Genomic DNA, 72,089 nt, shown 5'->3' with positions numbered 1-72,089 from the left:
TGTCTGATTGTTGAAGTGAGTGCATGTTGGAATGTTTGTGTGAATGCATGTATGGATGCGTGTGTGAATGCGTGTATGGATGCGTGTGAGTGAATGCGTGTATGTCAGGGTTTGTGAATGAGTGTATGCAGGGTGCATGTGGGAGTGTGTGTGTGCGTGTATGCGTGGGGAGTGGGGTTCTAGTATGGAAGGGGGTGGGTGGGGCCAGGGGGGTCCGGTATAGAAGGGGGCTGGGGGGCTGGTATGGGAGGGGGTGGGGGAAGGGGGGTTCTGGTATGAAAGGGGGTGGTGGGGGATGTTGGGATTGCAGGGGTGGGGTGGGGGAGTTGTCTGCCGGTGACAGGAAAGAAAGTTCCTGTCACCGGTAGCCTTTCCGCCAGGGTTTTCGTGGCGGTGCTACCACCGCAGAAACCCTGGTGGAAACCCAACTCTTGATACCGCCGGCGGTCTTCATTGGACCCCCGGGTCGGAGATACTAATCTCCGGCCCGACTGTCCAACCGCCCTGGCGGTACAGGCGAGGATGTGGCAGGTTGGCAGAGGCCAACCCGCCACACTCATAATGTGGCGGCCTTCACCGTCGGCGGTGAGACCGCCACCATGGCCCTAGCTGTCTTCGGACCACCAGGGTCATAATGAGGGCCTAAGTTATCAGTCAGTCAATACCTGTTTTATTTAAGGACTAAAATGTTTTGAAATGCTTTATTGACAATCACAAGGTGAACAGGGGGTCATGAGGGGCCTTAATGGATGTCCTTGTAAGATGGTACCTTTGATAATGTTTTTAATGGTGCTGCATTGGTTTACTTTCACATACTTCTGCTTTTACTAATATGGTGCCATTCTGGCAAAGCCAGTCAGCCTGCCTTTTGAGCAGCACCCCATTTTATTGTGTTTAATATAGCTGGGGGTATTAAGGTTCAGGGGTCACTAGGGGTGGGAAATGTAAAGATGGTGTCATCATAGGCATTTTCACAAGCCTACGTGTACATGTTTGTAAATTACTGCACAGTATTGAGTAATGTGTGCGTAATAAAGGATTTTTCCTTTTTTAAAATAAATGTGCTGACTGGACCTGATGTATTAGGTGTTGCTTGCTGCTTGCTTGTGGGTGGGGTACTAGCCCCCGCCACCTCCAATGACTAGGCCTTCCACTGCTCTGCCTCACTACTGAGAGAGAGTCAAGTACATTAACAGGGTACTTGGTTTCCAGAAGACAGAAGGTTGCAGACATATTACCTTGGCACAGCAACGGAACCTGCAGCCCTATTTCATAAAATGATGGCTGCACAAGCTAGGAGTGTAACTGACTCTGCCCCAGACCACCATGGCTGTGTAAGGTTGAGCAGTTTGCTAGTGTCTTTTCGGTTTTTTGGTGCAGGACTGACTTCCAATGGCTGCTGTCTTTAACACTCTTCAGAAAATTACTTTTGGAAGGGAACACTTTTTAAAAAAACTCTGCGCTATTAATCCCCTAAACATATTTTTTCATTCTGATGCTATTTTAATTATGTAATATGGTTCTCTATAGATATCAATATTTTAATATCGCCCTGCTAAAATATTTGGTCACAATATTGCACAACACAAATTGTGCAAGTACAAAAAAAGTCAGTATGAATGTGTAATTCTTAACTCCACATATATGTATTACTCTTACAAAATACATGTTCAAGGTGCGCAGATGGGGAGTTAGGAATAGTAAATTGATATTCACCTATATGTATATATTTACCTTTATGATAAGGTGGTAGTCGATATTGTGGCCAAAATATTTTAGCAGGTCAGTGGATGTCAATTCACCGAAATGCCAGGGGTAGCGGAAGTGACATCACACGCCCTTTGACCTCCACTTTGACTCACACACACATACTAACACATACACAAATTCACACTTACATACACTCTCTCCCACATAAACACACAGACTCATCCGTAAGCACGCACACAACAGACATTTAAAATATTTTTTTCTTCACTCAGCTGCCCTGGAAGGGCATGTTCCTGCGAATTGTACTCCATTTTCAGTACACTAATAATGAATAAATTATTATTATTCACTAATAGTGAATAAAAAATAGACAGAAAACAGTGATTGGAGGCTCAACTGGCGTCCATAAGGACCTGCTGCCCCTGTGCTCCTGCCACTGAATTTGCCATCTCTGAGGCCATGGGTCGCAAAGGCAGTGCCAGGGGTCGCAAAGGGCAAGTCAGGGGTCGCAGGTGCGACCCCAGGCGACCCCTAAATGACGTCCAGGGGCAGGTCGATATTTGAGGCCTTGATATCCTGACATGCAACTGAAAAATAGTTATTTTCACTAAATCAGGTTCCCAATTTTAGGAGTTTTGCGTCTCAGCTGCAATGCTGTTTTGGTGCTGATGGATGCTTTTCATGCATTTTCTTCTAGGGTTTGCTGGCTGTCAGTGATAAGTACCAGAAGTAGCACACGACTCCTCACTGGATTACTTTGAAAGACATTGGGGTGTTAGCCTTGTGAGTTAACAAAGCGGCTGTCCCCCCACGTAATGCTTCAGCTAATCACAGGAACAATATGAGGTTGTTCGAAGAAGAATAAAAAGAGGGGAATTTCACAATGTCACACAATGTGGTCCATTGTGGGACATTTACCGGAAGCCACTATTGTCAAATTTCAGGAGAGTTTTGTGAACGCTGCCACCTTTCCAAGAATCATGGCAACAAAATAGATTCTATGCCGAAAGTGCATCAACTGCCTGTGTGTGTGTGTGTGTTGCATTGCACAAGCTACCAAAGAGGCTGTGTGTGAACACAAATGAATGACTCTGATGGGCAGGGGAATGACACATTGCCTCGGGTGCTAGACATCCTTGCAGCATCCCTAGCAGAGCTGCTAGCATCCAGGTACCTTCAGTTTTAGAATGCCTCTCCTGAAATAAATATTTCCTCATTGAACAAGCATTGGCAATGCCAATAGGTGCCCCTTGAGTCTCTGGTGGGTTTAGATATTCCACACTCTCCATCCATGGACCAATCACAACAAACGTTGCCACGGATCTTGAGTGCTCATGTCCCGTTGTCCCTTACCGTACTCCTGCCTGTCTGTAGTTAGGTTTTACTTTCTACCGGGTGCCTTGAAGACATGCTTCTCTGGCAGCAGTACAGTTCTGGCAGCTTTTGCTTTGAGTGATGAAAAAGCCAAAGGGAGCTCATTGGATGGACTGTTGCATGTGTTTTTGTTCATACTTCAGAGGAATAACATGCCAAGTTAACAAATGGAAGCAATGTTTTGGTGATAAAGCCACTGTCAACATCTTTTCAATTAATCATGTCAATTTTAGGGATAATTACCCATTGTTATTTGTTTAGTAAAAGTGCAAAACCGTCTAATGTTCTCTGAGGTTGATCTATGATACAGCACACACAACAAAAGGCATTGCTTTTAGGTTCCTAAATAACAGGTGTCCTTAATACTCAACTAAGTGGTAATTATTTCATCAACGCGCATCATGCCAGGAATGGTTGAGCCCACCATGCCAGGATTTCACACCAAGCCCTGAGGGTCACACTGAGGGAGGCAGGCGTCCTTATTAGGGTTAACATGGTCGTACAATACATTGGCGACCCAGTAAACAATCTAGAATCTGTTTAACTGCAGGAGAATAATGGATGAATTTTTTGAATAAATCAGATGTCTGAATATCTGCTGCGGCAATTGAAACAGAGCTTACTGAAGATTTTAAATAATTCACACAGTGTTGAGTCTAATGTATTAAACTTTGTCTGAGCTCCTTTAATGTGCTGACTGTGCTCTCAAGAGGTTCTCTGGAACAGGAAGTGGTTTTCGGTGTTGCATGATGTTCTGCAGCTGCACTCAGCTTTGAAGGAATTATTGTAACTAATGCTCAGAAGAAGAACTACGTCAGACATTACCAGCATTCAGATATTGTTTTCTGCGGGTATTTCAAATAAACAAAAAATGCATAATCGTCGGAGTTCTTTTGAATCATTTATTGACCTGTAACACTCATTCGAGGAAGATCTCATCCCTGGTCAATTTTCTTCCTATTTATGGGATGACCAATTATTTAAAAAAAACAATGCATCAAAAAATGAAAAATATACAAAGAAATGTCCAGCATGTATTACACTTCCAAAGATTAAACATTCAAACTTTTCATCAAATACCAGAAAAATGAATACTTAAAGCACATTTTTAGTTGGTCCTGTTTGCCTGAACTCCTATCATACCAATATCTGCTCTCTTCACACGTTCACCTGCTCAAGGGGCGACATCACACGTGGCAGGGAAGGTGAGCTGGAAACCCATGCACTGGATGGGTTTCCAGCTCATCCCTGGACACTGTAAGCAGCCAATATCCATTAAGAATTTTTAAAACACCCTAAGACATCAGTAGCAGCCTCAGCAACCTTTTGTGTGTTTTTTGGGGGTGGGCATAGTGGGGTTCAGAAGGAGCTCTCCGATATTTCTAGGCATGAAGGCTCGTCCTTTAAGGCTCCGCCCCCCTCCCGACAGAGCTATATTTGTAAGTTGACAGGTCTGCTATTAGCATGCATACAAGTCATACATTCATTGCTCTTTTTAGTCTTGTGTGTTCTCTCATGATGGTCTTGTGTGGACTACGGTCAACGTGGACTATAGTTGCCATGTTGATATAAGTAGGCGGTAAAGACAGGTACCACTAGCACGGTATTGCACAGTATCTCCTTGCCCACATGCCAAAATTTTGAATCAACTAAGAGATTTCGGAAAAAATTCGGGGAATTTAATTTCCCCATTAACAAGCATTGAATTGAAGGAAGAATTTGGTGGGACAAATCTAAACTAAGGGCATTTCCCGTCTGATTGTGGGCATCTATGTCCTTGTTTTTTTAAAGTAATAAAAACGACACATTAACATTAACAACACTTTTGAGCTCTCCTGGTGGCAGGAGTGATTTTTGAAAAATGCACAGGTCCGCATCCCGAATTAGTAGTTCAAAGAATGGCAATGCACACTCCAACGAGCTTGACTGCCCACAAAACTAATCCTTGTAGGGAACTCTCAATGTAGGAGGCAAATTGTATACCACCGTTTCCACAGGAGACCATGGGATCGAGAACCATAAATTATAGATTCCCTCAGATGGGACGGCCAAGAGAAATGTAGTCATATAACTATCCAACTTTCCAAATGGATTTTTCAGTTATCTGTATTTGCAAAATTATTTTTTTCCAGTCCAAACAGATTCAGCCAACACGTTGCTTCCCAAATATAGGGACATCTTCAGGGCAGAGCACAGAATTCCTTTAAAATTCCAAACATAGATTGGTTAATCTCTATGATCAGTGGTTCCCAACCTTTTGACTTCTGTGGACCCCCACTTTATCATTACTGGATCCCGGGGACCCCCACTGAATTATTTTTGGAATCCGGGTACCCCCACTGAGTCATTCCTGAAAGCTGGGGACCTAATCTAGTAGTTGCGGACGCCCTGAGGAGGCTTTGTAGACGCCCAGGGGTCCCCGGACCACATGTTGGGAACCACTGCTCCATGTCATTGGGACGCAGAGAGACCACCCCGGCTATAGATTTGCTAGGCCAACAATGGAAGAAATGATACAACATCTTACACCATGGTAGAGATTCCCTCAAGATCCAGCCAAAAGTAAGACTTTTATTGAAAGGAGCATCAGTTCTTCAGATAAAGGGAACAATTGTCCATGCACTTGTGGAAGAATCAAGGCAGGAATTGTATTCTAATGTCTTTGTAGCCCCAAAGTCATCACAGGATTATAGGCCTGTGATCGACTTAAAGAGCCTCCAGCAATTTCATCCAGAGTATTATAGTTAAGAGGGAAATGCTGCAGATGCTCATACCTGTAATTCTTGCCAATCGCTTGTTAATAATCTTGTATCTCATGGATGCTTGTCTGCATAGTCCGATTAGCAAGTGTTGTCACAAGTGCTTGAGGCATGCAGTGGGAAACCAACATTGGCAGCTCAATGTACTCCCCTTTGGCCTGAAGTTGGCTCCAAGAGTGTTCATGAAATGATGGCAACAGTGGCGGCACGCCTATTTGTATGAGGGTGCCCTCTCTTCCCTTCCCCAGGTGATGGGTTGCTAGACCGCTTGTCTCAACCACAGAACAAACATTCCCAGTTCTGGGAAAAGACAAGAAAACCCATCTTGTATTTGGGTGTCTCGCTCAATACCCTAAAGTTCCATACCTCTACTTCCAAAGATATGGTGTTCATTGAGACTCATTTCATGTTGGATCTGGGGACAATCTTCCTATCAGAGAAGCACATCATTTGTTTACAATCTGCAGCACTCAAGCTCTTATCCAGTGTTTAGGCTCCTGCCAGTTTGTGGTTAGAAATCCAGGGACAAATGGGAGTGTGTGTTCATACAGTTCAGTGAGCAAAGCTTCATCTACATCCTCTCAACAGGCAGTGCTCATCAACAATGGACTCCTTGGACAAGACGGTTCCTCTAACTTCAGAAGTCAAAGACAGTCTTCTTTGGTGGTTGGATGCTGAGAATCTATCCAGGGGAGTGCGGATGCACCAAAAATCTCCTGCGGCCCTAACAACAGATGACAGTTGTCTCGGTTGGGAAGCCACAATGCAAAACAAGACCTGTCAGTTCAAATGGTGATTCCTGGAGAGAGGCAAATCATAAAACAGGATGGAACTCATGGAAATCTTCTGAGCCTTGAAGTCTTTTCAACACCTACTGCCTCAAAGGAATGTGGTGATCAAGACTGACAACACACTTGTACTCTCTGACATAAATCGCCAGGGGAGTACTCGCTCAGGGAGCCTCAGTATGATAGCTGCTTACTTGGGTACCTGGGCAGAGAAGAACGTGTTGTATCTGACAGTGGAGCACATCAAGGGAAGCAACAAATGATAGCAGACAGCCTGAGGGGGATGGTTCTATCTTCACAAGATCTCCCAATGTCCAACATGATTTTCCGAAGAATTTGCAAATGACTCAGAAAATCGTACCAGGATTTGTTTGCATTAAAGAAAAATTGCCCTCCTTTGTAGGTTGCGTTACAGGTGTTTGGACAAGAAGGCTTGGAAAGTGGACATTCTAGAGATAAAATGGGCCAAGTGTCATATTTACACATTTCCATCCTTTAAATTAACACAGAGGGTTCTCTTTAAGTTCCAACAGTAAAAGGGAGAACCAATCGTAGTGAATCTGTATTAGCCATGGAGATCCTGGTTTCGTCTGCTGAAATCCCTGGCACTTCTTCTGCCTTGGGTTCTTCCAGAATCTCCTTCTCCTCTCAAACCTTCTACTCTGTCCTTTCAATTCAAACTTACTCTGTCAGATTGGAAGTTGAGAAGTTCAATCTAGTAGCAAAAGGTCTGTCCGTATCTTTGGTGGGAGTAATTTAGAACTCTAGAAGGCCTTCCACATTAAAATCTTACTCAAAACACTTGAATTCTTTCGCTATATGGTGCTCTTCTCATAACCTTTCCCTGCCTATTGTGAATTCTCTGATGTTTTGCACTTTCCTTTGGATGGGCTTCACCTAAATATTTCTCTCTCAACCCTGAGGTCTCAGTGGTTCACTATAAAGGCTTTGAGGGAATTTTCTAACGTTTCATCTCTGGTGGATTCTCTAATCTCTAGACTATTCAAGAGCTTTGCGGTGGTGAAACCTGTGCCAAATTTTGTCTTTCTGACATGGGATTTTCCTTCTGTATTAAGGGCCTTAAAGTCTTGCCTCCTTTTGAGCCTTAAGAAAGTGTGGACTTAACATGACCATCTTTCAAAGTTCTTTTCCTGGTGGCCAGTACTTCAGCTCATGGGATTAGTGAATTGGGGCAGGGGCCTGTGATGCTGTCCTCCTTTAATTAGGTTTATGGAAGTTGGGATCATTCTAAAAGCTGAACCTGTCTTTGTTCATAAGGTTAATTCTGTCTTCCATGGATCGTAAGAGATAATTATTCCTTCCTTTTATCCGTCTTCCTCTAATGCAGAAGAACAGTAGTTGAGCACGCTGGATGTTAAAAGAGCTCTTTTGCATTATGTTGATAGGGCTCAACAACTACAGAAAGGCTGATCGCCTATTTGTGTGATTTAGTCAGTTTGGAAGCTAGAAGAAGGTGCTGACCATGATCCTCAACAGGTGGATTAAATCTACGATCCTACTGACACTACAGGAAAGTTCTGGAGATCTTCCTAACCAGGAGGAGATCCACAAGAGAGATGGCAACTTACTTGACGGAACTACTGGGAGTATTGATTCGGGAGATATTAGGGCGGCTACGTGCTCATTAGTCCATACTTTTTTGAGCAGTATCGCCTAAATGCTGTCTTAGATTTACAGCTGAAAATGAGAACAAGTGTTTTAGAATTCTGCAATATAATTTATGAAAGTTGTGGACCTGAGTTGGTCTTTTTCATGCATTAAAAGAAGTGAGGGTGTTGCATAATTAAGACTGCATAATATATTTTGTTATTTGTTGGTCAAAGGACTTCAGCTTTGGAATACCCCAATTGTAATGACTGAGATGAGGGTCAGAGTGTTAATACCCCAGTTACTAATCAGTAATCTTCATTACACATAATCCATCTTGTCCTTGTCAGTCGTTACATCTTACCTACCCTCCTTTTGAGTCCTTTGACGGGCGCTTGGATGTACATGGGAGGGGCCCAGAGTGACAGCCCTCGTTATGCCATCCAAGTTGGCTTGGTGGTGCTAGAATTTAAGGAACCTCCTGCTTTGTTTCTGTAATAAGGTGAGACCACCTTATCTGTAATGACTGTGACGAGCTGGCCAAAGGGTAATAAAGATTACCTGTAAGCAACCAGGGTATTATTTTGTCTCTGCAGAGGATTAATTAGTAGCCTGTATCAGAAAACTCTTTACGTAACCCAGATGATACTGTGTGTAAAAGGTGCTTTCAATTTCCCTCTAGCACCTTGTTGTCAGGAGTGTGGGGTTGAGTGCTATCAATTAAATCTCCTCGCTGGCTGCAAACTTGTAGTCCCACTTTTATGCTTGTAGCGCTTGATTTTCAAACATGAGAGAACTGTACAGTAGCCCTGATAGTTTCCCAGGTCCTTGAGTAATGTGCTACTCCAGTCCAGGTTTTTTCCTTTAGTAAAAATAAGCCAACACGCAAACTGCTCTTGGCTGAGAACCCTGCGCTTTCTGAAGGTGTCACGCATGACATGGGGCCACTTGACAGCTGAACAGATGACATTTCCCTCCTGAGGAGGTAGGTGGGCTCTTTCTGCGAGAACCCCTGACTGGTGTCTCCTTCACCTGGAACATGTGTTCTCTGGTTGTCTTTTTTCTCTTTTCGGTGCTGGGGTTTAATCCCACACCACTTTGCATGCTGGGACTTGTAGGCAAACATGTATAGTGTATACACCAAGACTACAAGTGACAGTATGACAGTCCCTGCCAGGAGGCCAGATTGGATGAAGATGGTGGGAGGTGGCACCCAGCAGTGTGCCCTGCATTAGAGCTCCTTGGCACTCTCACGGTAAACAAGAGACCGGGGAGAGTGATGAAAGACTCTTCAGACAAACCTTTCTGTACACAAGGCTGTTGCTGAACTTTGCTGGACTGCGGATGTCACCTCTGAGACTGCCAACAAGCCTGAGTATGCTCTGCAAGGTGTGTTTAACCACGTGTTCCGTGAGCACACGTGACATACAATGCAGGTTTGAGGCAAGTAGACAATCTCTGCTGTAGGAGATGCATCGAAGGGCAACGTGTCCTGCTAAAGTGTGCAGTCAACACTTCAATGTTTATTTTCATCTTTTTTCCTACGTCTGGCTTGGTAGCTTATTGGCTGCAGACCTATTGTTACCAATTATTTAAATTTTGCAGAGAGTGGGCTTCAGTTCTGCCTAAAGATGTATCATCCCCTTCCCACCCAGGGCCGGGTTGAGCACTGCTGGCTCCCAGTGCGACAATCTTTGTTGGCCCCCCCCACAAAAAAAACTCCTTCTCCACGAAATTCCCTTACTCCCACCCTCCACCATTGCCCCTCATCTCTCCATGGCCCCTATCTCACATGCATTTCATTTTCATTTTATAGCGCCAATCATACCAATGTAGGGTGTCAGAGCACTTTAAATCACACACACATTATATAGAGCCAATCAGTTATAGGTATGTAAATCAGTCTATAGGAAATGTTATAAAAGACAATGATTATTACAAGATATAGGAGTCACATGTCGCCGATATTATTCTATTTTAAGAGTGTTTGGCCTGGAGAAGCACAAACCCAGAATTTAAAAAGTACCACAGTTGTTGACTTTACTAATAAGAATGTATTTCTACCAAAATTAACCCTTTTCAGCAACATCAGGCTAAAGAAAGAGTGCGGGAAAACAGAACGTTGTAACCTGTAGCATGCAGCTTGCATGCAGCTCTTTGATGACAGTTCATAGCTCACTGTGCTAAATTAGGGTTGTAATTTATGAACTGCAAGTAACAAAGGTATCTCTGTGACAAAAGCAATGACAGTTCGAACTATCCACATAAAATACAGTTTGGTGATTTGTGTGGAACAGACGTTCTTCGCAGCCGGCATATTAACCCTCTGTGCTACTTAATTATGAGTGGAAACTGCCACTAGACAAAACCCTGATCCCTCTCTCTAGAGCAGGAACATTAATCACCAAAGCTAACTTGACATTTTTATTGTTGCCTGAAAACTGCCGGAGCAGGAGCTTTTTAAGACGGTGCCCTCCCCGTCTCCCCATGCCTCCCCCGAGGTCAGCATCAGGTGCGGCTGCAGCGATCGCACCATCCTAGAGCCCACTCTGACTGATTCCCACCTTCTATGAAGAACTTGAGTTGTAATGGGTGAGGGACTATATTACATTTTAAAAGCACTTTTTTAAATATATTCATAGCATGTTGTTGTATTGGAGGGAGAATGAGAACCTCAAGAGGTTCGAGAATGCGGGGCGCGTAGTGAGAGGAAAAGAGACGGTTGGTCCTAGGAGGAGGTTGGGATTTTATTGACGGTAACTTGGATCTCGGAAAAGAAAGAATAAAGGGATTACTACTTTACTTCTTCTGAGTCCCTTATACTTTATTACACTGGCGACGAAGGTGGTCAACTCTGCGTGTTGACATCCCAACTCCTTTCTATGTTCGGCGGCGCTTCGGATCGTCTGCTTGCTTCGAGAACCGTTCAAGGTTGAAATCAACTCATTCTACTGACGATCGGGAGGTAGAAACGAGAGGAGTTCTTCTGGCTGTCATCGTGCAAACACTTCGGGAGTTTAATTTCTTCGTGGATTTTTGTGTGTTTATTGAAACACATTTTATCAAGGACTGCGCGTGCTGTTTCTTAGCAACGCGCACACACGACGTCAACCCGGCATTTTGTTAGGGACTGCGCGTGCTGTCTCCTAGCAACGCGCACACACCGTCAACTCGGCGTGTTACTAATCATCCAGACGTCATCGTGCCGCTCGAAACGAGAAGAGTTCTGCCGGCTGTCATCGTTTCTTCTTGGACTTTGGTGTGTTTGTAAAGGCACATTTTGCGTGCTGCTTCTAATCTTTCAGACTGCACTGCTTTATAGTGTCGAAAAAAAAAAATATATATATATTTTTTTTCTCTTGGCAACCAAAAGACGCTTTTCAGTGATTCATCTACAACTAAAAAACGCTTGTTCACATATTATTGGGAAAGCATTTTTAGTCTCAGCATTTTATGTTTTATTAAGAATTTGTTTCAGCTTTTATGTTTTGTTATACTGTACTAAGATTAGTTTACATATAGTATAAATATATTTCTGTAACGGTGTAGATTAGATACATTATTACTTAGTCTTATATACTCTTTCTACAAATATGCAGAATGTTTCCTCTCCTCCTTTCTTTCTTTCCACTCCTGGTGAACCCCCAATTAAGTGGGCTAAATGGAAGAAAGTCTTCGAGAGGTACTCCAGAGTGTGTGGTACTTCGTTGAGTAATGAGAGAAGGACTGCTTTACTTCTTCATTGTTTAGGAACAGAGGGTCAGGAGGTTTTGACCATCTTCCTGATCTTCCTGACAGTGAAGCGATCAATTTGAATGAGTATGAAATATGTATTAGAAAGCTAGATGTACATTATCTTCCTAAGGTTAGCACGGTTCTTGAGAGGTATTACTTTGGGAAGCGTTTTCAATTGGAGGGTGAATCTATTGAGAGTTATATCACTGATTTGAGACGTTTAGCTTCATCATGTAAATTTGGGTCCGCAATAGATGAGAGAATTCGTGACCAATTCATGTTGGGATGTAATGTTGAAAAAGTACGGAGTGAACTATGGCTTTTAGATGATCCTCAGATTGATCAAGTTATTTCTTTAGCTAAAAGAATTGAACATTCTCTTAAGTGTGTTGATGCTGTGAAACACTGTGATACCAAAGAGGTTCATGTTGTTGGTGATACTAAACCCAAAATAATCAAACCTTTTGATAGAGAATTATCCTCCAGTATTGCTATCAAGAAATGTTTTAGGTGTGGAAGAGTGGGACATCTTGCTAATAGTAAGCTTTGTCCAGCTCTTAATAATTTCTGTTTGTTTTGCAAAAAGAAGGGTCACTTTTCGGTGGTGTGTAATCTGAAAAGAACAAAACAACATGTGAGAGTGGTTGATAATGATTCTGATGTCTGTAAGGCTGAATCTGATCTTGCCTGTGGTCAAATCATACTTCAAGTTGGGAACAAGTTGTCTGGCCCCCTTGATTATATTACTGTAGAGGGTAAAAGAACTAAAGTACTTTTTGACTCAGGGGCGAAAATTTCTATTGTGTCTAATAAGTTTTATCAAAATGAGTTGAAGGGTAAGGTTAATCTTTTGAAACCTGATATCAAACCTTGTGGTTATGGTGGTGAGCCTATTGATTTACATGGTTATTTTGTTGGGTTGATAGAGTATGATCAACGATTCACCTCTGGAAAAGTCTATGTTTCAAAAAAGGGGGATAGCATCATAAGTTGGTGGCATCAGAAAGATCTTGGTGTGATGCTTGATCCCAACAGTTCGCCTCCTATTATAGTGAAACATATAAGGGAAATGGGTGATGTGGATGCAATTTCTACGACTGATCTCACTGAGAACTTGTGTAAAGAATTTCCGAATGTTTTCAGTGACAGAATCGGTTGCATGAAGGGATATTCTCATAGAATTAAGTTGCTTCCTGATGCTATACCGTGTTGTAGTAAAGTGCGGAATGTTCCTTTTGCGGTTAGGGATGAGTTACAATCAGAGCTCAAAAAATTAGAAGATCAAGGGATAATTGAAGAGGTGGAGGGAACTAACTGGTTGTCCTCCATAGTGGTGGCTAAAAAACCTAATGGTAAAATTAGGCTTTGTGTGGATCTTCGCAAGCTTAATAGATGTATAATGGTGGACAGATATCCTCTTCCCAACATTTCTGAGTTATTAACTATGGTTTCTGGTGCTAAGGTTTTCTCTACAATAGATTTAACTTCAGCTTATCATCAGATAATCTTAGATGAATCTTCAAGAGATTTAACGGCTTTTGTCACACCTTTTGGTACGTTCAGATTTATTCGATTGCCTTTCGGTTTAATCTCGGCTGCGTCTGTTTTTCAAAGGGCAATGGAACGCATTTTAAAAGGAATCGATGGTGTGTGTGTATATCAGGATGACATTCTGATTTATGGGGAGAACAGTAGTGCCCATGATGAAATTCTCAGGAGGGTGTTAATGAAAATTTCTGAATATGGTTTAACCATTAAGGTGGAAAAATGCAAATTTGCAGTGGGGAACATAGACTACCTTGGACATACTATAACTGGTGGTGGTTTATTTCCCAAGAAAGATCTTGTTGACACGATTAAGAGTTTGGCTTCTCCTAACTCTAAGGAAGAATTGATGAGATTCTTGGGGATGGCTGAGTATTATAATAAGTTTATTCAGAATTTTGCAAGTTCATGCTTCAACATGAGACAGCTATTAAAGAAAGGTAAAGAATTTCTGTGGGATGAGGAGTGTGAGAAAGAATTCATTGTGTTAAAAAATTGTCTGTGTAATGCTCCCAAACTGAAGAATTTTAATCCTAAACTGCAATCTATACTGACAACTGATGCCAGTGGTAAAGGGTTGGGTGCGGTTCTGCAACAAGGATGTCGCAGTGCAGAGAATACCATAGCATTCATCTCCAGGAGTCTGAAAGATACTGAGACAAACTACTCTGTTATTGAGAGAGAGGCTCTTGCGGTTTATTGGGCAGTAAAGAAATTAAAAACGTTTTTTGTGGGGAAGATCTTTTGTTGTAAAAACTGATCACAAACCATTGGTTGAAATTTTTAAGTCCAAAGGTGTTGATGCTATCTCTAGCAGGATTACCAAATGGATCATAGCTTTGCAAGAGTATGAGTTTCAAGTTGAGTATGTTCCTGGGACTGATAATTACTCTGTGGATGTGTTATCAAGATTGGTATCTCCTAAAACGTCAAATTTTGAAGATGTTGAAGATTTTGAGCAATTTGATAGTGTTTGTGTGCTGGATCTTGAAATGATTCCTGAAGATAAGTGGCGTGAAGATACCAAGTCTGACAAAGTTTTACAAGAAGTACTCAAGTTAATTTGTTCTGGTTGGAAGAGAAAAAATCAAGGCAGTGTAGAGTGCAGAGAGTTTTGGAATGTGAGAGATCAGTTAAGTGTTGATCGAGATTTATTACTTAGAGGGTTGAGGTTGATTCCACCATCTAGTGTAAGAAGTTTACTGATTGGTCAAGCACATGACAGTCACATGGGAATATCTAAAACGAAGGAGAGGTTGAGATCATCCTATTGGTGGCCTGGGATGGATACTCATGTTGAGAGAGTTGTTCGTGACTGTATACAGTGTGCTCTTAATGAGAAGACGATGAAATTTAGGATTCAACCGATGATAGTTAGAGACAAATCGAAGGGACCTTGGGAGGATATTTCACTAGACATTTTGGGTCCTATATATGGTGATGGTGCTGTTGATTATGTTATTGTGGTCATGGATATGTATTCTAGATGGCCTGAGCTATTTTTCACCAGAGGGCTTGATACGCGGATAGTAATAGAGAATCTTAAAATTCTCTTTACTAGGGAAGGCATTCCTTCCACCTTACTTACTGATAATGGGGTACAATTGACTTCGAGAGAGATGGAAGATTTTCTTAAGAAATGTGGAATAAAGCATAAGTTATGTGCATTATATCATCCTGAGTGTAATGGATTGGTTGAGAGATTCAACCGAGTTTTAAAAGAAACTATATCCTTGGCTAAAGATAATCATCTTAACTGGAAACAAGAGATAATTAATAAAGTTGCGGTATATAGACATACTCCACATTCTACAACAGGACAGACTCCTTTTGCTTTGTTTCGAGGAAGACGAGGGAATACCATACTTGAGCCACATTGGGTCAATGAATTTTTGAGGGAGAAAGGAAGAAAGAGTGTTAATGAGGATTGGAAATTCAGGGAACAAGAGAAATCTTTTAAGAGTAAAAGTTATTTTGATAAAAGGAATGCGGTGAAGAAGACTTTTGTAAGTGTTGGTGATTGGGTTATGGTCAAGAATCCTGTGTGGAAGACTAGTAGTAAGAGATTTGGTTTTCCTTTAAAGGTTGTAAAACTTTTCACTAATGCTGTTAAACTGAGTGATGGCCGAATTTGGAACTTAAATAGAATAAGTAAATTTAATGCTGATGCTACGGGTGTGGATACTTTAAGGTGTCAACATGAGAAGAACACCTGTCCTGCTGACGATATGGAAACGAGGAAGTCCGAAAGGAACATAAAGACTCCTTCACATCTAAAAGACTACATCTTAAGTGGACGGAGAGACTATATTCCTAATGCGGCGGATGAAAGGCCAAAAAGAAGTATCAGAACTCCTGACCATCTCAAGAATTTTGTGATGAATTAATGTATATCTTTGTAATTTTAATGTTGGTTCCATATTTTAGTTGTGTTACATAGGAGGGAGGTGTGTTGTATTGGAGGGAGAATGAGAACCTCAAGAGGTTCGAGAATGCGGGGCGCGTAGTGAGAGGAAAAGAGACGGTTGGTCCTAGGAGGAGGTTGGCATTTTATTGACGGTAACTTGGATCTCGGAAAAGAAAGAATAAAGGGATTACTACTTTACTTCTTCTGAGTCCCTTATACTTTATTACACATGTGCTTTAAATGTTTTAGTCTGAACTGAACATCCTATTCAGACCAACCGGCTTTGACATTGCATGTTTAATGACACCACTGTGCAGCCTGCTTCCAAGCACTTACTGCATGAACTGATACTAGAGAGTAGGGACTCATTTGGCTGCGCAGTCCCATGATTAGCTCTCAGCAGCCCACTCTTGTACAACTCACAGGTTGTTTCACACTCATTTCATCTTACGGAGCAGGCCCTTTCAGTTGGGGCATCTTTTGGGGGCCTGGTGGGATGGGTTGGGTCCCTGTGTGAACTCACACCCATAGATCAAGAAGACATCAGTCATGCCCATCCACCCACCTGGCCAATCATGCACCTACTCTCTGCACACAGGCAGACAGGCCCCGCCCACACAGTCCATCACTCCGCCCTCTTGATGGGCTGGCCACATTGCCGGTATCATTTCATGAAGTATGGCACTAGTACTTTCTAGGGGGCATGGAATTTGAGGCTATAGGCTAGATTATTCCTCAAGGAATTTGATGTGAATTTCGTGGCAGAAAGTGCTTAGAAACAGGCCAAACAGTGGTATCAATAAACATGAATTGTCAAAGCCAGTTGTTAAGCAGGAGGCGTCACAGGTGGGAACAGAAGCCCCAGCCAATAGCAATTGTAGCATATTTTGTAGTTGTATTGATTTCATAGCCAAGCATTCATTCTGAGAAACCATTTCATTTACACTGTTAAATAAAAAAATTCACAGTGAATAGAGTAAACCATTTGGAAATTGCTCGCCCATGGGGCGTTACCGGACAAACCTCTATTCGGTTTACCCACTAATTTTTCCCTTTTTACCTCCTTCCCCCTTCTCTCCACCTATACATTTAGGGAACATCCTGCACCCTCTAATCTCAATTTTGAAATTTATTTCCCCCCCCCCCACGCTCCTCCTTTTTCCCCTCTTGCCTCCTTGTTCTGCATAATTTTAAAAAATGATGTTCAATAGGCAGAATTTGTTGAGCGGCTGCAATGTGTTTCTTTAGAAAAGTTTTTAGGGGAATGAATATGAATGTTGTAACTGTTCTTTGGGTTTTTCCTATGAATGTCCATATATACTGTAGTTTGTGGTGCTCTGCAGGTTTAGAGTGGTGTGTATTTTTGTATCTTCGGCACTTTGTATGCAAGTCATCTATGTGTCTTGTGAACAAAATGGCTTGACACCGTTTTGTCGAGTGTGATGAAACCCTAGAGGATATAAAGACCTGAGAAGGGCTCGACCCCCTCTTGGAAGGCGCGGTGAACCCCTGCAGTCGCTGGGACCACTGCTATCAGTGCCTTTGTTGTGCAGCGAGGTGTGATCCGCACTCACCCTCTGGGTGTCCTTGCTGAAGTAAATCAGGGATCGTCTACCAGACAACTGGCTGTTCCATTTGTTTGAGGAAATAACGGTGCAGCTTTTAGGAGATGACATCACGAGAAACAGGTGTTGTGACATAAATAGCTTTTTGGCACTGGGGCCAACCACATCCTTGCTGTGCTCTCAGTAGCTCCTCTCGCTGCTGAGAGACACTTCAAGGTGCTATGGGGCTGGTAATTCACCCATCTGTAGCTTTCCCGAAAGCAGAATTACTCCAGAACACGTCTAGGCGGGAGTGTGTCCAAAATACAGGGGGTCTGGCTGTGGGGTATCTTGTGCTCTCCACTTAAATATCTTAATAAATTAACCTGGTCATACCCTGCAGGACTTCAGCCCTTGGAACCCCCTTGTGCGGCTGAGTGACAGCGTTCATCACAGAGTGACGTTGTTCCCTACCCCCTTACGAAGCGTTGTGACTGTGCACAATGTACACCTCAGCCGCCCCAGGCACCAACTCCGATTAGAAGCACATTGGTGATAAAATGGCGCTACGCCCCATGGGTCTTCTGTCCAAAATAGACCCTTTCTAAATCCCTTCTGGATCCCGACTGCCGGAGGTGTCCCACTCCAGCTCTAATCATCCGGGACACCCCTGACGTGCCCGGGCAGCCGGAGGGCCCCGCTGAGGTGAGGAGGCATGCCTGACGACAGAGGGCACACCTGAAGTGACAGGGCACACCCTGAGGAGAGAGGGCACACCTGACGTGAGAGGGCACCCCCGAGGACAGAGGGCACACCTGAAGTGACAGGGCACACCCTGAGGAGAGAGGGCACACCTGACGTGAGAGGGCACCCCCGAGGAGAGAGGGCACACCTGACGTGAGAGGGCACCCCCGAGGAGAGAGGGCACACCTGAAGTGAAAGGGCACCCCCGAGGAGAGAGGGCACACCTGAAGTGACAGGGCACCCCTGAGGAGAGAGGGCACACCTGAAGTGACAGGGCACACCCTGAGGAGAGAGGGCACACCTGACGTGAGAGGGCACCCCCGAGGAGAGAGGGCACACCTGAAGTGAAAGGGCACCCCCGAGGAGAGAGGGCACACCTGAAGTGACAGGGCACCCCCGAGGAGAGAGGGCACACCTGAAGTGACAGGGCACACCCTGAGGAGAGAGGGCACACCTGACGTGAGAGGGCACCCCCGAGGAGAGAGGGCACACCTGAAGTGACAGGGCACCCCTGAGGAGAGAGGGCACACCTGAAGTGAAAGGGCACCCCCGAGGAGAGAGGGCACACCTGAAGTGAAAGGGCACCCCCGAGGAGAGAGGGCACCCCTGAGGGGAAAGGGTATCTCTAAGCATTGAGGGTATCCCAGAGAAGGGAGGACATATTTGAGGAGAGAGGGCCTACCTGAAGTGAGAGTGTACCCCTGAGTAGAGAAGGGCACACTTGAAGTGAGAGGATACCCGTGATGAAAGAGGGCATCCTTGATGAGAGAGGACACCTCTGAAATGAAGGGCTCCCCTGAAGAGGAAGGGCATTCACGAGGTGAGAGGGCACGCTTGAGGTGAGAGGGCACCACATGGGGAGAGAGGGCACCCCTGAGGAGAGAGGGCACACCTGCAGATACAGGGTATGGCTGAGGATAAAGGGCACCCTGAGGAGAGACGACATCCCTGGGGAGAGAGGGCACAGTGAGGAGACAGGCCACTCTCGAGGAAGAAGGGCACCCTGGACACTGAGGTGGGAAGCCACAGTGAGGCGAGATGGTATCCCTGAGGCGAAAGGGCATCACTGAGTCGGGAGCGCAGCTATGAAGTGGGAGGGCACACTTGAACACAAGAAGGCACCCATAAGGCAAGGTGGCATCCCTGCGGCAAATTGGCACGCCTGCGGTGAGAGGGCACCCCTGAGATAAGAGAGAATCTCGGAGGGGAGCATAAACCCCCGAGACCAGGACACTCAGGTGAAAGAGCACCCCTAAGGTAGGAGGTCACACTTGAGATGTGAAGGCTTTCCTGAGGTGAGAGAGCATCTCTGATGAGACGGGGCATCCCTGAGGCGAGAGAGCACCGCTGAGGAGAGAGGGCATTCCTGAGGAGAAAGGGCACACCCGAGGAGGGAGTTTATCCCTGAGGAGAAAGGACACCCCTGATGAGAGAGGGTATCCCTGAAGAGAAAGGGCATCCCTGAGGTAGGGAGCGCATCCCTGAGAAGAGAGGGCACCGCTGAGGAGAGAGGACATCCCTGGGGTAGGGAGCACACCTTAGGGTGAGAGGGCACGTCTGAGAAGAGAGGGCTCCGCTGAGGAGAGAGGGCACCCCCGAGAGAGTGTATCCCTGAGGAGAGAGCGCATCCCTGAGAAGAGAGGGCACCGCTGAGGAGAGAGGACATCCCTGGGGTAGGGAGCACACCTGAGGGTGAGAGGGCACTCCCGAGGAAAGCTGGCTGACATGAGATGGGTAGAGGATAGCAACACGGTCGGAAGCAGCAAGTGGGGCATGCGAAACAGCACAGAGTGTGAGGGGTGGAAGCAACAAGGAGGGCACAGGTGGGTGCAAGATAACCATATGCAGAGACAGCAACATGGAGTGTGGGGTAGAAAAGCAAACGGCTTAGACTGAGAGCAACTTAGAGCAGAGGGGAAAGGCATGGATGAGAAAACTCAACAGGGAAAAAACAACACAGAGCAGGGTGGTTGGGGGAAGTGAAGTACAAGAGGAGACAGCTGCAAAACACATGCACACTTGTGGAGTGCTTCGCCACAGAGAAAAAAGTGGTGCCTGAAAAGTGAGCAGTGGAAGGACACAAATAAGGCAGCCATGCTCCAAAGGAGGGACAAACAAAAGAAGAGGAAGTAAAGACCACACATGTTAAGTAAGCAAAGGAGAGTGACAATAAAACCAACCAATGGTAAGCAATGGGCGAATTCTAAGTCTACTGTAAATTGTCAATAGGTTTTTTTCTTTAGGCACGACCTTAAAAAGAATCTTCTCACTCGGAAAAATAAGAAAACTCCTTGAAATGAGGCTCAACGGTCTTTTGCAGGTGATCCCTAGGACGTCAGCCTGCCATTCACCCCCCCCACCAAGAAACACAGAAGACAAACAAGTCGCAAGAGCCCACTTTCCCTGTCACCGTGAATAATTGTATTAGATATCCTTTCTCATCTAATTTTTAATTTCTTTATTTTTTAATTCAATAATTCTTTCTAGCACCTAACATCCAGTTTGAATAACCACATCCTCTGTAACTTTGGTGGAAACTGTTTACGAAGCAGATTCAAATCAGAGAAGGCAGACACCATCAGGCCACAAATCAGCTTGGTCGAGAAGGTGAGAACGTTTTGACAGGAGGACTGTCACGGACACAGTGCATGTCTGGACTTTCTACCTGAGCACATTTGTGTTCCTGCCATTTGATTTTGTTAACCTCTTTCAGAAAGTCCAGCAGCAGAAAAGTGGTACCAAGCTGCTCGTTGATTTTTTCCCTCCCGTACATTTTATGTTTTTTTAATTTTAACCCATTTGTAAAACATGGTTCTCGGCCATGTTGGAGCTATAATTTAAAGCATCCAAAATGGCTGTCGGAACATCAGAATTAGGGCTCCCAGTTTTCTGTTTTTACTGATTTTTTAAACATAAATACAGACAGAAATCAATGTGTTTCCTGTCTGTATTTATTTTTAAAAGCAGAAAAAAGACAGAAACTTGTGCTTCTTTTGAGTGACTTTCCATGCTGCCCTCCATGAATTCTATACCAATAGTTCATCAGATAGACATCATGGAGAGGTAAAAAAAAACAGCATCACATTTCTTTAAATATAGGCATATGTTAACAAATATTTGTATATAATGCTATTTTTTACCCGTTGGCGTAGTATTTTGTTATATTTAGCTGCTTAATTAGTTAAAACGTGACAGGTAGCAAAGTCTGAGTGCATGTTTATCAATTACATAAGTACAGAAATGTACCATTTTATGTCTCCATTTACTCTCAAAACATAAAATAAATATGGAAAAATACAAATGAAATGGCAAAAAAATTAATATGGATAAATACAGATGGAAATGTCGAAAAAGTAAATACAATAAAACCAGGTGCCCTAGTCATGATGCATTCATAACACGGCACTCATCTTGAAATGTCTGGAAACCATTCCAAGATGACCGCCCTATGTGTGCATGCATTAAATGAAAATGCACTAACATGCAAGCATTCTGAAGCATCATTTTGCCTGTTTCACTTTACCATTCCAACACAGCGAACAGATATTTCACAACTATAAAAATAAATAAGCATTGGCAGAACCAAAGCGGAAAATTGACTTCACCAGCTCGGTTGGCTTAAGAATGTCATTGACAGTGGTAGCATCTTAGCACGTCCCTGCAGAGGACTCCAATGCCTCGTGACGCAGAGGGCAGATGCCAAGGGATTTTCCGTAGCACCGGCCACTTCCTGAACGCTTTTCAGACTACCCTTGATGTTTCTCAGGTTTCCAGTCCCAGAATAATATTTCAACGATCCTTTGAAGATAAGCTTGCCCCGGTGTACAGTATCTAATTGATACCCTTCAGTTTCTCACGCTATGTAGCGCTTTCACACACTTCCTTCTAGCTCGAGGCGCCACCTAAGAGAAAAGTAGCCACGTGAGCCTCAAATTATGACTTACAGGCCCTGGAGCGCTTCAAAGGGTGCAGAGAGATGCCTGGCTTCAGAAACACAAAACTGTCTCAAGTGTTAGCATCGTGTTTCAATTACACGTCGCCGAGTTCCCTTTCACGAGGCCTGTGTTTTGTTTGTCGCATGAATACCTCCTCTGTGCAGCCGCCGGAGATGTAGCTGTACTGCGTCACTGCTGTTTGTAAGGGGGGGGCATGCGTCACATGGGCGGGGGGCGAGGTAAAGAAGCACGGGGCATGGTCCCCTTCTGAAAGGGACTTTTCGATCTCTGGCCCTCAACCCTGATTAGATGCAGACACGTTTTAAGGCATGGCCAAAGTGGGTCTAGCCTGGGCCCCCGACTTCCAGGGGCCCAAAGAGACAGTTCTGTTCTGCACAGGCTTGCCATCAGGGCCTTGAATAATTCTTACAGGCCTTTGTTGAATACAGTTTTCCTTGGGTTTATTTTTGATATGGGTGATATGTGAGAGTCTATGACAGATATTGTGCAGAGAAATATGTTTATGTTTCAAACAACACCCACAAAAAGTTACTTTGAGCTCAAAACAGGACCTCAAGTTTAAGAAAGGGAAGGGTGCCATACAGATTGTTTGCACTAATGTTAGTGAGCTGCTGCTGTTACAAATATTAAAAACTCACATCTCTATCCCTGAATATAAGATGCCCGATATATAGATGTGTTTACAAGTGTGCCTGTCAGTGACCTGGCCAAAGAGGGCATGAAAGAGCTGAAACTGGATCATAAAATCTGAACAGGGACCCCAAAATATGTTTTGCTCAGGGCCCCCCAAATCCTTAAGATGTCCCTTATTAGATGTCAGCAACATGTCTTCCTGAGCTTTCTGAGGCAACATGGGCAGAGTCAAAGAGGGGGTGCAGAGTGCCAGGCTGCCTGCAGAGAGGGGAGGAACTAACAACATGGGGCAGGGGCGGGGGGACTTTGACAGACACAGGGAACACCAAAAAACAACATATTGTGCGGCGTGTATGTGGAGCGGTGAAGTAACAAAACCTGAGGGAGCCACTGACCCCACCCACCCCCACCTGCCTCAAGGCAGACTTTGAGAGCAAACGGGAAGGTGATGCTAGCTGAAGGACTGCACCCAGAACTAGTTAAGAGGGGGGTTTGTGTTACACCCCTGGTTTGTAGTTCACTGTATGATGCCAACCAGTGTTTTAAATGGGCAGGTGCTGTCCAGAACTGAGTACCTGCACTTCTTTAATGTGAAAGGGAGAGCACCTGCATTTCTCAGCACTGCTGCAATACATTTAATGGGAGAGTACCTGCACTTCTCAGCACTTCTGCTGTACATTTAGTGGGAGAGTACCAGCACTTCTCAGCACTGCTGTAATACATTTAGTGGGAGAGTACCAGCACTTCTCAGCACTGCTGCAATACATTAAATGGGAAATTACCAGCACTTCTCAGCACTGCTGCAGTACGTTTAATGGGAGAGTACCGGCACTTCTCAGCACTGCTGCAGTACATTTAATGGGTTGAGTAAAGCTCTTCTTCTCAGCACTGATGCAATACATTTAATGAGTAGAGTACCAGCACTTCTCAGGAGCAAACAGGCACTGTAAACAGTCAGTATCCGAACTTCTGCATTTCCTTTTAAAACACTGATGCTTACTCAAGCCCATATTTATGAAAAAGTGGCGCATCAGAACTGATGCGCCACTTTTTCTGCTACCCGTACCGGCACCTAACGACACCATGGTTGCGCCGTATTTATAGTACGGTTCACCTAGGTGGTCGTTAGCACAATACCATCAAGAGTTTTGACGCTATTATGGCGCTTTGCTACACTAGCGTAAAACTTTTTGACACTAGTGTAGCAAACTGCAAGGAGGCCCATAGGTTTCTATGGGTGCGTCATTGTAACACCTGTAGGCGTTCAAAATGATACCAAAAATGTCACTGTGGAATCTGTTAAATTTCACAGCCCCATTTTTCTGGGCCTCCTAGCGCCGGAACGTCCTTCTGGCATACATTATGTCTGGTGCATGCATAATGTGGCACAAGGGGTACAAAGTGGCACAATGCATGCATTCGACCTCTTTGTAAATATGGTGCGGGGAAAAGGCCGCCTTAGCGCCACCTTAGTGTCAAAATAATTACTCTAAGGCATCGCAAGGGGCTCTTAAATATGCCCCTCAATGTCCGAGCCAACGAAGTTGATTGGCCTCCCAGCCTTACGTGTGTACTGGAAATTTTGCATGAACTGTGGTTAATCTCTAGAGCCACTTTGCTGTTTGGGGATTTAAATTGTCATTATTTCCACTGCGCACCTTAGCGTGACTAGTCATCGTTTATGATTTTAATGAAAATATCCCTGAGAGAGGACCGGGCGTGCCACAAATGTATGTGTTCACTTTCTGCTCTCGTAGGTCACTTTCGTGTTATAGAATTTGTGCACCCACTTCTGTGTCACGGGTAGCGCCAGGGCTATCCTAAGGGGGCATCGACTTTGGCTCTGATCCTGTGCGTTATTATGAACACGTTTGGTGAGGCACAGAGCCGTCAGGACGTGCACTGTGTGCCAGGACGAGGGGGTGCACGGTCAGCACGCACACACCAGTAGAGCAGTCAGTGAGCTCCCTGAGGGTCAATCAATCAGGGAATTTGTAAAGTGCACTACTCACCCGAGAGGGTCTCAAAGCGCTGAGGGGGGGTTAGCCCTCTGGTAATGGTGCGTGAATCCCATTAACCCTGGGACACCCCTGCGGGGGGTGCGGTCAACAGCCTGCAGGGGAAGCTCTGTCCCCCTGGAACGAGCAGGCTAAGTCCCGCCCTTACTGTGAAAGGTGATTGGCTGCTTCAGTCAGCATCTTTCACTAATCCGCCTTTACTAATGCCCTGCCCTTAGAGCAGCTCAAGTTTGCAGTTGCCCTGGGAGCAGCACTGTATCAGTGACATGGCACACTATCCCTGTTGACACAAACATGCACAGTGCACCCTTATTGTAATACGGCCCCTGGTGTTTCAGATGAATAACTTCCTTCTGATAGTCAGTCATCGTTTGCCTCAGTCTCAGGTATTTTACTGTTTCTTTCGATCAACTGATTTTGCACATTTGAGGGACAGGTATAGCAACGCTCTGCGCCAGCGCAGAGTCCACCAAAAGTGACACAAAGCACTGCTAAGTTATATACATCCCATCATTCCCACTGGAAATTTGCATAAAAGTAAGGCAAAGCAGAGCTTTGCAAGCAGCAATGCACGCAGTTGCACCCCAACACCTACTGTGCAGACACTGTGTTAAAAAGTTCAGAGGTGCCTCAAATTGAAAACGTGGGGAACTTTTTGCTACCTCATTCCCTAACTGGGGGTCACTATTATTTTACTGCTGGAACTATCGCGTGGTCCAGTCTATCCCTGCTCATGTGAGTTTACAAAGGTCCTCGAAGGTTGTCCGGTTTCCATAAAGAGTGAGACCCATTCACCGCGTGCAATGGGTCTGCGAAAATCCAGCACCATTTGAGACTGTTTCACTCCCAAAACAGCAGAGAGAAAAAGCAGGAGGGAACATCTCTTGATGTTTGTGGAAAGAGGATGTTATACCAGGCAACCTTTGAATGTCGACACAGCATCAGAGCCTGCAGATGCCCAGCCAAACAGGGTGCCTTACGCAGAAGGGTTTCTTGCTCCCATGTTTCATTGATTCACTGTTTAGAGGACCACACTGTTACCTGAGGTTGTCATGATGCTATTTATTTAACTGGGGTGGTCACCACCAGGGCTGCAGCCTCCCTAGTATGAAACTGAAGGTCCATTATTTATAATAGCTTGAAGGGGCGGGACGAGAGGTGAGTCCACGCAGAAGATCCCAGGAAGGATGCATGGTGAGTAGATGCATAGTGAGTTAGGCATCTTGTGGCACCAGGTATGGATGGAAGAAGTGGCTACATTCTGGCATAATAATCTGAAGGGTTTCTGACCGGTAGTTGAAATCAGCACCTTATCGGGACTGCGACGATAAAGAGGGGTGGTGGTGATGTTTCGATGCTTAGCAAGAGGACCGGCCAGCAGTCGTGGTAGCGTTCTGTGAATTATTGGTGAGGCCTCAGTTCAGTTAAAGGACCCATTCTTGAGGCTACCCGCCACTAGGATAGAGGATGATCGGGGCCAATCCAGAGCAGAGATAACATGAAGAAGCAAGGCCGGCCTAAAGAAAGTCTACCAAGAGATGTGCAAACACTGCTGGAATTCCAGTTGTTCAATTGCAAGGAGTTCCTACTGGACCCAGTTGGGCTATGGATGTCCCATGGACAAAAATATAAATTCTTCCCTTTAACAAAAATATCATCTGGAAGCAAAAAAATACTATTAGAAGCTTTCAAATAGTTTCTGCCATTGGGAGACAGAGCTGTAACTGGATTGGTTTCTGCAAGGAAGACACTGGAGGCCATTGATGGCTGCAAGAAGTTTAACACAAGGTACAAATATACAGGAGCACAGTGACAAGTTGGTGCCCTTCAAGCTCACTGTAAGAAAAATAACAAATTTGGGGGAGGATGACTACCCACCACAAGGAATAATCACTACCCTTGTCAGGGTGATTCACCAAAGTCACTAAATTAACCTGAGCTCACTCCTCTGGGAGCTATGGAGCAGAGCAGACAGGCTTAACTTATACTAAAATAGCAATAAAGTAAAAATGCTAACCAATAAAAATAGAAAAGTGAATTAGAAAAACAAACTACAATTTAATAAACAAAATTACACCTGAATGACAAAAAATCCAATAAGGGGAAACAGGGCTAAAGATTTTTAAAGTTTTAAGTAGTAATCGTGCCAAAAAGCAACAACCACCAATGATAATCAATGGTAGCTATAGACCAGCACTAGGTTTGTCCTGGTCAAAGATTTTACCCCTGACTTAGTCCTTTAAGTCCCAATCCACCACAAAAATACACTGCTAAAACCCCTAAGACCTAAGGGGAGGCACTCAAAGACTCACAGGGTGTCAGGAAGAGGCCAACAGAAGTGTCCAGTTCAGGTCCAGTTGCCACTGGTCAGCTGAGTAGTTGCAGGAAAGCCCTTTTGTAGCTTGTTGTATCTCTGTAAATTTAGCAGGAGGTCAGCCTTATGACCCTTGGAGTCCACTTCTCTTTCCTATGTCCCAGGGCCCAAGAGGTCCCAAGAGGTCCCAGGCCTTCAGGACTCCTCTCAGGTAACAGACAGCAGGCCCAGTCCTCATCTTTTACGTGTACTGTGGCAATCCTAGTGTTCTTCTACATCTAACACCAAAAGCCAATTTGAAGCAACTACTGTACCTTCAATAAGCCCAGAGACAGAAGTCTGGTAGAACAACACCAGGCTTATCAGCAACCATACAGTCGATACACAAGAATTGTCTTTCCATCCTGTTTTCTGCTGTTCACGTGCACTCCAAAGTGTTCTATATAAACCCAGCAGGCTTGTCAAGGAGGACTTGACTCTCAAGCAGGAAGTGGCACTGTAATATTAAAAAGGATGCTCATTGCCCACACGCTGCATAGTCTGTGAGGTTCAGGGGAGCAATCTCCGCCATCCAGGTCAGCATATTTCTTTGCTACTGGGAAGCATTTCACACCCTTTTCACACTAATTCAAAAGCTACTCCCTATCTAGGAGAAGTCTGAGAGCAAATGCAAATCCAGGAACTCTAGGCAAGGAAAAGGTATTATCCTATAAGTTACTTTTCCTTAATATGTATTAAAAACACAACTTTGCCAGTAAATGTATTGTTTAATAACTTTTAATTTTAATAATAGTTGTTTATTTTTCTAGCTAGCTTCATTCTTGAGATACAGTACTAGGGTTTTAATCGGTACTCTGGTTTCCTACATTGGACAGCTAGGCCTGCCACAATGAAAAACTAGCTGTTGGGTGATAGTCACTGTAAGGAGATGTTAACATTATATTTCTGCACGTCCTATTTTTAAATACCATGCTCCCTGCCCTGTGGACTACAAGGTCTACATAAGGGTACCCTATTAATATTGAAAAGGTAGGTTTTGACCTCTCAAAAGGGTTTATTTTGACCAGCCAAATTGTAATGTTTAGACTGCTACAGTCAGGCTAAAATGGTAGGCCTGGATCTATGGTTTACACTTAAACTGTAGCGGATGGCACAATAGGTGCTGCAACTACTTGTGACACTTAACTTACAGGCCCTGGGTACATTCTGTGCCATATACCAGGGACCTGAATGTAAGTTAAATATACCTGTCATAAATATTTACATTCTACCATATTTAAAGGTGGGGCACAGGCACTTTACCACTGCTTAGCAGGGTTAAAGTCCACATAGGTCTAACACCAGTAAAACTATAGGGTTCAGCAAAAGGCAAACAACAGGGGGTGACTACACAGGAAATGTGGATCTCCTACACCAGAGCTGACCATCACTGGTCCCACAATCTGCAAAACACCCTCAATTTTCTACACCATAGTCGGCCATGAAACCCACACCTCACACTCCATACATGCCCTGCCATCACCATACACAGACATACCCAAATGCTACTTACATACCATTTACTTCATAAACCCATATGCCTGGAATTGGATCCAGAAGAAACCATATATAACTGGTCAAATGGAGCGTCATACTATTGTGGACTTGAGTATGTGCCACGTGGCTAAGGCAATGTTCAGTTACACCAGATTTACTCCATAGGCTTCTGGTGGTTCCCCTGGTGTGGCGAGCAAAAAAAAACAATGGATTTAGGCCCAGATCTGTGACGAGGGTGAATGTTTGACATTGTTCAGCATTCCGTCCATCACTTGTTCTTTTTGCAGTTACTAAAATCTTGTCATCGTGTGAGAGGAAGGACGTGGCCTTAGAGAAGGACAGAGCTTTGTACCGAGCACTACATGAGGGGCATATCTACCCTCACTCACACCCCTACAAATAAACACCCAGAAACATCTGAGCCGGCTGCCAATATCCTGGGAAAGTTTCAAAACATGTCATGAACATTGGCTGCAGAGAGCCTCTAAACATAAGCTGGAAACTCACTCTGTGCAGGGGTTTCCAGCTCACCTTTTGTTCCATGGTGTGATATCAAGCGCTACATGGCCGCAATGCATGAATGATGATGATGCCACGTGAGACCATCACACAGTGTGGGCAGACACATTGACCAGTTTCAACAACACTTCACAAACTCCCCTCTTGGCTCACCCACAGACTCCATTGTCTGTACGAACCTGTGATGGATGGTTAAACATGCTGATAGTCTCTAGAAGCTGCCAGGAGCCAACGGTCTGAACACAACTGCTCTTAGCTTTATTGTGAGTTACAAATTACTACAAACACAATGGAGCATATTTACAAGTCCCAAGCACCGCCAGAGCGGACTTTTTATGACGCTCCAGAGGCGCAGAGTGCAAACCCATGTCACTTTGCGTGGCTTTTCATGGCCTCGTATATATGGAGCAAAGCAGCGCCAGTCGCTGCGTTGCCTTACTCTGTGTCAGGGGGCGTTCCATAGGCATTGCAGTGGGTTTTCCCACACAACACTCATGCGTTTTGACTCATTCCCAGATTTACAAGGCTCTGTAAACCTGGAAATGTGTCAAAACATTACGCCTTCCCAGGGGAGGTGTAACAATGAGGAATATCTCTATTTCTCCTCGTTTTTTCCTCTATGTGTGCTATATTCTGCAGCACAAATAGAACGAGGAGCACACCTCCATGGATTGCTTTTACGCAGGAAGGTGCCCCTTCCTGTACAAAAACAATCCTGCATGCAACGCAGGCACCCTTGCACCATGGTGCAAGGGTGCCTGCATTGGCGATAGGCAGCCAAAAGGGCACCAGTGCAGGGAGTGAGGACAGAAATGCACCTTATTTTGTAAATACAGTGCATTTCTGCCCTTTCCCCGTGGCGCAGGAGAGCGCAGCAATGTCACTTGCTGCACTGCCCTGCGGTACTATAAGCACCTCTAGGTGACATGGGTGCATCACAGATCCAACATCACCTAGTGCAATGCATAGCACAGCACAAAGCAAGACATTATATGCCAGCATAACGTAGTATAGCACAATGCATAGCACAACAGCAAATCACAAAGCATAACAGGCATGGCACACATTCCATAGGTTACCATAGACAGTACATACCAGAGTATTACATACCACAACATATAGCGCACCACCACATATTGCATAGCATAGTGAATAGCAAGAAATAGCGTAACATAGACCTATACAAAGCATAATTTACCATAGCACAATACCAAACAGAGTGTAACGCAATGCATAGCACAAGACATAGCGTAACATAGCACAGATGCAGTATGATGACCTCAACGTCTCATTGATTGGTTGAGCGGGCTCTGTGCGTCCGAAGATGCCCGAGGAGTCTGATTCGGGCGCAGAATGTCCTGTCACAGGTTGGCCTGACCTGTGATGACTGTCGGTGATGGGTGGGGAGCTCTGGACCTCCGCAGCTCACGCTTTCTTTGAGCCTCAGGAGTACGCCTCACCTCGGGGGTTTGGCAGTCTTTGTGAATGAGGCTGTGCCATGCTGGACGGCTCAGTGTTGGGGTGTCCAGGGTCTAGAACACTATCCCTGGGTTTATCAGAACTGCCCCAACCTTGCTCCAATTTGTGAAAAAGCTGAAGGCTCACCTCTTTAAAGAAGACTACATCACAATGCAGTAACAGCACCCTCTGCACCCCAAAACTCAGCCACCTCTCCAATCAGTGGGGTAACACAGGCCCCCATGGTGCGGGGGGGCCGTGAGCTCCAGGAGGGGGGGGCTCAGCACAGTACCCCGGCCTGAGATCTTCTGAATGAGTTCGGAGGGGGGGGCGGGCTCCATGTTTCTTGCAGGGGAGGGGGGGCGCTAGTGTCGTTATGCCACCGTCTGCGATCTTGGCCTTTGTCCAGAAAATCTGCGCAAATGCCAACTGAAATCTGAAAAGGTTTATTAAGGAAAGAAAAATATTCTGGGAATCACAGATATGGTTGACTAGGAGTTCAGCTCAGTGTGGAAAGGCAAGGGCCACATTTATAGAGTTCCACACATTTCACAGCACAGCACTCACATAGGGAACCACAAAGCATAGCGTCTCTCTTCATAGCTTAAAATACCGCAGCATAGGGTCATGTAGGATGGCACAATTTAGCATAACATATTTTACCGTAGCCTAGCGTAGTTTACCATAGCATATAATAACATAGTTTACCGCAGCCTAGCGTGGTTTACCATAGCATAACATCACATAGCTTACCGCAGCCTGGCGTAGTTTACCACAGCATAACTCAACAAAGCTTACCGTAGCCTAGTGTAGTTTACCACAGCATAACATAACATAGCTTACCGCAGCCTAGCGTAGTTTACCACAGCATAACGTAACATAGCTTACCACAGCCTAGCGTGGTTTACCACATCATAACGTAACATAGCTTACCGCTGCCTAGCATAGTTTACCACAGCATAACGTAACATAGCTTACCACAGCCTAGCGTAGTTTACCATAGCATAACATAACATAGCTTATCGTAGCCTAGCATAGTTTACCATAGCGTAACATAACATAGTTTACGTAGCCTAGAGTGGTTTACCACAGCCTAACACAACAAAGCTTACTGTAGCCTAGCGTAGTTTACCATAGCATAACTTACCATAGCTTAGTATAGTTTGCCATAACATAGCTTTCCGTAGCCTAGCATAGTTTACCATAGCATAGCTTACCTTAGCCTAGCATAGTTTACCACAGCATAACATAACATAGTTTACCATAGCCTAGCATAGTTTACCATAGCATAACATAACTTACCATAGCCTTGCATAGTTTACCACAGCATAACATAACATAGCTTACCGTAGCCTAGCATAGTTTACCACAGCATAACATAACATAGCTTACCGTAGACTAGCGTAGTTTACCATAGCATAACATAATTTACCATAGCCTAGCATACTTTACCACAGCATAACATAGCTTACCGTAGACTAGCGTAGTTTACCGCAGCATAACATAACATAGCTTACCATAGCATTGGTGACACGGCATCTCACGGGGGAGGGGTTATCTTGCCTAAATTAGGACCGCCCATTCTGCGGTCTCTCGCCATGCACGGATTTCTTGGAAATTAGCAAAATGCAAGTGAAATGTACAAAAGCAGCTGAATGAACCATCACAGAAATGAATGGCTTAATGGCACAGGTGGAGGGCCAAAAATGCACGGTACATGAGAGCAGAGCGGAGGACTGAGTCAAGGATGGAGACCTCAGTCACAGAGATGCAGCTCTGCAGATGGGTTTAAAGAACGGAGGGGCACATTTATACCCTGTTTGTGCCGAATTTGCGTCATTTTTTTTACGCAAATTCGGTGGAAACTTAACTCCATTTGTCTAACATCAAAATATTGGAGCTTGCACCATTTTTTGGATGCATGAACCTACCTTGCGTCAATGAGTTGCAAAGTAGGCGTTCCCATCTAAAAAATGGTGCTATCCCTATAGCCTCATATTTATCCACCTGTGCTAAAATGACACACAGGTGGAAGGAGGGGCTAAATAATGGTGCAAAGCTTGCTTTGCACCATTATTTAACACCTGGGTCAGACCCGGCAATTGGGGACCTGTGGACCCATTTCTATAATTAAACACCATAGAATGGGTCCACAGGTGCCCTCCGGAAGCCCCAGGAACACCCACACCAGGGGGACACCAGAGGATGGGGGACCCCATCCCAGGTAAGTAGGGTAAGTATGGTAAGTATTTTTAAACTTTTATTTAAAGTGCCACCGGGCCCCTAACATGGGTCACCCTCGTTGGCACAGGGTGCAATGGCCATGCCCAGGGGATACTTGTCCCCTGTGCTAGCCATTGGGGTGGTGGGCATGACTCCTGTCTTTCCGAAGACTGGAGTCATGTTTTTGGTGGTTGTGCGCCAGGAAATGGCGCTAGTCTGGTTAGAGGCATTTTTTTGCCTCTAACCAGGCTAGCGTCATTTTTTGATGTACAACCTCTTCCTTCCCTATCGCCACCCCCATCTGGGTAGCGTCTTTTTTGAAGACGCTAGCCCAAGTTTAGCGCTGGCTTGCGCCATTCCTCCAATATGGTGCCCGGCTTGAGCCGTGGAATGGTGCAAGCCGGCGCTATACTTTTTGCCGCAAAACTGTGTTTGCGCAGTTTTGCGGAAAAAAGTATAAATCAGACCTTGAGGGACATCAGCAAAGGTGGGTGCAAAGATCAAATCCTGATGAAGGCCAGGAGGAAGGAAAATTGGTACCAGAAGAAACATAAGAAAGCTTCCAAACTAACAAACCAACGTGACCATCCTTTGCTAAAAGTAGAAAACACACAAGGTAGTAATGGGGCCGTGGCCTGTGAATTTCTGCTGCAGCATGGCTACCATCAGTGGCAGCTGCTTAACATGTTTATTTGTTTATATTTTCTGGTTTTCTATTCTGCATAAAAACCCGGAAGTGTTTCACAGCACTTTATAACAAAACTGGAAAAAACATAATTACAAGTATAAAAGTGCAGACAGAAATGAAATGGCATCTGGAGGGAGAGTAACATTAAATTATGCACACTATAAAAATTAATATCTAGAGGATAAATTATAGTATTTATATTTTTCATAGTTCTACTCATACCGCATCGAGGCCCTGGGCGTAGGGTGACAGGCGCTTTGCAACATGGTGCAGTGATGCAAAGTACAGGGGGAGTAAAGCAGTTTACATTGTCAGCAGCGCAGAGCGGATGAGAGACAGTCAGTTTTTGGAGAAGCATTTTACGTTGTCAGCATTCAGATGAAGGTACAACGGGGACATTTACTGAAATGGTGGCGCAGGGCATTGCAGCAAGATACTCCTGCGCCACAGGGCGTATTTATGAAATATGGTGCATTCCTGCCCTTTCTACCTGCGCTGGTGCATTGGCGTAACACAACTTGAGGGGGCTTCACTGCAAAGTACCTTGAGGGGATCCCCACCCCCTTGGAGCCAGTTGGAGGCCTGCTGCCCATGCATAGTGTAATGTGCTGAGGGGGATCCATGGAGCTTGGGCTCCCCCGCAACCCAGAGGCTGTGGGGGTCCTTGTTACACCACTGCGCTGGCGCCGTTTTGGCAGCCTAGCGCCAAAGCAGGCACCCTTGCACCATCATAATCAGGCCCTTGGTGTTAGGGATAAAGGCAGGGTCTGGTTTAAAGTCTGGCAAAGGTTATGGGTAAAGCTGGAAAAGACGCAGGATTTAGGGTCTTGGTTTAGAGCTCAGAGCCAGCATTATCTATAGTTTTGGGCCAAGTTAAGGATAAGCATGAAGAGATAGGTTAGAAGTTGTGCCAGAGTCACCGTGAGAGGTAGTCATGGTTAAAGTGAGCTTGGTTCCGGTAAATCATCAGGAAGGAGGTTTACATCAGATGGGAGAAAAAGTTAGGCCTAGAGAGACAAGTTAGGGTCTTTTTTACTAGCCTTTTTATAGTTTATTGTACATTTCTATAAACCATAATAACAACTATATAATAGTTACAGAAATTGGCAAAGCTCCTGATCCAGAAGAGATGTCAGTTCAAGATGTTGATCCATGCCTACAGAGCCCTGCACAACAAAGGACCAGCGTGCATCCACAAGCGCATCACCTTCCACCTACCAGACACCTACGATCCAACTCCCTCTTACTTGCAGATGCCCCCTGGATCAGCCGAGAAAGCCGAGGAGGATGCTCTTTCTCTGATCTGGTGGCCAAAGCTTGGAACCACCTTCCCCTGCACTTCAGGACCACCCCATCACCCCGGGAATTCAGGAAAGGTTTCAAGACCTGGTTGTTTAAGTGAACTGATCACAACTCCAGCATCTTGAGACACTCATGTCTGATTTGCTGTGCGGATAAAATTTTACACATACATATTGTACGATCCCTTCTTCTCTAATACATCCTTGTTTGTTAAACATGAAAATATACATATCTTTCTTTATGCTGGTCCTGACCTGATTTGTTTTGACTGTAACATTAGTACTCAGATCATCAGATTATAGCTTCAAACACTGCATAAAAATGGGGCACTGACATTATTGTAGGACTCCACTTGGTGGACGAAAAACAAAAAACCTTACCCATTGACATATAATCTGGTGTTCTTCAGTGATTACAAATTCAAAAATACCACTATGAGAGATTGAGATCACATTGGTAAGTGTTACGGACAGGGTGAGACTTCAAGATCTTTCTTAAAGTATGTTTTACAAGAAGTGGGTCCATTTTGTTGGAAAAATCAATAGTTTTCAGTAAAGAAAAGTTCAAATAGTTTCCAATTAAAAGGCTACTCCATGCACAGCGTAGACAAATCCAACTTTTTAATTTGAATGGGTATTTATTATTAGGTTTCTACTAAATTACATTTGGTAAGATCATATGACATGGATATGATATTATGATCTATGGCAGGCTCAAAGACAAAGGGCCTGATTTAAATTATGGTGGAGGGGAATACTCTGTCACAAACATGACAGATAGCCCGTCTGCCTTATTACGATCCCATGATATCCTCTGGGGATAGTATTAAGGCGGACGGGATATCCGCGACGTTTATGACAGAGTATTCCTTCTGCCATGACCTAAATCAGGCCCAAAGTTGGGAGTGATTGTCAGGTCAGGAGGTAGGAGACGAGAAGAACACTATCAAGAAATACCATCCACCAGGTTGTTGTGTTGTTATTTTTTTTGAGCCACCTTACCACAGCTCTATACGTAGGTCTGGCTCTTGGCGCAAAGTATCCTCCCGCTGGTGACGAGCGGCTGTGCGCTATACAACAATTCTCCATTCCACTTTGCAATCCACCTTGCCAGAGGTGGACTTGAAATAAGTTGTTTATTAATGAGTCTACATGAAGTGACATTGTGCAGCAAAGGTGGATTTGATCATAAATTAAATATCAGCCTTCTCTTTGCGGGTGATAATACCTATGTCCAACAGCCATGGATAATTACACCATAATTTAAACCTAGAGAAAGGCAGTATGATCACAAGCAAACCTACATTTGGTGGTCTATTTACAGTCAACTCAGCAGCCAAAAATGCTTCACTGCATTGCATGAGAAGTAGAGAGCAGGAAAGCATCAAATCTACAGACATATGGCACTCTCCTCTCTATGTATTGCCGCTCCACAGGGCTGCTGGGCACCATGCACACACTTTTGCATCATAGTTAAAAAGTGTCTGTGTGGGTGTACACTGACACCAATGACCTCTACCATGTACACGAACACACCTGCTCAGACACCTGCACAGCCCTGAAGGTCATCGTGTTCAGATCCCAGACCTGCCAGCTCACACAGTGTCACCGTGTGACACACAATATTGACTCCCCTCACTTTGTCTCCCGGCGAGAGCCAATATCAGATGGTGGCAGGGAAAACGAGGTGAAAACCACTGTAACAATGGTTTTCTGCTCGTTTCCGGAGGCTTTAAACTGCCAATATCTATTAGCAAGCTTGTTTTTTTTGTGAGGAGGGGGTTTGTAGCTGGGTTAGGGTAAAAGTGCCTCTTAAGTGCTTCTCTGCATGAGGCCACGCCCCCTCCCAGGCCCGCCCCCTCCTCACACTGTGAGGTTTTTGGTGAAGTTGGCAGATCTGAGATCCCGTGTTTCTGATTAACCAGGTTCATGGTATCAAACTCTTAACTGAACCTTGGATCCTGGAAAGTGTGCACCCTGCGGCATCTTTGGTGTCCCCCCACCTCAGATCACTTGCTCTGTGCACCAGGACCACCACTTCACCCTGGTTTTCCATCAGCAAGAGCGGTAACTCCATGCGTTTACATGTAAGATGAACTTCCAAGGGTCGAGTTGCTTCTCGGTTTACCTGCCCCTTCTGTGGCCCTGTCAATCACAAAGCCATCCTTCCATGCCTCCTCCACACTGTACGTTGACTGCCATGGCATCGGCTTCTAACGTAACACTAGCATGTTTATTTATTTAGAGGTTGTATTGAGCCCTGCACGTCACCGTACAGATATATCGGAGTGTTGTAATGGTCATGTCAGAGATAAATGTCAAGAGATTGAAGGGTAGATGGAGTCCACCCGAATGTGATACCTGCTGACGTTATATCGCCACCTACCCTACCTGTCTGACTCCTGTCCTCTTTCCATCGCCTCCTACTGCCACTCCCCTACCTCATCCTGTGACACATGCCACCTGCTGTGCTGGCTCACCCCCTCTCTCACTCTGTTTCACTGTTTCATCCCAGCTTCCATCCTGCATCCTGCCACTTCCTTCTCTCTACCCACCTCTCCATTTCTCCACACCAGTGCTTAATTTGTAAATAAAAACATGCTGGTGCACAAAGCCCTCCTCTTAAACACACGGCTGCTGCAATTAAATGTGCGAACACGGAATACTGAGGCAGTGTAATCCTGAAGCCATCTCATGCCTCTTCAATCCATTTACAAGCACTCCCTGACCCTTCAGCTCACTCTTGCAGCTTTCTGCTTTCTTCTATTGTGACGCTTTTTCGTTTTTCTCTTCCTTCGTCTTTACCATATGTGCCTTTTGCTCGCAGTAAATGCACCGGACACAACAAGCACAAATTAAGCACTGCTCAACACAAAGTGCTAACTGTAGTTAGCTGCATCCTTTGTGACTTCCATTATGGACAGAAATTTACTCCACATGCAGGAGTAAGCAGGGCTTTAAATGGGAGGAAAAAGTGGGGTCTTTAGAAGGGGTGTGGCCTATGTAGTGAAGGCTGTGGCTTAAACATGTAATCATGGAGGGATATTTATTGGGAATTGGCATAGGGCAGCATCACAAGTCTTCTTGCTGCACTGTCCTACGCCAATGTGAAAGGGCAGGAATGCACCATATTTACAAAATACAGTGAATTTCTGTCCTTTGCCCCTGTGCTGGCACACAATTGTCTGGCTAGCACCAATGCAGACACCCTTGCACCGTGATGCAATTTTGCCTGTGTTGCATGCAGTATTGTTTTTGTGCAGGAAGGGACACCTTCCTGCACATAAACAATCCTAAGAGGCATTTTCCTATTTGTATGTGTGCCGTAGAAAGCACCACACATAAAATTATTTATCATCGTTACATCACCCCTGGGGAGGAGTAAGATTTTGGCGCTGCCCCAGGTTTACAGGCTCTTGAAATCTGGGGCAGCATCAAAATCCATGGGTGTTGCATGAGAAACTCCACCGCAGTGCCTTACTCTATATCCATGAGGCCATGAAAAGGCACGCAAAGTGGCTTTGCGTGGCCTCATAGATATGGTCGAGGGGCTTGTGCCACCGAAGCACCAGAAAAAGTGACTCCCCAGCGGAACAAGCCTCTCATAAATATGCCCCCAAATTTCTGTGATTTGCATAATATGCCACGCCACCGGTATTTTGGTTCCACTCTGAGCTTTCTGTTATTGCATTCAGATATGTAACAAAACAAGTGAAATACATCTTGTCACAGGGTCGCCATAACAATCCCCACAGTGAGCAGAACCTTGGGCCAAGCAAGAGACAACACTCTGAGCTCCGGGGGGACATCGGACTTCCAGAAGTGAGGAGTACTTCCCGGTAACACCAGGTCTAAAGGCTGAGCAAGTCGCCAGGGAAGGCGTCTGTTGCCGCGATGATGATGGAAAAAAGATGCCAGAGCATAGGAAAGAAGACGCAGAGTTCTGGAGGCGGGAAGGAGACGACCCGAGGACTTTGAAAGCTGTGAGGGGGAAGACGCAGGACCCAAACAACAGAACTGGGAGAAGTAGAGGACCCTGGGAGCGAACGGAGGACACCCAAAGGCCATTCACCCCAATGTTCCTGGAAGGACGTGGCTGCACAAGGTATGGTCATTCTTTAAGAAGGAGATGGCCACAGAGGGTTGGGAAGTGTAAGAAGGGGTGGGGTGGGGATTTAACATACCTGGGGCTTTTTGGACACTTTGATTTACTTCTCCGCACAATAAGAGCATCAAGAGAGAGAGAGAGACAGGCTTGGGGAAGCACCAGCTGAATAGACCCCTCGCGCACAGTCCTATAAAGCAGGCTTTCCCTACCAAGTATATCTTAAGACCCCATCTACCCGCACGAGCACTCCCCTTTATCCTATCCGATATCCCAAAGACTTAATGCACATACCTGACCTTGGATCCTTTTGATATTCCTCCGAGGTTGGCTGGCCGGAGCGAACCAAGAGAACGGAAGTACCTCTTCCCGCCTCAAGAGATAGAAAGAAGAAGACTATTATCTGCGTTGAGAAGAGAATTCAGATAAAGACTATACACAAGGACATCAGAGAGATTCTAAGTGACAAATATATGTAACAGTGAAAATAAAGTAACCACCTTAACTAACACAAGCCTGTCTACTAGTTCTTCCAGGAAGATACCCACGACAAAAGTGGTGTCAGAAGTGGAATTTTGGCTCCAGAAAAACATTAGCCGAAATTATGGAGCCCAATGGTACAATGGACGAGATGGTACGGCAACTGCCAGAGGAACAGAGACATCTGCAGTTAGTAATCGAAGATCAAGTGAAAACTGCACAAAGAGATAGAGAACAGCTACAGGAAGCACTTAAGTCTCAGACGACCCTTATTGCTAATAACCAATTAGTCCATGAGAAAGTTCTCCACAAACTAACAGAGACCATTGCAAGCTTGAAAGTTCACCCTAATGTCCCAAGCTCGGTCCTCCAGAAGTATCAAGCAGGGGAAGACCCTGACTCCTTCTTTATTAATTTTGAGAGAGTAGCCACGTTCGCCACCTGGCCAAAGGAACGATGGGGCCAGTATACAGCCCCTTTATTAACAGGCGAATTACAAACGGCCTATCAAGCCGCTAATCCTGGGGGGAACACTCCTTATGAAGACATAAAAAGGGCTATATTGGAAAGGCTCAGTTATGATAGAGAACACTATCGAATGAAATTCAGGAGGGAGAAATGGGGCACTTACAATAACCGAAGGGCCCTGTTTTACCAAATGCAAGATCTCGGTCTTCGGTGGTTAAGACCCGATGAATCCACCAAGGAGGAGCTGGTGAACAAAATACTACTGGAACAGTTCTTGGGGGCTCTCCCTGGTCCCACCCGACATTGGATCCGATAACATCCAGATTCAATGGTTCCCAGTGCCATTGATTTAGCTAGTGCCTGTCATCATACAGCTGAAACCAGAGGGTACCCCCCCTCGTGGAACCATTTATTCTTCACAAGGAGGATAAACTATAATTCCAGCAAAGTTGTCTCATAGAGGTCCTTTAGAGGTCCCTAGGCTTCCTCAACCCCAGGGAAAAGACCTAGCGCAACAACCCCAGTGTTATAACCACGCAGAATGGGGCCACCTAGACCGGAACTGTCCTGATAGGGCACAAAGTCCCGAACCCATCGAAGTGGGTCTATCGAGAGGGAGAGTATGTTGCACGACCGACAAAAACTCCAAATATATTCTTGAAATGAAAGTAAAGAATCGACCAGCTATGGTTTTGATCGATTCCAGGTGTCGACACTGTGTTATGAATGCCGATATGGTATCCCCTCATCAGTGGAAGGAATATTTCAATTTTTAAACTGTGTGACTGTAAATCAAACATTAACGAGGGTTGTGTCAGAGGTAATGGTCTTCAGAGTGTCTCATTCACTCCTGTTACGTTCACTCTACGTTAGACATGTTTGCCCGTTTTCTCCTCACATCTCCTCCATTTGCATGTTTTGCACCTCATCTTTTTCCTCTTCAGCACCCTCTTTCCACTCTCTCCTGAATGCCCTTCCTCTTTTGTCTTTCACTTCATCACCCCTTAAACACACAACGCATGCACTCACTCGTAAACACTGCATTTTGGTTTACTCTTGCTTTGTCTATATTGTGAGAACTGTGTATATATTTTCACAGAATCGCAATTGCAACTGGAGTCAGTGACCATTGCTGTCTGTGCTCTGCTGAGAGGCCAAAGATTGGATGACAATCTATTCTGAACACCTTTTTCACCTACCAACAGGAGCTGTGAGAAACTCGTACTGCCTTCGGCCTCAACTTCAGAGATCACTATTGTGGGCACTTATAATCACCTGGAGGCGACTCATTTTCAGGTATGTACTGTTCAAGAGTAAGATGCTACATGAAACAAATACAGAAACACATCATCCTGGAATTAGGTCCTTAAGGGGCATATTTATACTGGTTTTGCACCAAATTTGTGTCATTTTGTTTTATGCAAATTCAATGCAAAACTAACTCCATATTTATACTTTGGCACTAGAACCATCTAGCGCCAAATATATGGAGTTAAAGTCATTTTTTGTATGTGGAAACCTACTTCGCGTCAATAAGATGCAAAGTAGGTGTTCCCGTGCAAACAATGACTCTATGGCCTTAGCGCCATATTTATCCCCCGTGCCAAAATCACACACAGGAGGGAGGAGGTGTCAAAAAAATTGTGCAAAGCTTGCTTTGCACCATTTTTTAACACCTGGGTCAGGGCAGGTGTTAGGGGACCTGTGGGACTATTTCCATGGGGGAACACCATGGAATAAGCCCACAGGTGCCCTCCCCAGGCCCCAGGGACACCCCCACCCACACCAGAGGGACAGCAGAGGATGGGGGACCCCATCCCAGGTAAGTATAGGTAAGTACAGGTAAATATTTTATTTTATTTTTTTAAGTGCCATTGGGGGCCCTGAATTGGGCCCCCCTAAATGGCACTGGGTGCAATGGCCATGCCCAGGGGACCCTGGTCCCCTGTGCTGGCCATTGGGGTGGTGGGCATGACTCATGTGGTATGGGTTATTTTGCATTAGAAAATGACTCTAGGCATGTTAGAGTCACTTTTTTTTTACTCTAACCTGCCGAATGTCGTTTTTGGGGGCAAAACCCCCTTCTTTCACACTGCCAGCCTCACCGACTAATGTCATTTTTTTACGCTAGCCCACCCTTTGCACTGGCTTTCACCATTCCATAAATATGGTGTCTGGCTGGTGCACAGAAATGGTGCAAGCCGGTGCTAAACTTTTTGGTGCAAAACTGCGTTAGTGCACATTTTCAAAGAATTTGTAGGAATTGCAATGACAGAGATTCCTGTAAATGTAAGAGAGATCTGCTGGGCCGATGGACATCCCAAAATTTGGCAGATACTACTCTTACACTTTACTTCATCACCCTGAAGAAGTAAATTACTATCAGGCAAACTCTAAATCAGGCCCTAAGTTATTCTTAAAGATACAGTTTTCCGGAGTTTCTTCTTTTTTTGTCTCCAGGCCTCTTCATATTCATCAGTCTCACCTCCCCATGCAAGTCGCTTTGCACTGAAGTCATAACAGAGAATAATGAGGCGACTCTCTGGCTATCCAATGCCTTGTCTGACATTGGAGAGCCAGAGAGTTGCGGATGCTTGTGTGATGAGATAAACACATGTGTGTTGTGAACATTCAGAATCATAAATTTACATGCAAAATGTATGTTGGGTTCCCCATCACCATTAACAGAAAAGTGCTGGATGAAAAAAGGTCAAAAAATAAATTAAAGGAGTGTGACTTACATGTTGGAGGATACCACAGTAGGGGTATACCATTTGATGGCTTCTTTTAGGTCAAAAATGATTTTCAGGGTCATAGCCAGTGCTTAATTTGTAAATAAAAAGGTGCCGGTGCCCAAAGCCCTCCTCTCAAACATGCGGCTGCTACAATTAAATGTGGGAATACGGAATACTGAGGAGGCGTAATCCTGAAGCCATTTCAGGCCTCTTCAATCCATATAAAGCCACTCCCTGCCCCTTTAGCTCACTCCTGCAGCTTTCTACGTTCTCCCATTGCGACGCTTTTTCATTTTTCTCTTTCTCCGTCTTCCCATCTGTCTCTTTTGCTCGCAGCAAATGCTTGAGGCAGAAGAATAAGCCCCGGCCCTCAAAAATAAGTGCAGGTGCTCAGCACCGGAAACAACAAGCACAAATTAAGCATTGGTCATAGCACGATCGATAAAATCTATATGTCAGAAGAAGGCAGTAACGTGATGTAGGTATCAATTTAGGGAACTTAAAATTAAATTTGATCGATGGTGGAGGAAGATGATTATGCTTTGGATATGGTGCTACAAATTTGCAGATGCGAGGGCCTACTTACAAATGCAACCTCCCAGATAATGTCAATCTCTGGTCTTCGTATCATAAGGTAATTTTGGAGAGGCGAGAGCAACAACTGCTGGCATGGCGGTTGCATGACCCTCTGTCCATCTCACTAAGTGGCATATTTACAAGCCCAATGAGGCGTGCCATGGGTCTTCCCAAGTAACACCCATGGCATTTGACACGTTCCTAGATTTACGAGAAATTGTAAACCTGGCAATGCATCGAAAGTCTACGCCTCCCCAGAGGTGGCGTAAGGTGGACGCAACAGAGAGAAATAACATTATTTCTCCCTGTTTTTTCATGTTTCTATGTGTGCTGCGTTGGGCAGCATGCATAGAAGGAGTAAATTGCCTCCATTAATTGTTTTTGTGCACGACGGTGTCCTTTCCTGAACAAAACCAATCACTCCCACCGCAGACACCCGCGCTGTCCTGCGCAATGGGGCTTGTAAATATACCCCTAAGTCCCTTCTAGTTAGATGCAGTCAACATGACTCAATAAAGCCTCTTGGGCCAAGCACAGTTATTGGCGCCCCCAATGCACAAAATGAGAATGTGGTACTCTATTCAGGCATCAAAGGACATGTCTTCTTATTTACCCACCATACCATTTTGTGTACCCTTCTTTAAAATGAGAACAAAACTTGATGGATGGAACATGTGAATGAATCTCAACCACTGATAATTGCTCTGTGCTGCATTAAGTCAATCTATTTAGCTAACTGTGTGACTACAGATATGGATCCCACCACCAGTAGGGACAGTCAAGTCCAAATGGTTAGGTCATGTCCCCTCTGCCAGGAAACAAGCAATGGATGTATGGTTTGGCTTCTTTGGGTTCATTTGGTGAGGTGAAGCTGGCTCCTTGCTCAGTGAGCTACAGAACCCCTGTCTGGATACAGCTGTTCCACTTAGGGTACCTCACTGTGAAAAACAAAAAAATGATGGGTGGAATTATTGAATTAAAATCAGATACTGAGAATAACTTTCGGCTTTATTGCAGTCCATCGTTTTTATGTTACTTGTGCCATGACAGACCAGGACCAACCATGTGCAAATTGGCCTTAGTCTTTGTATTCTGTGTAGTGTGATGCGTCCTCTTAAGAGAACTGTAAAAACTAGCCAACCAGGGTCCATTCTTGGATTCCACATCTGCTAACAGGAAGGCACAGATTTATTCTACTGGACAAATGCTATGTCCTTCTTGGGATCAACGTAGCTAAGAACAACCTTTGAGCACTTTACCTGATGCTAAAGGCTTTTGTGGTGTTTCTTAATTGGTTGCTAAAATATTTACAGATTTTGTGTACAAACTTTGAACAGAAATGTAATGTCGCATCACTGTACAAGAATCTGAGTTGCAAGCTCATCAAAAGATAGACAATTATTTAACAAAGTCAGAAAGGCATTCAAAATACAGTGCACAGCAAACAAAGAACACTAAAAGCCAATCAGGCATAAAACCAGATAATGTAAATAAGAAACCGTAGGCTAAAAGATGAGTTAATAATTGACTCAAATATTTAAGGAGTACTTGAGTTGTAGGCAGTTTTTCAACATCAGTGCATGCAATAGATGTGGTTGTTTTTCTATGTGGCAGACGTCTGATTTGCTAAAGGCATCTTCGGGACATTCAGAAAGTTGACCTAGTAATGCATTCTGCCTGTTGATTACCATGGGCTTTGTGGTTTGTAACTCACATTTTTTGTCCTTCTATTTGCTGGCCTTATTTTCTTTAGGCTCTCCAGGTTCAGTGTGTCCTTCCTGTTGCCTAAACAGTGTTTACTGTATCCTTCGAAAAACTCAATTTCTGTAAACAGGCTTTTAAATCTTGTTCTTATCATGTCTTATTTGCTGTGCATTCAAAGACCAAGATCAAATGTCAGGTGCTGTCTTCCGAGGTTGCTTGTTTACTTTTCTTTCTCTCTGTAAGTATTTCAGAATATATCAGAAATGGAACACAAATTATGCACATTTTTTGTTATTTCTGAAGTGTATTGTAAACAAATAATTTAATATGCTTAAAACAAATCTTTACAATAGGTGATGCAAGTTCTCCACATTTTCGTTTGTGCACTGTATAGTTTTATTAGTAAAACTAAATGTCTGTGCAAATGTAATGATCATTTAAATCGAAAATGTGTTGTCTGTAATGTCAGTATGCTAGCATACCATGCATACTCCACTCTGCACCACTCCACTCTACTCAGCACCAATCCACACCATTGCACTCTAATCTGCACCTCTCCACTTTACACCACTCCACGCCACTGCACTCTGCACCGCTCCCCTCTACACCACTGGACTGTATGCCACTTCACGCTACACCTCTCTACTCTACCCTGTACGACTCTACTGTATGCCAATGCCCTCTTCGCCACTCTACTCTACACCACTGCACTCTTTGCCACTTGACTCTACACCACTGCACTCTTTGCCACTGCACCCTAGACCACTCCAGTCCAGGCCTCACCAATCTACTCCACACAACTCCACTCTATGCCACTGTACTTTACGCCATTCTGCAACACTGCACTCTAGGCCACTGCACTCTGTGCCAATACACGCTATGCCAATGGACTTTACTCTGTAACACTCAACTCTATGACTCTGCACTCTACGCCAATCCACTATACATCACTCTAATCTACTCTGCACCACTGCACTCTATGCCACTGCACTCTACAGCACTTTACTCTATGCCATTACATGCTGTGTCACTACTGCAATCTAACCTGCAATACTCCATTCTACGCCACTTCCTATAAAAGACACAATGAAAAGAGGAAGGTAATGTTTTTTAAGAAGAATTATATAATTGATGGGTAATATATATATTTTTTTGATTTATGTTTTTTTATTTTTATTTTTTTATAGAAAAGAAACAGGCCAAATAAGGAAGCAGAGAATGCAAGAGAGCCTTTCATATCTAGCCCCATGGCTTCAAGGAAATGGAAACATTTAAGATAATTTTGCTTTAGTCCTTTTAGGAAATTTCTTGGAAGTGATCACATTATCAGCTCACTTGAGCAGAATTGGTATTTTTCAAACAAATGAGATATCATTTTGCAATATATCATTGAGGGTTATTGAAGATGAATTAAAGGATATACGGTGCAATGTCTTTAATAACTAATTGGGTAGTGAGGAATAGTTCAGTTTCTAATATTACTACATTATTGACACTAATTGACATTTTCTTGGGGGTCTGTTATCACAGTTAAAGATAGCAAAAAATAAAAGAGATATGATTGACTCACAAGGCCAATAAGATTGTGGAATATGTGAACAATACACGTTCGAGTTTGTTATGACGTTAAAAAATGGCCGACAGGTTTCCCGATGTGTAGAACACTGTTTGAATGTCCGTTTTTTATGTTTATGTAGCACATTAGTCTCACAGATGTTATTTAATTGAAAGAGTAAAAGTGTAACCAGACCTGTGATCAAGAAGCGTGGGCTCCAAAACGCGTTGGGGTGATCTTTTTGCTGCAGGAAATTAATCACGTTCTGCAGATTGGAGCCACAGTTCGTTTTCTTTGCGCGCTATGCCAAACGCTTAGAGGAGACGCTGGATGTTATAAGGTTTCGCTACCCTGAAGTGAGCTCACCGCTATAAGTGGCTGGGAATCAGCGAAGGAAAAGGGTTATATATATATATATATATATATATATATATTATCAGAAACATAACAAGAGGGTTTCCACCTGTAGCATGCCTTGTGGGATGAGAGACCACACCTCTCGGCACATCTATTGGACGCACTATTCTCTCCACAGCTGTCAGACCTGACATCCTTGGTGTGGTATTCCCCCAGAATGTTTGTCTCCACGCCCTGATTTTTCTGAACTCGTCTTTGTTGGCATTAGGACTCTGTGCGCTTCCACCTGCTGAACAGTGGAAAAGTGCATGTGCTCTCTCCCTTAAGCATGTAATATATGGAATACACCCGATTCAAACATTTAATTTACTTATAAGTCCCTAAAAAATAGTACTACAAGTCCCTACAGCCTGTAAATAAAATGCTATGTCAGCAACAACACCCATTGTGCCACCTACTAAAATAGCTTTTTAAACTTGTCTCCATCCTAACACTGCAGCCTGTAGTGCAGTGTTAAGCTGCCATTTCCACCTGGCGAAATAAACCTTTTGCCAGGCCTAAACATTTGTTTTGAATACTTATAGGTCACCTCTAAAGTAAAAGCTCATAGGCATAGGTACTCGAAGTATGGGCCCAGGGGGGCTGTCGAATCCCCAAAATAGCATGCTGAAAATCAGAAGGTGAATGAGCAATGAAGATGTCTTTAAGTTTTGTTGTTATTTTGCCGCATTTGCTGTGAGCTCAAAGACAGAGATCAAATGTCAGGCTATGGGTCTGGTTACGAGGCTGGTGTGAGAAGGTAGCCTCTTTCTAGCCTTGTTACCCCCACTTTTGGCCTGTTTGTGAGTGTATGTCAGGGTGTTTGTCACTGTTTTCACTGTCTCACTGGGATCCTGATAGCCAGGCCTCAGTGCTCATAGTGAAAACACCATGTTTTCAGTATGGTTGTTATGTGTCACTGGGATCCTGCTAGTCAGGACCTCAGTGCTCATAGGTTTGTGGCCTATATGTATGTTTCACTGGGACCCTGTCACACAGGGCCCCAGTGCTCATAGGTGTGCATGTATATGTTCCCTGTGTGGTGCCTAACTGTCTCACTGAGGCTCTGCTAACCAGAACCTCAGTGGTTATGCTCTCTCATTACTTTCAAATTGTCACTAACAGGCTAGTGACCAATTTTACCAATTTACATTGGCTTACTGGAACACCCTTATAATTCCCTAGTATATGGTACTGAGGTACCCAGGGTATGGGGTTCCAGGAGATCCCTATGGGCTGCAGCATTTCTTTTGCCACCCATAGGGAGCTCTGACAATTCTTACACAGGCCTGCCACTGCAGCCTGAGTGAAATAACGTCCACGTTATTTCACAGCCATTTTACACTGCACTTAAGTAACTTATAAGTCACCTATATGTCTAACCTTTACCTGGTAAAGGTTAGGTGCAAAGTTACTTAGTGTGAGGGCACCCTGGCACTAGCCAAGGTGCCCCCACATTGTTCAGAGCCAATTCCCTGAACTTTGTGAGTGCGGGGACACCATTACACGCGTGCACTACATATAGGTCACTACCTATGTGTAGCTTCACCATGGTAACTCCGAATATGGCCATGTAACATGTCTATGATCATGGAATTGCCCCCTCTATACCATCCTGGCATAGTTGGCACAATCCCATGATCCCAGTGGTCTGTAGCACAGACCCTGGTACTGCCAAACTGCCCTTCCTGGGGTTCCACTGCAGCTGCTGCTGCTGCCAACCCCTCAGACAGGCAGCTGCCCTCCTGGGGTCCAGCCAGGCCTGGCCCAGGATGGCAGAACAAAGAACTTCCTCTGAGAGAGGGTGTGACACCCTCTCCCTTTGGAAAATGGTGTGAAGGCAGGGGAGGAGTAGCCTCCCCCAGCCTCTGGAAATGCTTTGTTGGGCACAGAGGTGCCCAATTCTGCATAAGCCAGTCTACACCGGTTCAGGGACCCCTTAGCCCCTGCTCTGGCGCGAAACTGGACAAAGGAAAGGGGAGTGACCACTCCCCTGACCTGCACCTACCCTGGGAGGTGTCCAGAGCTCCTCCAGTGTGCTCCAGACCTCTGCCATCTTGGAAACAGAGGTGCTGCTGGCACACTGGACTGCTCTGAGTGGCCAGTGCCACCAGGTGACGTCAGAGACTCCTGCTGATAGGCTCCTTCAGGTGTTAGTAGCCTATCCTCTCTCCTAGGTAGCCAAACCCTCTTTTCTGGCTATTTAGGGTCTCTGTCTCTGGGGAAACTTGAGATAACGAATGCATGAGCTCAGCCGAGTTCCTCTGCATCTCCCTCTTCACCTTCTGATAAGGAATCGACCGCTGACCGCGCTGGAAGCCTGCAAACCTGCAACATAGTAGCAAAGACGACTACTGCAACTCTGTAACGCTGATCCTGCCGCCTTCTCGACTGTTTTCCTGCTTGTGCATGCTGTGGGGGTAGTCTGCCTCCTCTCTGCACCAGAAGCTCCGAAGAAATCTCCCGTGGGTCGACGGAATCTTCCCCCTGCAACCGCAGGCACCAAAAAGCTGCATTACCGGTCCCTTGGGTCTCCTCTCAGCACGACGAGCGAGGTCCCTCGAATCCAGCGACACCGTCCAAGTGACCCCCACAGTCCAGTGACTCTTCAGCCCAAGTTTGGTGGAGGTAAGTCCTTGCCTCACCTCGCTGGGCTGCATTGCTGGGAACCGCGACTTTGCAAGCTACTCCGGCCCCTGTGCACTTCCGGCGGAAATCCTTCGTGCACAGCCAAGCCTGGGTCCACGGCACTCTAACCTGCATTGCACGACTTTCTAAGTTGGTCTCCGGCGACGTGGGACTCCTTTGTGCAACTTCGGTGAGCACCGTTTCACGCATCCTCGTAGTGCCTGTTTCTGGCACTTCTCCGGGTGCTACCTGCTTCAGTGAGGGCTTTTTGTCTTGCTCGACGTCCCCTCTCTCTGCAGGTCCAATTTGCGACCTCCTGGTCCCTCCTGGGCCCCAGCAGCGTCCAAAAACGCCAAACGCACGATTTGCGTGTAGCAAGGCTTGTTGGCGTCCATCCGGCGGGAAAACACTTCTGCACGACTCTCCAAGGCGTGGGGGATCCATCCTCCAAAGGGGAAGTCTCTAGCCCTTGTCGTTCCTGCAGTATTCACAGTTCTTCAGCCTAGTAAGAGCTTCTTTGCACCAACCGCTGGCATTTCTTGGGCATCTGCCCATCTCCGAGCTGCTTGTGACTTTTGGACTTGGTCCCCTTGTTCCACAGGTACCCTCAGTCAGGAATCCATCGTTGTTGCATTGCTGATTTGTGTTTTCCTTGCATTTTCCCTCTAACACGACTATTTTGTCCTTAGGGGAACTTTAGTGCACTTTGCACTCACTTTTGAGGGTCTTGGGGAGGGTTATTTTTCTAACTCTCACTATTTTCTAATAGTCCCAGCGACCCTCTACAAGGACACATAGGTTTGGGGTCCATTCGTGGTTCGCATTCCACTTCTGGAGTATATGGTTTGTGTTGCCCCTATCCCTATGTTTCCCCATTGCATCCTACTGTAACTATACATTGTTTGCACTGTTTTCTAAGACTATACTGCATATTTTTGCTATTGTGTATATATATCTTGTGTATATTTCCTATCCTCTCACTGAGGGTACACTCTAAGATACTTTGGCATATTGTCATAAAAATAAAGTACCTTTATTTTTAGTATAACTGTGTATTGTGTTTTCTTATGATATTGTGCATATGACACTAAGTGGTACTGTAGTAGCTTCACACGTCTCCTAGTTCAGCCTAAGCTGCTCTGCTAAGCTACCATTATCTATCAGCCTAAGCTGCTAGACACCCTATACACTAATAAGGGATAACTGGGCCTGGTGCAAGGTGCAAGTACCCCTTGGTACTCACTACAAGCCAGTCCAGCCTCCTACATTGGTTGTGCAGTGGTGGGATAAGTGCTTGAGACTACTTACCACTCTTGTCATTGTACTTTTCATAAGAGAAAAATATACAAAACAAGGTCAGTGTATATACACATAGCCAAAAAGTTTTGCATTTCCTCTTTTCACTCTTTTCTAAAGTGCTGAAAAGTACTTCTAAACTTTCAAAAAGTTCCTAAAAGTTTTTTTCTGTCTTTCCAAAAAGTTCTGAAAACTTTTTTCTCTTTGTCTATCACTTTAACTCTCTCTAAAAATGTCTGGCACAGGCCAAAATGTTGAACTGTCCAAACTTGCATATGATCACCTTAGCTGGAAAGGAGCAAGGAGTCTCTGCATAGAGAGAGGTTTGAGTGTAGGGAAGAATCCTTCCTTAGAACTGTTAATTAATATGCTTAGAGTACAGGATAAGGCCATAAGTGCCCAATCTGTAGAAAAAGTAGCTAATGGTTCTCAATCTGATCCAGGGACTCCCCCAGGAAAAGGTTCAGGAAAGAAACTTCTCAGCCTGCCCATTACTAGACAGTCTAGCATAGTTGGTACAGAGGTTGAATCACACCATACTAATGGTGTGCTCTCACATTATACTGGTAGCCAAGCTGTTAGGGTGCCCTCTGTAAGGGACAGGTCTCCTTCTGTTCATTCCCATCATACCTCTGTATCTAGAAATGTCCCTCCCACCCACCCTGATGACAGATTGTTAGAAAGGGAGCTCAATAGATTGAGAGTGGAACAAACCAGACTGAAGCTCAAGAAGCAACAGCTGGATTTGGATAGACAGTCTTTAGAAGTAGAGAGGGAAAGACAGAAGTTGGGTTTAGAAACCCATGGTGGCAGCAGCAGTATTCCCCATAGTCATCCTGCAAAAGAGCATGATTCCAGGAATCTGCACAAGATAGTTCCCCCTTATAAGGAGGGGGATGACATTAACAAGTGGTTTGCTGCACTTGAGAGGGCCTGTGCTGTACAGGATGTCCCTCAAAAGCAGTGGGCTGCTATCCTATGGCTATCATTTAGTGGAAAAGGTAGGGATAGGCTCCTTACTGTGAAAGAAAATGATGCCAATAACTTTACAGTTCTTAAGAATGCACTCCTGGATGGTTATGGCTTAACCACTGAACAGTACAGGATAAAGTTCAGAGAGACCAAAAAGGAGTCTTCACAAGACTGGGTTGATTTCATTGACCATTCAGTGAAGGCCTTGGAGGGGTGGTTACATGGCAGTAAAGTTACTGATTATGAAAGCCTGTATAACACAATCCTGAGAGAGCATATACTTAATAATTGTGTGTCTGATTTGTTGCACCAGTACCTGGTAGACTCTGATCTGACCTCTCCCCAAGAATTGGGAAAGAAGGCAGACAAATGGGTCAGAACAAGGGTGAACAGAAAAGTTCATACAGGGGGTGACAAAGATGGCAATAAGAAGAAAGATGGTGAAAAATCTCAAGATAAGCATGGGGATAAGGGTAAAACCAAAGATCCCACTTCAAATCTTAAACACTCTTCAGAGGGTGGGGATAAAACAAATTCTTCCTCTTCTTCCCAACCTGCACACATTAAAAAGCCTTGGTGCTTTGTGTGTAAAAATAGAGGCCATAGGCCAGGGGATAAGTCCTGTCCAGGTAAACCTCCTGAGCCTACCACCACTAATACATCAAGCTCTAGTGCCCCTAGCAGTAGTGGTACTAGTGGTGGGACTGCTGGCAACAGTCAAGCAAAGGGTGTAGTTGGGTTCACTTATGGGTCCATAGTGGAAACTGATGTAATCAGTCCCAAGACAGTTTCTGTCACACCTAGTGGCATTGGCCTTGCCACACTGGCTGCTTGTCCCCTAACAATGGATAAGTACAGGCAGACAGTTTCAATAAATGGTGTTGAGGCCTTGGCCTACAGGGACACAGGTGCCAGTTTCACTTTGGTGACTGAAAACCTAGTGCACCCTGATCAACACATCATTGGACAACAGTATAAGATTATTGATGTCCATAACTCCACTAAGTTTCTTCCCTTAGCTATAATTCAGTTTAGTTGGGGTGGAGTTACTGGCCCTAAGCAGGTGGTGGTATCACCTAGCTTACCTGTAGACTGTCTCTTAGGTAATGACCTAGAGGCCTCAGGTTGGGCTGATGTAGAGTTTTATGCCCATGCAGCCATGCTGGGCATCCCTGAGGAATTGTTCCCTCTCATTTCAAGTGAAATGAAAAAGCAAAGGAGAGAAGGCCTGAAAACTCAGGATCCCTCTCCATCAACAGGTAAAAAGGGTATCACAGTATCCCCTAACCACCCTACCATTCAGGATACTATTCCTGTGGTGGGAGAAACCTCTCCTGGGGTGGCACCTGTTCCAAGGGAATCATCAGCTGGCAAAGCTGGACTCCCTGAGGTGGAAGTACCTCTCTGTGGGATAACTAACATTGGTGAGAAAAACAGCACCATTTTAGTTAACATGGAGCATCCCTCCAACCCTCCCAGAGAAACTTTAGTGCAGAAACCCTGCACTACCTCACAACACTTAGGACAGCATCCCTGCCCTAGTGTGGAGCTCATAGGACAGCATCCCTGCCCTGCTCCAACTCAAGAGAAACAGCATCCCTGTTCTCTCTTCCAGCCAGATGGACAAAGTTTTTGCCCAGCTATGGCTTTTCTGAGACAGCATCCCTGTCTGGCATTTCCATCACTACAAATAGGTTCAGTGGACAATTCCCACTGCTCTAAACTAAAACTTACTGATAGAAACTCTGAAAATACATCTTCACATTGTTGCTTAGCTAAAAAACTTCAAACAGGGTGGTTTACATCCCCACAGGGAAGTAACCATATAGTGGATGATAAAGGGAGTAACCAGTCTATTGCAGAGCTACTCTCTACTTATCACCACTTAGACAATAAAGTCTCAACTGGCCAAGGTTAGCCTTATTGTCCTTCGTTTGGGGGGGGGTTGTGTGAGAAGGTAGCCTCTTTCTAGCCTTGTTACCCCCACTTTTGGCCTGTTTGTGAGTGTATGTCAGGGTGTTTGTCACTGTTTTCACTGTCTCACTGGGATCCTGATAGCCAGGCCTCAGTGCTCATAGTGAAAACACCATGTTTTCAGTATGGTTGTTATGTGTCACTGGGATCCTGCTAGTCAGGACCTCAGTGCTCATAGGTTTGTGGCCTATATGTATGTGTCACTGGGACCCTGTCACACAGGGCCCCAGTGCTCATAGGTGTGCATGTATATGTTCCCTGTGTGGTGCCTAACTGTCTCACTGAGGCTCTGCTAACCAGAACCTCAGTGGTTATGCTCTCTCATTACTTTCAAATTGTCACTAACAGGCTAGTGACCAATTTTACCAATTTACATTGGCTTACTGGAACACCCTTATAATTCCCTAGTATATGGTTCTGAGGTACCCAGGGTATTGGGGTTCCAGGAGATCCCTATGGGCTGCAGCATTTCTTTTGCCACCCATAGGGAGCTCTGACAATTCTTACACAGGCCTGCCACTGCAGCCTGAGTGAAATAACGTCCACGTTATTTCACAGCCATTTTACACTGCACTTAAGTAACTTATAAGTCACCTATATGTCTAACCTTTACCTGGTAAAGGTTAGGTGCAAAGTTACTTAGTGTGAGGGCACCCTGGCACTAGCCAAGGTGCCCCCACATTGTTCAGAGCCAATTCCCTGAACTTTGTGAGTGCGGGGACACCATTACACGCGTGCACTACATATAGGTCACTATCTATGTGTAGCTTCACCATGGTAACTCCGAATATGGCCATGTAACATGTCTATGATCATGGAATTGCCCCCTCTATACCATCCTGGCATAGTTGGCACAATCCCATGATCCCAGTGGTCTGTAGCACAGACCCTGGTACTGCCAAACTGCCCTTCCTGGGGTTCCACTGCAGCTGCTGCTGCTGCCAACCCCTCAGACAGGCAGCTGCCCTCCTGGGGTCCAGCCAGGCCTGGCCCAGGATGGCAGAACAAAGAACTTCCTCTGAGAGAGGGTGTGACACCCTCTCCTTTTGGAAAATGGTGTGAAGGCAGGGGAGGAGTAGCCTCCCCCAGCCTCTGGAAATGCTTTGTTGGGCACAGAGGTGCCCAATTCTGCATAAGCCAGTCTACACCGGTTCAGGGACCCCTTAGCCCCTGCTCTGGCGCGAAACTGGACAAAGGAAAGGGGAGTGACCACTCCCCTGACCTGCACCTCCCCTGGGAGGTGTTCAGAGCTCCTCCAGTGTGCTCCAGACCTCTGCCATCTTGGAAACAGAGGTGCTGCTGGCACACTGGACTGCTCTGAGTGGCCAGTGCCACCAGGTGACGTCAGAGACTCCTGCTGATAGGCTCCTTCAGGTGTTAGTAGCCTATCCTCTCTCCTAGGTAGCCAAACCCTCTTTTCTGGCTATTTAGGGTCTCTGTCTCTGGGGAAACTTGAGATAACGAATGCATGAGCTCAGCCGAGTTCCTCTGCATCTCCCTCTTCACCTTCTGATAAGGAATCGACCGCTGACCGCGCTGGAAGCCTGCAAACCTGCAACATAGTAGCAAAGACGACTACTGCAACTCTGTAACGCTGATCCTGCCGCCTTCTCGACTGTTTTCCTGCTTGTGCATGCTGTGGGGGTAGTCTGCCTCCTCTCTGCACCAGAAGCTCCGAAGAAATCTCTCGTGGGTCGACGGAATCTTCCCCCTGCAACCGCAGGCACCAAAAAGCTGCATTACCAGTCCCTTGGGTCTCCTCTCAGCACGACGAGCGAGGTCCCTCGAATCCAGCGACACCGTCCAAGTGACCCCCACAGTCCAGTGACTCTTCAGCCCAAGTTTGGTGGAGGTAAGTCCTTGCCTCACCTCGCTGGGCTGCATTGCTGGGAACCGCGACTTTGCAAGCTACTCCGGCCCCTGTGCACTTCCGGCGGAAATCCTTCGTGCACAGCCAAGCCTGGGTCCACGGCACTCTAACCTGCATTGCACGACTTTCTAAGTTGGTCTCCGGCGACTCCTTTGTGCAACTTCGGCGAGCACCGTTTCACGCATCCTCATAGTGCCTGTTTCTGGCACTTCTCCGGGTGCTACCTGCTTCAGTGAGGGCTCTTTGTCTTGCTCGACGTCCCCTCTCTCTGCAGGTCCAATTTGCGACCTCCTGGTCCCTCCTGGGCCCCAGCAGCGTCCAAAAACGCCAAACGCACGATTTGCGTGTAGCAAGGCTTGTTGGCGTCCATCCGGCGGGAAAACACTTCTGCACGACTCTTCAAGGCGTGGGGGATCCATCCTCCAAAGGGGAAGTCTCTAGCCCTTGTCGTTCCTGCAGTATTCACAGTTCTTCAGCCTAGTAAGAGCTTCTTTGCACCAACCGCTGGCATTTCTTGGGCATCTGCCCATCTCCGAGCTGCTTGTGACTTTTGGACTTGGTCCCCTTGTTCCACAGGTACCCTCAGTCAGGAATCCATCGTTGTTGCATTGCTGATTTGTGTTTTCCTTGCATTTTCCCTCTAACACGACTATTTTGTCCTTAGGGGAACTTTAGTGCACTTTGCACTCACTTTTCAGGGTCTTGGGGAGGGTTATTTTTCTAACTCTCACTATTTTCTAATAGTCCCAGCGACCCTCTACAAGGTCACATAGGTTTGGGGTCCATTCGTGGTTCGCATTCCACTTCTGGAGTATATGGTTTGTGTTGCCCCTATCCCTATGTTTCCCCATTGCATCCTACTGTAACTATACATTGTTTGCACTGTTTTCTAAGACTATACTGCATATTTTTGCTATTGTGTATATATATCTTGTGTATATTTCCTATCCTCTCACTGAGGGTACACTCTAAGATACTTTGGCATATTGTCATAAAAATAAAGTACCTTTATTTTTAGTATAACTGTGTATTGTGTTTTCTTATGATATTGTGCATATGACACTAAGTGGTACTGTAGTAGCTTCACACGTCTCCTAGTTCAGCCTAAGCTGCTCTGCTAAGCTACCATTATCTATCAGCCTAAGCTGCTAGACACCCTATACACTAATAAGGGATAACTGGGCCTGGTGCAAGGTGCAAGTACCCCTTGGTACTCACTACAAGCCAGTCCAGCCTCCTACAGCTGGCGGTCATGAAACCGCCAGCCTCGCGTTGACGATTGGATCGCCTCACTCCAGGCGGTTCCACTGCCACATTACAACTTTGGCGGGTGGGACCGCTGAAACATTGCTGTCCCTGCCAGGAATATGGTTCCTGACGGGCTGACGGCAGTCGGATTTGTGGTCAGCCATGGCAGCGCCGAAGTCAGCGTCGCCGTGCTGATCATGACTCCACTTTCTGACAGCCTTTCCATGGCAGTCTCACCGCCTTGGAAAGGCTGGCGGAAACCCAGTGCGGGGGGCCACAGGAGGGGCCCCTGCACTGCTAATGCCAGTGGCATGAACAGTACAGGGTCCCCCTGCCCAGCACCCTCGAAATGCGCACTGTCTGCTTTGGAGGGAGCAAAGACCATTACTGTAGCATTGTTCCTGCCGGCCTGACCGGTGGGAATGTTGCAATACGATGTTCCTGCCCATAAGCCTGGTGGGAACATCGTAATACGACTGGGGGAGGCACCACTGGTATGACAGCAGTGTCCTCCCATGGCTTTGGCGGTCCCATGGTGGGACCACCAAAGTCATAATGAGGCCCTATGTCTTCAGATAAATTGATGCTTATTCTTTTAACATGGAGCATGGTGTTTACTTTTCTTTCACTTACTGCACAGTGAGAAGATTTTGTAATGTGAACTATGTTACAATCTTGGTGGGGTACAGGAAGTGTGAAAGGAAAGGCCATAGGATGCCATTTTTTTCTAACACAACAAAATTTAAATTCCTGTAAATGAACTGTACACATTTTCCAAAATATATCAGCAGTGATGGAAGCAGAAATGAGGCACATTTTCTGTAATTGAGTTGGAAATAAAGATTTTAATGGGATCAAAACCAATCAAGAAACTTTATTTGGTGATAAGCAAATGATAAATATTTGATGAAACCCAATTACAGCAAACATTATTGATGTGCGCAATATATTTTTTGATCAGTAAAACTGGATGCCTGTGCAAAAGTGAAAGCAAAAGGGTGGCTGTGTAGAGGAGAGAGCGCACTTTCCAAAGATGAGCTATTGCTTTTTTACAAAGTCCATGATGACGTAAGATCAATAGAGGGAGTGCTCAAAGTGGTAATGCACCCAGCCACAGAGTGCGTGAACTGTCACCCCGAAAAGGTTACAGTTGTAACAAGCAAAGAAGAGAAACCACGGCACATTCCGGAAAGTTGAAAAGTTCCAATTTATTCCTTGTCATGTCCTTAAATGAACCAATGGCATCTGGCCCAATCTGACATCTTGGGACCAGAATCAAATGATGACAACAGAATTCATTTTCACATGGATAACAGCCTAGGCCATTGGCCATTGGTTCATTTAAGGACATTACAAGGAATAAATTGGAACTTTTCAACTTTCCGGGATGTGCCGTGGTTTCTCTTCTTTGCCTGTGCAAAAGAAATAGTCATTTTGAAGGAAAATGTGCTGTTTGTAAATGACAGTGTACTAACACACTATACTTTTTTGCAACAATATTCTTCAGAGTGTGCCACCAGGTACATACCACACGCTTACCACTCTCCTGCTGAACAAACGTGGCTCATTTGCTATTCTTTCTCTTTGTGTGATGTTTGGATTTTTCCCAACCCCTATGACTTTAGTGATGTTACATTGATGGCAGCACCCCCCATTCTGAAAATTGTTCAGTCCCACTGCTCATAGGGCAGGGTGCATGGTATTTAAACAAAGTAGGGCATATACACGTATATGGCTATCTCTCCCATAGACTAACAATGGGTTACCTTATTAAACATAATAAGCGATAACTTCAGTTTGGGGCCAGATAAAGATATGCAGTTTACACTCAAATTAATTGCAATTTAAAATCCTCTTTAACGGTAAAGTCACATTTTAAGTTACCGTTATGAAAATGCCAACATTTTTAATTAGAGAGTACCAGCATTATTCAGTACCAAACAGGTAATCTGGGATAGTTAGTATGGGACTTCTAAATTTCCATTGCAAGCACTGAAGAAAGGCCTTCACACCACCATCCTCCAACTCTGTCGCTGGCAGAGCTCTGAGTACCACAAACTTTTTTGGTGGTTGGCCAGAATCAACTGGACCTACCCAGCAGAGTTGTACAGGGCTTAACAGCTGGGCAGCCCTTGCATAATAGTGTAATCTTGAAATTTGAATTTGATTTTTAGTGAATGATTGAGAAGTGTTAAGTAAGGAGGTGAAAAGTGAGAGGTCAATTTCATGACTTGGGAGGAAAGGGAAACATGTTTTTAGAAATTGGAAGATTTTCTGACATGCCAGTGAGGCTGCATGTCAGGTGTGTCGCGCATGTGAATGAATCCGCCTAGTCCTGGCCAGCCTCTCAGAGGAGCTCATTATATAGTTTTTAATTTCTTCATAGGTGTGTTTCATGAGCACCAATTCAGCTAAATGCCATTTGTGGAAGACATGACATCACACAATCTATGACTCCCATTGACATCAAAGGAATGACCCTTGGATCAATGTTCAGCTTCTCACCAGCTCCCTTTTAATGCTGGACAATGGATGAAAACTATAGCAATAATATGTCTTTTAAGGCCCTGCTTGATTTCTGTTCCTTCCACTAACTTCACCACACCTGATACCTGGGGTATAAAGGGCTGCGTCCGCGTCCGCGTGACCACAATGAGTAGCTGTGCACGTTTCTAGTGCTGGCTACAACTTGCAAGGCTGGGAGCATCTGGCCAGTTCCCCAGCTTCTACTCTCCATGCATGTCCCAAGCTCCTGATGCCCATCAACTAGAACTGTGGCTTTTACCATAAATCAGAACTCATGCCCCTCCCCCCAAAGTGCTCCATAAGCTCTTCTTTCCACAAATAACCATGTTCTCATTTGCACTTTATACCTTTTGAGAGTTGCAAACCGCAGGTTTTCCTAAGCCCTGCCTTGGAGAGAATAATCTTGGCTGATCAGGCTGGAAAGTTGGCCTGGTTCACTCTGGGTCATGGCCAACTATTGTTTCTGGGTCTGCCGTTTGTATAATATGTTCCTTCACACTTCATGACATTTTGTGAGTATCACCTGCTGTGTGTGTGCACCCTGGATACTAATAAATGTAAATAAATGAAATCTGAGGGAATACATTTCTCATTGGCATTCCACCTGTGCAAATTGCCGTCAATAGTTATCAAGGTGGGTGGGGGCTATTCGTTCTCTGCCTGCCTAGTACTGCACGTACAGTCCTTCCAATCAGAAGAGGAGCCAAGTTTACCTGGTGTAGGAAGTTGGCTCTGTATGTGCTATTTCAAAGTAAGGAATAGCATGCACAGAGTCCAAGGGTTCCCCTTAGAGGTAAAATAGTGGTAAAAATAGATAATACTAATGCTCTATTTTGTGGTAGTGTGGTCGAGCAGTAGGCTTATCCAAGGAGTAGTGTTAAGCATTTGTTGTACATACACATAGACAATAAATGAGGTACACACACTCAGAGACAAATCCAGCCAATAGGTTTTGTTATAGAAAAATATCTTTTCTTAGTTTATTTTAAGAACCACAGGTTCAAATTTAACATGTAATATCTTGTTTGAAAGGTATTGCAGGTAAGTACATTAGGAACTTTGAATCATTTCAATTGCATGTATACTTTTCAAGTTATTCACAAATAGCTATTTCAAAAGTGGACACAGTGCAATTTTCACAGTTCCTGGGGGAGGTAAGTTTTTGTTAGTTTTACCAGGTAAGTAAGACACTTACAGGGTTCAGTTCTTGGTCCAAGGTAGCCCACCGTTGGGGGTTCAGAGCAACCCCAAAGTTACCACACCAGCAGCTCAGGGCCGGTCAGGTGCAGAGTTCAAAGTGGTGCCCAAAACGCTTAGGCTTCAATGGAGAGAAGGGGGTGCCCCGGTTCCGGTCTGCTTGCAGGTAAGTACCCGCGTCTTCGGAGGGCAGACCAGGGGGGTTTTGTAGGGCACCGGGGGGGACACAAGCCCACACAGAAATTTCACCCTCAGCGGCGCGGGGGCGGCCGGGTGCAGTGTTAGAACAAGCGTCGGGTTTGTAATGGAAGTCAATGAGAGATCAAGGGATCTCTTCAGCGCTGCAGGCAGGCAAGGGGGGGCTTCCTCGGGGAAACCTCCACTTGGGCAAGGGAGAGGGACTCCTGGGGGTCACTTCTGCAGTGAAAGTCCGGTCCTTCAGGTCCTGGGGACTGCGGGTGCAGGGTCTTTTCCAGGCGTCGGGACTTAGGTTTCAGAGAGTCGCGGTCAGGGGAAGCCTCGGGATTCCCTCTGCAGGCGGCGCTGTGGGGGCTCAGGGGGGACAGGTTTTGGTACTCACAGTCGTAGAGTAGTCCGGGGGTCCTCCCTGAGGTGTTGGTTCTCCACCAGCCGAGTCGGGGTCGCCGGGTGCAGTGTTGCAAGTCTCACGCTTCTTGCGGGGAGTTGCAGGGTTCTTTAAAGCTGCTTCTTGAAACAAAGTTGCAGTCTTTTTGGAGCAGGTCCGCTGTCCTCGGGAGTTTCTTGTCGTCGTCGAAGCAGGGCAGTCCTCAGAGGATGCAGAGGTCGCTGGTCCCTTTGGAAGGCGTCGCTGGAGCAGAGTTCTTTGGAAGGCAGGAGACAGGCCGGTGAGTTTCTGGAGCCAAGGCAGTTGTTGTCTTCTGGTCTTCCTCTGCAGGGGTTTTCAGCTAGGCAGTCCTTCTTCTTGTGGTTGCAGGAATCTAATTTTCTAGGGTTCAGGGTAGCCCTTAAATACTAAATTTAAGGGCGTGTTTAGGTCTGGGGGGTTAGTAGCCAATGGCTACTAGCCCTGAGGGTGGGTACACCCTCTTTGTGCCTCCTCCCAAGGGGAGGGGGTCACAATCCTAACCCTATTGGGGGAATCCTCCATCTTCAAGATGGAGGATTTCTAAAAGTTAGAGTCACCTCAGCTCAGGACACCTTAGGGGCTGTCCTGACTGGCCAGTGACTCCTCCTTGTTATTCTCATTATTTTCTCCGGCCTTGCCGCTAAAAGTGGGGGCCGGGGCCGGAGGGGGCGGGCAACTCCACTAGCTGGAGTGTCCTGCGGTGCTGTGACAAAGGGGTGAGCCTTTGAGGCTCACCGCCAGGTGTTACAGCTCCTGCCTGGGGGAGGTGTTAGCATCTCCACCCAGTGCAGGCTTTGTTACTGGCCTCAGAGTGACAAAGGCACTCTCCCCATGGGGCCAGCAACATGTCTCTAGTGTGGCAGGCTGCTGGAACTAGTCAGCCTACACAGATGGTCGGTTAAGTTTCAGGGGGCACCTCTAAGGTGCCTTCTGGGGTGTATTTTGCAATAAAATGTACACTGGCATCAGTGTGCATTTATTGTGCTGAGAAGTTTGATACCAAACTTCCCAGTTTTCAGTGTAGCCATTATGGTGCTGTGGAGTTCGTGTAAAACAGACTCCCAGACCATATACTCTTATGGCTACCCTGCACTTACAATGTCTAAGGTTTTGCTTAGACACTGTAGGGGCACAGTGCTCATGCACTGGTACCCTCACCTATGGTATAGTGCACCCTGCCTTAGGGCTGTAAGGCCTGCTAGAGGGGTGTCTTACCTATACTGCATAGGCAGTGAGAGGCTGGCATGGCACCCTGAGGGGAGTGCCATGTCGACTTACTCGTTTTGTCCTCACTAGCACACACAAGCTGGCAAGCAGTGTGTCTGTGCTGAGTGAGAGGTCTCCAGGGTGGCAGAAGACATGCTGCAGCCCTTAGAGACCTTCCTTGGCATCAGAGCCCTTGGTACTAGAAGTACCAGTTACAAGGGACTTATCTGGATGCCAGGGTCTGCCAATTGTGGATACAAAAGTACAGGTTAGGGAAAGAACACTGGTGCTGGGGCCTGGTTAGCAGGCCTCAGCACACTTTCAATTGTAAACATAGCATCAGCAAAGGCAAAAAGTCAGGGGGCAACCATGCCGAAGAGGCATTTCCTTACACCTGGTTAATGCGTTAGTAGGTGCTTTAGTTCAGTTTGTGCTTTAAATTCTGGCCTTGTTAGGTGTGGCTCGATAGTGCGACTTTCGCCACACCTTATATGGTCATCAAAAATAAAGTACAACTGAGACTGGGCCTTAGACTCCACCCACATTTTGGTTCCCCTGAGAACTGGATTTAATTGGGCCGAATGCACAGAATTTGTGTGTTTCCACTATCAAGAACACTCGTACTACACTTTTTGGCTTTTGGCAAAGTTTATACTCGTGGGGATGGAGGAGGTGTACTATGGTAATCCTTAATAAATTCCACTAGGAGGGATACCTGTTGTCTGCCTTCTGAAAAAGCTTACATCCAAGACAGTAGGTAGTAGTTGCTGATGATGACAAGTCGTTAATAAGGATTATTGGTCTGATAGGTTCACTAGGAAAAGGTAATGCAGATGCCATAGATCTCATGTGCTTTATTATAAAAAGTTACGTCAAAGCAAGTAGTTATGATTTATTTACTATGCAACACGTTAAAGCATGTAGACCTTTAAGGTGAATTGTTTTGCACTGTGTTAAAGCCTGTAGACATGTATTTTGTCACATGAAACCTAATTGAATAACTGAAAAGTAAAGGATTTTGATGTTGGTTACCTCCTTTGAGAAACTATAGGGGTAGAAGATTTGCACTGTATAATTCTTACGAGAATATTTTCGGAACAGTGGTGTAAAAAAGGCCCCTGCAGCCCCTGCGGTGCGGGGGACCCTAAGCTCCAGGGGCCTTCTCTCAGGCCAGTACTCTGGCCTGAGAGCTCCTCAGTGAGCTTAGAGGGTGGCCCCTCCATGTACTTTTCAGGGGGGCCCTCTCAAGTTAGGTTACGCCACTGCTTCAGAAGGCCTGGCAGGCTAGGCAGTCTGCCAGGATCATGTCATATAAAAATCATTGAATAATACCTTTATACCTTTATATAAACGTATATCCTTGTAGGTACACAAAGGGCCTTTTGGTCAGCCCTACTCTCCCAGTGATCTGTCGGAGCATCATTTACATCTATGCTAGCACAGTGCATCGGATAGGCGCCTGGAGAACCTTATGGGTGGCAAACAGCGCACTACAAATCCACCTCACATTACATTGTAGTACATAGTGGTTTAGTCTCCATCAGCCACTGGCTCTCTGGTTCTGTGAATGACAACATTTTCTGATCACATAGGCACATCGCCTGAAAAAGAGTGCGCTTCAGTGTCAGGTATGTTGGTCAGTCCTTTCGTTTTCATTTCTGTCTTTTTACAGCTCCTTTTCATTTCTTTGATTCTCCTCATTTTATTTTTCTTAAAAGGATACCACAGCTCCCCGGGAAGTGCCAAAGGGCCTCTGGCTTGCCGCTCATTTCATCTCCAGTGCGTAGAATCCCACATGGCCACTTCCTTTAATAAAAGATGACCATTACGAAATGATGTTGTCCATAGTGTATCATTGTTTTACCAATCCAAGATTTTCAACGTGTTGGTTGTAAATGTGGCCATGGTGGAACTTTAAAACAAGGATAGTCTATGCCAGGTGTCTCCAACTGGTTGAGCTACCAGTAGCTCACAGACACCTTCAGAGTAGCTCACAGTGTTCAGTTCATTTTTAAATAAGCACTGGGTCACGTTTTCCTTTCAACATTAAGGGAAGGCTGTGTTTACTTTACATTATTATCTTCAGGCTGCAGGTGGCAGGGCCTGGTGATGAGCAGTGCTCAGTCAGAGTTATGACCCAGGGCAAGGCACTGAGATACTTAACTCTTGAAAAAAGTTCATGTCAACCCTATATTGGAGATTGGAAACAAAATGATGTTTCTGAATGCTTTTAAGTGGGAGAAAATTGAAACTCTTCATTTTAATTTTTACTTATTTCCAAGTATTGCATTTGCAAACAGGCCGCTTGCTCCCAGTGGCCAGTAGACATTATCCCATCTTTATAACTGAAAACTACTGTCACTTTTTTCAAATGGTACAAATTTAAATTGAATAAAAGTATTTCTATGAAACATTGAGTCAATGTTGTTCTCCATTTTCAACTCCTCCTATTTAAAGAAATGGCTGTATGTTTCTATTATAAATAAAGCACAGTCTCTACAGGGCACTGGGTGCAAGATGGCTGCCGTTTGTAAATGTGACACTTTGAAATGGAAGAACATTCAAATGATGAGTTTTATGGAATCCAGATAAACAAAATAAACTCTTCAGTTTCATTTCCTCCTATTTCAAAGTGTTGCATGTATGCACAGCAAGCATTGTGCTCCAGTGGCTGGCAGACACAGTGTCATATTTATAAATGAAAAACACAGCCATTTTATATCTGGGAGAAATTTAAAGTGTAGAAAAATGTTCCATGAAATGAACATTTTCTGCAGAACATTTTTCAGCACTTTAAATTTCTCCCATTAAAACAAAATGGCTGTATCTTTGTGTTATACATGTAACAGTATCACATATGATGAAAGGCGTGTCCTGTGCCACAAGTAAATACGACACAGGCTGTCATTCATCCACACACATATATCCCATTCATATGCACACATACATCCCCAGCGAACACACTTTCACTGACACACAGTGGCAGCCCTGTCATAGCGTCCCTAGTCAAAGTATTTTATTGAACCCATAGTGTCTGGCTCTATGGACATGAGGCTTAAAGTCAATGAAACTAGGTGTGGGGGCGTTTGGTAACGTTACACAAGTGGATTGGCCTTCAGTAGCTCACAATGATTTTCACTGATCAGAACTAGCTCTCCCTACAAAAAAGTTTGAAGACCCCTGGTCTACGTACAATGTCAGTGGAAGACGGACATCCACAAGAATAAATGATTTTGTATATCGACAAAATATTTTTGGACTCCTTACTACCGTGGAGACCAAGGCCCTTATGCATAAATGCATTTCACCATACACAAAGAATAGGTAAAACCATTTAACAAATCAGGCCCCTCCTCCTGTCAATACTCCTCTTGCAACTGTTAGGGCTGTAGGGTCAGGGGTTACTCCGTAGGGAATAATATTTCACACATGGAGAAAAAAAGTTATCAAGTTTATTTATATTTGCTCCTTTCTTTGCCTGTATACCTATGTGTAATATAGTCTTGCATGTGCAAATACAATTCACAGAACTCATTCAGAGTCCTTCTGTTTTGCTTCTTTCGATTCTGGGAACAAAATTGAAGAGATGGCACTTCCTGTCCTATATTTTTGTGTGTTTTGGACTTTTTCTAGATATAAAAGCAAACGGCAGATGCTTGCACTGCCTGATCGCCACAGTCCTAAGGGGGTTCATGGGAGACATGGCCCCAGGTAAATGAGGAAACACTGTACTTCTGTGCTTGCACTGTATTACGGACATAGGCACAAAAGCCCCAGGTAAATGATGAAACACTGTACCTCTGTGCCTGCACTGAATTACGGACATAGGCACAAACGCATCAGGTAAATAAGGAAACACTGTACATCTGTGCCTGCGCTGCATTACGGACATAGGCACAAAAGCCCCAGGTAAATGAGGAAACACTGTACCTACGTGCCTGCACTGTATTACGGACATAGGCACAAAAGCATCAGGTAAATGAGGAAACACTGTACCTCTGTGCCTGCACTGTATTACGGACATAGGCACAAAGGCCCCAGGTAAATGAGGAAACACTGTACCTCTGTGCTTGCACTGTATTACGGACATAGGCACAAAAGCATCAGGTAAATGAGGAAACACTGTACCTATGTGCCTGCACTGTATTACCCAGGTGAATGAGGAAACACTGTACCTCTGTGCCTGCACTGTATTACGGACATAGGCACAAAGGCCCCAGGTAAATGAGGAAACACTGTACCTCTGTGCCTGCACTGTATTACGGACATAGGCACAAAAGCATCAGGTAAATGAGGAAACACTGTACCTCTGTGCCTGCACTGTATTACGGACATAGGCACAAAAGCCCCAGGTAAATGAGGAAACACTGTACCTCTGTGCCTGCACTGTATTACCCAGGTGAATGAGGAAACACTGTACCTCTGTGCCTGCACTGCATTACAGACATAGGCACAAAAGCCCCAGGTGAATGAGGAAACACTGTACCTCTGTGCCTGCACTGTAATACGGACAGAGGCACAAAAGCCCCAGGTGAATGAGGAAACACTGTACCTATGTGCCTGCACTGTATTACCCAGGTGAATGAGGAAACACTGTACCTCTGTGCCTGCACTGTATTACGGACATAGGCACAAAAGCCCCAGGTAAATGAGGAAACACTGTACCTATGTGCCTGCACTGTATTACCCAGGTGAATGAGGAAACACTGTACCTCTGTGCCTGCACTGTATTACCCAGGTGAATGAGGAAACACTGTACCTCTGTGCCTGCACTGTATTACAGACAGAGGCACAAACGCACCAGGTAAATGAGGAAACACTGTACCTCTGTGCCTGCACTGTATTACGGACATAGGCACAAAAGCCCCTGGTGAATGAGAAAACACTCTACCTCTGTGCCTGCAATGCATTACGGACATAGGCACAAACACATCAGGTAAATGAGAAAACACTGTACCTCTGTGCCTGCACTGTATTACGGACACAGGCACAAAAGCATCAGTTAAATGAGGAAACACTGTACCTCTGTCCCGCCACTGTATTACGGACACAGGCAGAAAAGCCCCAGGTGAATGAGGAAACACTGTACCTCTGTGCCTGCACTGTATTACGGACACAGGCACAAACGCCCCAGGTGAATGAGGAAACACTGTACCTCTGTGCCTGCACTGTAATACGGACAGAGGCACAAAAGACCAAGGTGAATGAGGAAACACTGTACCTCTGTGCCTGCACTGTATTACGGACAGAGGCACACACGCAAAGAGTCTGTCAGGGGGTGCACTGATAGTGTGCCACAAAGAGGTGGTGCAGTTAGTTACCACCTCAGGGCATTCCTCTGAAGGAGGGAAATGAGGTGCCAAAGACCCCCAAAAATCCCCATGCAGCAGTCGGAGCTTGCGGGTATTACAGCGGGTGGGGCAGCAGGCAGGGGGGGACCAGAAGGGGGAAATGTTAATACAAAATTTAAAAATAAAATAAAAAATAACCTTACCTGCATGCTGTGCCCCGCCGCTGCTCCTCCATCTCCTCAGTAGGCTGCAGACACAGGCTCCCAACCTGCCCTGCATCCAATCCTGATGCTGATGCAGAGCAGTGTTAGGATTTGCTGGGAGCGCCCAGCTAGGACACTCCCAGGCAGACTGGGAGCCTGTGTCAGCTCTCTCCAGCCCGGCGGCGCAGTGCCGGGCTGGAGAGAGCCTACTGCGCATGTATGTTTGGCCGACACGAGAGGGCCGGCCCAACACACATGCACACTGAGGGGAATGAACAGTGCACCCCCCTCGTCCCTGTCATCCCCAATGCCCCGCCTCTTTAACAATGAAAGGATAATAAACTTAGGGTCCATATTTATACTTTTTTTTGTGATATTATGTGACGCAAAAGCGGCAAAAACTCACAAAATACAATTATATTTTGTAACTTTGCGCCGCTTTTGCGTCAAACAATGACGCAAATGCGGTGCAAAAAAAGTATAAATGTGGGCCTAAGTTTTATTATCCTTTCATTGTACTCACCTGCAGGGGAATTTCTTCCCCACTTTCAGAAGCAGGCTATATTGCCGGCAGCAGAGTGACTGATGTCTTGCTCCTAGGGCAGGCACAGGTTCACGGTTGCACTGGGGGAAGCCATTTGATTTTGGTAGTGCGCACCGACCCTTGCATCAAGGTAAAGGTGCGCCGCGACGCAGACATATCTGTAATATGGGCCAAAATGGATACCTTTCCCCCCATAGCACAGACAGTTTCTGCAGTTCCCCTATTGTTTCTTATGAAAACAAAGTCTCCCAGTAGTTCTTATAATTTTTTTTTTCAGCAGCAGAGGAACACTGGTCTTAGGGACTGGCAGAAACCTTAAAATGTTGGATTTTTTAAATGTCTCCCTCTTGGAACTGTTGCTACAGTCCATGACTTTGTGGCAATATGTCTGTGTGAATGAGGTTTAACAGGTGATCCCTTTGAATGAAAGGATTCTTGGTGTGTGAGTGTACCTTTGAAAGTTTGGTTCCTTTTATAGCAAGTTTTCTGGTGATTGATTGCAAGCTCTATATCCCACTTGGTGGCTGGTAAGGTCACACAGAAATGCATGGTACAGCCACACTAAACCACCCCTGCTTGATGCATTTCAAGTCTACATGTAATTGTAATTGTAATTGTAATAGTATTTATATAGCGTTTACTACCCTTAATGAGGCGTCAATCACAATTTATGTTTTCAGTTGTGAGATATTATTTCACCACCCTATGGGTTCTGGGACTTGTAGTCTTCACCTGACTCATTTGAACATATTGGGTGGTCACACTTGGTGAAAAATGATTTGTAACAAGAAAGGCAAGGACTGGAAACAGGGTGCCCTGATAACATGAAGGAAAGTTACACCCTTCCCTTTCCCAGAGTTGCATTGAGCTGTGATTGGCTACCTGTCCTCCCTTTCCCAGAGATGCACAGAGCTGTGATTGGCTAGCTGACCTCCCTTTCCCAGAGAAGCACAGAGCTGTGATTGGCTAGCTGCCCTCCTTTTCCTACAAATGTATACAGCTGTGATTGGCTAACCGCATCCTTCAATCATCACTGACAGGAAGAAGAAATGGCACATCACTCTCAAATGTAAGCATCAATGATGATGAAAGCTGTGATAAACTATTCAATGACGTATTTTTATGAGTGTTATGTGGTGCCTTATGCATACGTAATCAGTCTTAGCGTTTTGCTCAAGAACCTAATGCATTGTGGGAGTTGTAGTCTTGGTTCAGCTCAGCCAAGTGATCTGGCCACGCACAGCTGAATAACAAAGGTTTGTGAAGGGGAAGAATAGTTCGGGACTGTGCAGTCCCTGGTGACGTGGCCCATCTGGTAACCTTAGCAGAGGCTCGTCATTCGAAGCCTCTGCCCTTTGACCTATTGTGTAATTTCTGCCTGCTGTCCCTCCTCTTCTTATCACTGAAAAGCAGAAGCGAAAGCAATTTCTATCTCTTTGTCAGGAAAATTGCACTTCCAGCAGGCCATTAAGGCTGGACGCCATGCACTATTCACGGTGTGGAGTAAATGTGTCCCTGGAGTCCGTGTTTACACCCGAGGGCTTTAAAAGCAGTTTTCCTGGCCCCGCCCACTTTGACTCATTCAATTCTATGATTTATACATGTATAATTCCGTTTTCTTTTCTAAAACTGAGCGCAGATGCAGGGGAGGCCACTTTGGAGTGACGTCACCGGATTCTGCAGTCATCCATCACTCAAATTGGCCTTTGTAGAAAGGTCTGCCTCTGAGATCAGGCTGGGACTGGCCTATAGGGAAATCAGGCAGTGCCCGATGGGCTGGTCTGGCAGGTCAGTGTGTGGGCTGTGTTTTTTTTGTGGGCCCGTTTTACGGTCTGCTGGTTTATTGTTGATTTCCTTTAAACTAAACCATTGCTTGTGGTAAGCTCAAAATTGATGCAGTTTTCCATGCCATGCAAAACACTTACCAGACAGTCTTTGCAAGATCAAAACTGCCTGGAGTTGCAAACATGGGCCATTTTAGCTAATTAATTCACTACACGGGGCCACTTTTATTTTGGTGCCGGGCCTGTTTCTATGCCGGTCTGACACTGTCTGCGACGCATTTCAACAATTTAGATCGGGTTCTCCCCTCTCAAGGTCTTGACCACTTGTCTTGCTGTCTTATGAATTCAGAAAGTGTCGAACCCCTTAAAACACCTGGATGTAAAGGCCTTGTGCTAAGGGGACCCATTGCCCATGAACCTCATTTCACCAAAATACCAGCGGTAGAGGAAGTGACCTCACACGCCATTTACACATACACACACTCTCACCCGCAAGCGTGCACACAACATGCATTTAAAATAATTTGTTAATTACCTTAGCTGCCAGGGAGGGTCATATCCCAGCAAATTGTAATTAATTCTTAATTAGTCTACTTGTAAATAATAGCATATTATTCACTATTAGTGTAATAAAGCATTGACAAAAACAAGGAAAGTGGGGCTGCTTTTGTGTGCCTGGGGCTGATTTTGCCACCACTGAGGCCAGGGGTCGCAAAGGCAGTGCCAAGGGTTGCCAGGGGCGAGCCAGGGGTCACAGTTGCGACCCCTAAATGAGGTCCATACCATTGCCCTGAGGACTGGGAGCCGTGTTCTCCTGGAGATCTACATCCTCCAGTGGTACCTTCAGTTCTGTCTTCTTCAGTGCTCAAGGCACCATTGACGCCTTCGTTTTTCAACTCCCAGCCACTGCTTCCTTCAGAGCTCTCTAAAACGGAAAGTGGATTTATTGTAATTGACTCCTTATAGCACTTACTACTACTTACGAGGTATTGAAGCGCTTTTCAGCAAACAACACCCTACCTTTAGGACCCAGGGTTAGTGGTTTGTCCACACTTTAATTCTCTAATTAGGTTTTCTGCTTGTATTTCTGCAGATGAAAACCATTTCATGTATTTTTCTAAGATTATTGTGATTGCAGACAATTGGTTTTAGCCTCGTGTTCTCTAGATTAAGAATGTGTTTCCAATATGTTAAGAACTACCTTCAGTGTGCCAATGCCAGCATTTTGTTATGGGTACCACTTTAAGGGAAGAATGACATACAAAAATTCCAATACAAATAATTTTGACATAGATACTGTCCACCCATATGTGTGGCCCGTATGTCAAAAATTACCTCCGGTATTTCAGAACCAGAATTTTATCATGGTTGACTTCCTCTCAACCTGCCCCTTCAGCCACAATATGCCAAGGCTGCCCACTCAGAGGCAAATAATGACTTCCAATATGTCAGCATTTTGTTAGATTGCTTCTAATGTTACATATTACTTCCAGTATTTCAGGGTCTGCATTTTGCCTTGGGTGCCCTCCCTTGATCAAGGAATCACCTACGTTGTCCCAGTGCCAGCATTTTGCCACCGATGCCCCCATACCAAGAATTTCCTCCAGCATACAAGTTCCAGCAGGGACCATTTGCCAAGAATTACCTCTAGTGTGCCAGGGGCTGCATTTAGCCATGGGTGCCCTTCCCTATGCCAAGCATTATTTCCAATATGCCAGCAGCAGCATGTTAATTGGGTGCCGCCATACGCCAAGAATTATATAGAGTATGCCATTGCCAGTGGCAGACTCACAATACTAAAGAACTCAAACAAACACACTATTACTAACTCACTCTTTCTCACTTTCCCTAATATTTGCTCACT

This window comes from Pleurodeles waltl, chromosome 9 (genome assembly GCF_031143425.1).
Source record: "Pleurodeles waltl isolate 20211129_DDA chromosome 9, aPleWal1.hap1.20221129, whole genome shotgun sequence".
Lineage (NCBI taxonomy): Eukaryota > Metazoa > Chordata > Amphibia > Caudata > Salamandridae > Pleurodeles > Pleurodeles waltl.
This window is presented reverse-complemented; position numbering follows the sequence as displayed.